The sequence below is a fragment of the Nuphar pumila genome, chromosome 8 (assembly GCF_984573655.1).
Source record: "Nuphar pumila chromosome 8, dmNupPumi1.hap1.1, whole genome shotgun sequence".
Classification (NCBI taxonomy): domain Eukaryota; kingdom Viridiplantae; phylum Streptophyta; class Magnoliopsida; order Nymphaeales; family Nymphaeaceae; genus Nuphar; species Nuphar pumila.
The window spans coordinates 103,884,500-103,956,588 of NC_143256.1; the positions used below are offsets into that span (position 1 = coordinate 103,884,500).

The window sequence follows — 72,089 nt, forward strand, 5'->3', positions numbered from 1 at the left end:
TAGGTCATTACTTTCTTTGATAGCAAATGTTTTTCCTATATTCTTGAAATTGCATGAGCGTTTTTGAGAACTCAGTTATTTTTACTGTTAAAAAAATACGAAGTTTAAAAAAAAACATCTGATTTTCTAGTTTGTATTTGACAATGGCTTGATGGGGTATAGTTCCATCCCAGTGAATGATTGATCACATAACCTTCACAGTATAACCACCAAGACAGCAAAATGAAGCATATGAAGTCATCATGCACATAGGGAATGGCAGTGGGCCGGGAGAAAACAGGGCCCTGCCCTGCCTTGCCCCGTTTGGACCGGGATGGAGGACATAAAACGGGGATGGAGGTTAAAATCAAAACCCATGCGAGGATGGACTTATGCTTTCCCTACCCGGTTTCACCCCATCCTCGATCCCTAATAGTAAAATAACTAAAATATCTTTAATGATTTAATAAAATTCCATATAACTTCCTTATATATGACCCTAAAGCTAAAATGACCCTCTCCTTATTTGGATCACCTCTTCTCCAGTAAGCTCTCCTTCTCCTTCTGGTCGGTGTGGTCAACCTTTCGACGGTTCAACCTCCTTCTTTAAGGATGGCAGTGGACTGGAGAGAAAAGGAGCCCCTCCCTGCCTCGCTTGGACCGGGGATGGAGGACATGAAACGGGGATGGAGGTTAAAATCTTAACACGTGCAGGGATGAAGGCAGGGATGGATGTTAAAATCAAAATCTGTGCGGGGATGAAGGCGAGGTAGAGGTTAAAATCAAAACCCGTGAAGGGATGAAGGCGGGGATGGATGGCAGAATTTTGAGATGGGGCATGGGCGGAGATCTTATCCTCCGCATCCGCCCCTGTCCACTGCCATCCCTACACGCATATCCAAAAGACAATCTTCTAAAATCTAATGTTGCAGTGGTAAATATTTTCATATTTTGCTTTAATGACCCTATATTGCCTTTGGTTTTTACTACACAAAAGAGATTTGAACACAATCTGAGAATGGGTTAACTAGATTTATGGTTTGAATGATAAATCGACATCTGGCGCTGCACAAGTCCCACGGACAACAAGAAATCGCGGCGAAAAACAGGAAGTTGTATACATTATTGCACTCCATGCAGGAACAACCTGCATCCAGTTGCTGTTAATCACCATTGCCTGGAGAACCAACCCCCAAAAGAAGCATTTTCAATCAGTGCCTGTTATCAACCACACCAAACTATAGGTTTTCAACTGTCTATATTCGACATTAGCCATATACTTGTTAATCACTATTTTTTAAACCTTATACATTTGACATGATCTAGATTTTTAGCTTCTAATTGATAGTTTATAACTTCATAGCTATAGCATTTTGAAAAAATTGGCATAATTATGCTTTTTTGCCTGCACATTTGTGTGTACGCATGTGTGTGTACACTTACATATCCATATTTTGAGACACTTCATTATTGCACCCTTTGCAATCATCACATCCGCACCTGGTGAAAAACAGGTTATCCACTTTTCCAGTAAGGGAAGAAGTTACTCTTGCAGAACTTGTTAGGCCTACAGGTCCAAATTCAAAAATTGTGATGGCATCAAGCAGATGATAACATGTAAGATTTCCAACTCTGAGATATAGATCACTCTATCATGGTGGTGGCTGTCCCATTCAGAGATGCCTTCCATGGCAGTGGCGGAGCCAGGGATGGGCATGGGTGGGCGGTCGCCCACCCCAAAATTAGAAACCGAAAAAAAAAAAATTGGAATAAGTGTCAGGTATAATATCAGTAATAGTTTTTTGCACATTATCCAATAATTTTGTTACTTTACCTTATATTTTTACATACATTAGCTTAAAAGAGTCTTTGATTAATTGATTCGGACCTAAATTCACACGGGTCTGAACTGTAGTCCGACCTGTATGCAGCCTTAGACTCTCTCTTTCGCTCTCTCTATATGTCTCTCTCCCTCTGCCACCAAGGCCGAAATAGAACAGGAGAAGACGACCATCTCTCTCTCTGAAATCGATGGCCTGCACCATCAATTTTCGGCTTCTAGATGAAGGGCTGGGAGACCAGAACAGCAACAAGCGGAAGAGATCGGCTGCCGACGACGGTGGTCAGCCCCTCACCATGGAGATCGATGCCACCAGTGGCGGAGCCAGGGGTGGGCGGTCGCCCACCCCAAAATTAGAAACCGAAAAAAAAAAATTTGAATAAGTGTCAGGTATAATATCAGTAATAGTTTTTTGCACATTATCCAATAATTTTGTTACTTTACCTTATATTTTTACATACATTAGCTTAAAAGAGTCTTTGATTAGCCTATAAATGAATTGATTCAAACCTAAATTCACACGGGTCTGGACTGTAGTCCGACCTGTATGCAGCCTTAGACTCTCTCTTTCGCTCTCTCTATATGTCTCTCTCCCTCTGCCACCAAGGCCGAAATAGAACAGGAGAAGACGACCATCTCTCTCTCTAAAACCGATGTCCTGCACCATCAATTTTCGGCGTCTAGATGAAGGGCTGGGAGACCAAAACAGCAACAAGCGGAAGAGATCAGCTGCCGACGACGGTGGTCAGCCCCTCGCCAAGGAGATCGATGATCACCAGTGGCGGAGGCATGGGTGGGCGGTTGCCCACCCCAAAATTAGAAACCGATTTTTTTTTTTCGAATAAGTGTCAGGTATAATATCAGTAATAGTTTTTTGCACATTATCCAATAATTTTGTTACTTTACCTTTTATTTTTACATACATTAGCTTAAAAGAGTCTTTGATTAGCCCATAAATGAATTGATTCAGACCTAAATTCACACGTATCTGGACTATAGTCAGACCTGTATGCAGCCTTAGACTCTCTCTTTCGCTCTCTCTATATGTCTCTCTCCCTCTGCCACCAAGGCCGAAATAGAACAGGAGAAGACGACCAGCTTGCACCATCAATTTTCGGTGTCTAGATGAAGGGCTGGGAGACCAGAACATCAACAAGCGGAAGAGATCGGCTGCCGACGACGGTGGTCAGCCCCTCGCCATGGAGATCGATGACCACCCATCTTCGAAGAGGGCAGCCCTCCCTTCTGCCGAGGACCCGGACAGACCCACCTTCGGGAAGCTCACCTACGATGGAGTCATCGCTGGGAACTTCTGGCATTGTCCCTGAGACCCGAAGTCTGCCCACCCAACGAAAAACTTCTGGCTCCGCCACTGTTCCATGGCATTCATGAAAAGAACACTACAATTGATCTGATATGGTTGGGTGAAGGAAGATGTAGATGCTAGATCGCTCACAGTTTTGCATGGTCAATTATATCACTGTAAAGAAGAAACCAAGATGTAGCCTAGAAACCAAATCCTTATCAGCTTTGTCATAGGCAAGAAGACCTTGATTGAGCATATGAGTCACATACTTGCTCGCATGGTCTGGTGCAAAGAATCATCAAGCGGTGCAAGGATGTACCTGCAGTGCATTCATATAGAACCTAACCAGTCATGCTCAACGATGTAAACTTGCATGTAGTAGGACCTCTTTCCTGAGGCCCGAGCTAAGAAAGATACCAAGTATTGAGTTTATTCAATTTCCATGTTGTCCAGAGGACCAAAAGACATGCTGTGAAGGGAATAAATGGCCCGTCTTTCAGATGGAACATATTGAAGAGTCAATACACACAAACCCCAACTTATAAGTTCTCAAGGCAAAAAACAACCAGAAAATAAGAGTATGAAATCATACATCACCAGCTCAAGCTAACAAATTAGAACATTGGGATGCCTTTGTTCAACAATAGTTGAATAAACATACTTTATCTGGACAGCCTTACTTCATTTTATTATAATTTGCATGATTGTTTTTCCTTGCACACTCTAGGATTGCCTTATCAGCAGTGATGAAATAGGCAGCAATTGAGGCTGTTCACAAAAAGGGGTTAGAAACTCATACACCAAAAAACTTGAGCACATGCAATGTTTGCACACCTCCTTAGCACAAGAACTAAATCTTATAATGACATTTAAGGGAAAAAAGTGATGTTTGTGCATGAAAATACAAACAGAATACTGTCATTCATATCTAATGCAAACAGCAAAATATCTGGATTTTGACACAGAACAAGAGATTAGACTGAAGCCCAAAGGAAAAAAATAGCTTCAAACAATCCTTCAAAAATAGCCAAAAAACAAATAAAACAGCAGAAAGGAGAATATTCTTAGTATAGAAATATGACATCAAAGATCAGTATAATTCATGTTATATAAATTAATCAATGTACGGAAAGACCAGACAGTTTTTAACATGAACAGATCACACCAAAGTTGCAATGTGAATCTCAACGCATAACCAACTTGTAACAAAACATGAATATATTGATGTCAAATGGCAACAAAAGCAAGAAATTTTACGATCATACAACTTTAAGACTTGTCTATATGCATGGCCTGCACTTCAAAAATATAGATCATCATTATCATCTTTGTTCCACAAAACCTTGCGCATTTCTTTCATTGAAAATTAAACTCTGAGTTACTGCAAATTCCATGTGGCAGAGAGACCACAAGGAATTTAATTGGGTTGGATTCAGTTCACATGTATGCATTACTAAGTAGATCTGACTTAATCAAATTTAGAGAAAGATTCAACCCTTTTAGCTAATCGGATTTAGAGCGAGATCCAAATAGCTACAAAGCTAATTGGATATGCCTTTTACATGCATACAGATTCAGATGTTAGTTGGATTTGGATGTAAAACTCTAAAATAAATAAAACCCTTTTAGCTAATTAGAAATGGGGCGCTCTACCATATCTGGCTAAAAGGCAATCAGTTGCACATCCCCAGAGGTCACAAGTCCTTGTGTAGCTGATATTAAAAAGACAAAGGTTTCCTTTTTTACCATAAAAATTACTTGTTCGAACAGGCTTCAGCCTTACATGCCTTATCTGTGTAGGTCATGTTTGCTTGGTCCATTTTTAGAATCTAGGTTAAGTGCACGAGGGTTCACAATAGGCTTGAGTCAAAACCAGAGTTATTGGAAGCTTCTTAGATAGGTGGGAAGCACGCTTCCCAGAAACTCGCTTCATAAGCACAATACTCCTCACTTCTGAAACTTCATGGGAATGATTCCCCTATGCTTCTTCTATGCTTCTCACATAAATTGTCCATGCTTCTTATATGCTTTTCTCACATTTTTTTTCATGTTTTCCATGTGCTTCCTCTCACGCTTCCACTCACTTTCTATGTGCTTTATCTAAATTGGTAACCATCACTCTTAGAGTTTAACAAAAATTTAATTCTTTTACTGAAAATTCATGAATATAAGAATAATCAATTTTATTTGGTTCTTGTTTGATTCTTATTCAGTTCTCATATTGTTTTATTTTTTATTCTTTTTGCTTTCAAATTGATACTTAGCTTCTCGCTTCTTATAAATTTTAAAATGCCGCACTTCTCGCTTCCGCTTCCCGGAACATTTCCCGCTTCCACTTCCTAGTTTGGCAACCTTGGTCAAAACCACACAAACATATCTTGTATTGGGCAAGATCCAAGTAAAATGCAATTAAGCAACGGCTTGATGAACATTGCAATAGATGGGCATGTAGGTTTGTCTAGATCAGATGCACCTCAAACCTGTATGGACTGACTCAACATGGTAATGGTAAAAAACATAACCAATAAGACTCCAAGGGATCATCATAAATCCGATTAGTGACAAATAAAGAGGATGCATGAGTTTTTTTTTTTAAAAAAAAGAAATTATTGATGTGAAAATAAACAGTGTTCATAAACTCATGAAAATTACTAAATTATGACAAAAGACCTGCTTTCCTTTTCTTGTTTATTTTTCAACAATAATCTTATAAATTACCTGAGGATATAATGAGAGCCTGAGCAGTGTAATTGAGATTAGCCTTTGCCCATGGAATGACACGGACGCCGATCAGCTGAATACAACAAACCAGATATGAAAAATTCACAGCCACACATAAATTAGACCTGAAAGAATGTATCAACCGGCATAATATTCAGTTGGCAACGTTTGCAATTCTAGAAAAACTAAAACTAAGTCCACCGTAGCTCTAATACACAGTTAAGACAGCATATCTGGATGCACCCATTTATCCAGAAATATGGAGCAAGTTGGGACATCGCATTCTGATCCACAATGCAATGACACCAACTTATCGCTGTGCATCCGGACAAACCAAAACTGTAACAATAAGAATCACAGAAACCAGATAAATAGAAATTATCAATCATTCATCTTCCCATTAAAACAATGCTTAAAGCAACCTAATGTTTAATGGTGAAATTTAACAAAAACAACAAAAAAATCAACCCACCCACTTCACTGTCAACTAGAAGAACAATAACAACAAAGCAAAAAATTCATCTCACACATTTATGAAAACGGTAAAATACAGTGAATTTCAAATGGAAAATAAATGCTGATTACCGTAGGAATGGCACTAGCCACTCCAGCAATCGCTGCTGCCTTCAACCCAGATCTCACCCCCTCTACACAAACACCCACAAATAAGAACTAACATCAAGGAGAGAGAGACAACAACAACAACAACAACAACTACGCCTTCATCCCAAAACAATTGGGGTCAGCGATATGAACCAAAAAAGAAATTCATTTTGGGTCTTCCACATGAATCCTTTTCCTCCAATCATTTCTATCCAACGCCATGTCCTCGGTGAGGTTCAAAGCATTCATATCCTTTCCTATCATCTCCATCCAAGTCTTCCTAGGCCTACCCCGACCTCTTTTAACTAATATATTTTCCCATTTCTCCAACCTTCTAACTGGAGCATCATTAGGCCTTCGCCGAATATGTCCAAACCACCGTAAACGATTCTCTCGCATCTTATTTTCAATGGGTGCAACACCTACCTTCTTACGTATCTCTTCGTTCCGAATCTTATCTTTTATTGTATTTTCACACATCCATCTAAGCATCCGCATCTCAGCTACACTCATTTTTTGAATATGATGTCTCTTGGCAGCCCAACATTCCGTACCATATAGTAAAGCGGGTCTAATAGTCGTCCTATAAAACTTTCCCTTCAACCGCAATGGCATTCTACGATCGCACAGCACTCCAGTAGCACTTTTCCATTTCATCCACCCAACCTTTATCCTATGATTTACATCTCCATCAATTTCTCCATACTTTTGAATGATGGATCCCAAATATTTGAAATAATCATTCACCGGTATATCTTGCTCACCAAGCTTCACTACACTCCCATCACTACTTCGTTGCTTACTAAACCGACATTCCATATATTCAGTCTTACTCTTACTCAACTTAAAACCTCTAGCTTCCAATGTCTGTCTCCATAATTCTAACTTAGCATTAACCCCAGCTCTAGACTCATCAATCAAAACAATATCATCAGCAAACAACATACACCACGGTACATTTTCTTGAATTGATCTCGTAAGCTCATCCATCACTATAGCAAATAGGAAAGGGCTTAAAGCAGATCCTTGATGTAACCCAACCGTTATCGGGAAATTGGTTGTCACCCCTCCACAAGTGCGGACATTGGTTACTACTCCTTCATACATATCTTTAATTATACTAATGTACTTGAGAGAAACACCTTTCTTCATCATTGTCCACCAGAGAACGTCCCTAGGTACTCTATCGTATGCCTTCTCTAAATCAATAAAAACCATATGCAAATCTTTGTTCCTCTCTCTATATCTTTCAATAAGTTGTCTAAGAAGATGTATAGCTTCCATAGTTGATCTTCCAGGCATAAAACCAAATTGATTCTCCGATATCATGACAACCTTCCTCAACCTAGACTCAATCACCCTCTCCCAAAGTTTCATAGTATGACTCATGAGTTTTATACCACGATAGTTTGTGCAATCTTGTATATCACCCTTATTCTTATATAAAGGCACCAAAGTACTCTTCCTCCACTCATTAGGCATCTTATTTGTTCGCCAAATCAAGTTAAAAAGATTTGTCAACCATTCTAAACCTTTCTCTCCCAAGCATTTCCAAGCCTCGATAGGTATACCATCTGGGCCAACTGCCCTTCTTGATTTCATTTTCTTCAAAGCCTCTGCAATTTCTTTCTTTTGAATCTTGCGCATGAAGTCACGATTTATCTCATGAAAAGGAATGGAGAAGTCTCCAAGATCTTGAGCATGACTATCATTAAATAGCTTATCAAAATAATCTTTCCATCTCTCCTTAATCTCCTCATCTTTGACTAAAACCCTTTGCGTTTCATCTTTGATACATCTAACCATACCCAAATCCTTCGATTTCCTATCTCTCATCTTTGCAAGCCTATAAATATTCTTCTCGCCTTCTTTGGTATCCAACTTGTCATAAACCTCCTTATATACCTTAGCCCTCGCGTTTCGAACAACTTTTTTAGCTTCCTTCTTTGCTATCATATACTTCTCCAAATTCTCATTATCACGACTCTTACTTAGATTTCTATAACACTCTCTTTTAACCTTAATAGCTAATTTGACATCCTCGTTCCACCATGATGTATCCTTACCTAGTGGTGCACCGCCTTTAGACTCACCCAATACCTCCTTAGCTACTTTTCTCATACCACCCGCTATCTTATTCCACATTGATTCTGAATCCTCCTCGAGACACCAATCAACTTCCTTAACTACCTGCTCTACAAACATTCCTTGTTTAGCTCCTTTCAGTGCCCACCACTTAATTCTAGGATCTATCCTATGTCTATCCCTTTTGTGGCATTGTCTAATTCTAAGATCTAAAATTAAGACTCTATGTTGTGTAGCTACACTTTCTCCTGGTATAACCTTACAATCGATGCAACAACCCCTATCTCTCTTTCTAAGTAGGAAAAAATCTATCTGACTCGTATTAACCCCACTTTTAAATGTTACTAGGTGAGACTCCCTCTTCCTAAACCAAGTGTTTGCTAAGATCATATCATAGGACAAACAAAAATCTAAAATCCTTTCTCCACTTTCATTTCTTTCTCCTATACCATAGCCTCCATGGATATTCTCAAATCCATCCCTACTAATGCCTACATGTCCATTAAGGTCACCGCCGATGAAAAGCTTTTCTCCATAAGATGTCTCTTGTACTACTCCATCTAAATCTTCCCAAAATTGATGCTTAATGGAATCATGTAAACCTACTTGAGGTGCATAAACACTAATAATATTAATAATATCCGTACCTAATACTAATTTAATAAGTAAAATTCTATCACCCTTCCTACAGACCTCAACTACATTATCTATAAACTGACGACTCATAACAATCCCTACTCCATTCCTATTCCTATTTATTGTATACCAAATCTTATATCCCCAAGGTTCTATCACCTTAGCTTTCTCACCTACCCATTTGGTCTCTTGAAGACATAAAATATCAATCTTTCTCCTACACATAACATCTACTAACTCTACCAACTTACCAGTTAAAGACCCTATGTTCCAAGTGGCTAACCTAATTTTATGGTCTTGGACTAACTTCTTTACCCCCACCCGTCCAACAAAGTGAGGGAACCCTTGCCTATTTGACACCACACCCGGGCGCCGGTGTGACGCGTCGCTTCTGGGCGACGACCTAGCAACCCTTGCACATTTATCACTGCCTCCGGGCCTAGAGAGTACAGCGCGTCGCTCAGTAGGGAACGCCCCAACGAAATTCTCATATTGGTTCATTTTCATAGGATATGACAAAGTTTTTATGCTGGCTGTCACAGGCCTACCGCAACCCTCCTCCTTTATCCGGGCTTGGGACCGGCAGTGTATAACTACACAGGCGGAGTTAAAAATGAGTGTAGCTGAGATGCGGATGCTTAGATGGATGTGTGGAAATACAATAAAAGATAAGATTCGGAACGAAGAGATACGTAAGAAGGTAGGTGTTGCACCCATTGAAAATAAGATGCGAGAGAATCGTTTACGGTGGTTTGGACATATTCGGCGAAGGCCTAATGATGCTCCAGTTAGAAGGTTGGAGAAATGGGAAAATATATTAGTTAAAAGAGGTTGGGGTAGGCCTAGGAAGACTTGGATGGAGATGATAGGAAAGGATATGAATGCTTTGAACCTCACCGAGGACATGGCGTTGGATAGAAATGATTGGAGGAAAAGGATTCATGTGGAAGACCCAAAATGAATTTCTTTTTGGTTCATATCGCTGACCCCAATTGTTTTGGGATGAAGGCGTAGTTGTTGTATCAAGGAGAGAGAGAGAGAGAACATTCACCATTCAACATTACCAAAATACATCCAACAGAATATTGGATGGGAGAGACAAAAGAGAAACATAAGAGCAAAACAGCCACAATCTAGATGGTGATTGTGCATAGTTCAGAGTACAAGTCTATCAGCCCCTCCCCCCTACTATGTAATTTAAGAGCCAGATACACATCAGACATGACCCGTTCTCGAAGTCTTCCGAAATCGAATTTGATGCCCCTGAAGAAGATGTCGTTTCTTTTAGTCCATATGACCCACCATGCTGAAAGCAACCAAACCCGCCACAATAATCTTCATTTTTTTTTTGTCGTACAATCCTTGGACCAAGCAAGAGGTCCCGAATAACGGAGCACGGACGAGTTTGAACAGGTGGTGCACCCCAAGTTTGAAAAAATAAGTCTAGAACGACCGGGCAGAGCCAAAATAGGTGAGTCGTGTCCTCTACAGCCTTCTCGCAAAGAATGCACATGCTTGGGTTTGAACACGATCCAGAGCCACAAGCCACGCCAAAGCTTTTGCCCTTGGAGCTGGCCCCTTACCCCACATACAATCACTGGGAAACCAGTCCATCCCGGATGGCAACAAGGAATGGTAAACTTGCTTAATGGAGAACCTATCTCCGCTCGCCATGGCCCAGTGAAGCCACGGCATGCCATGGACAGGCCTAAGATCTCTACCACTAAAGGATCAAAGTGTCTTCTGTCACTCCAGCCAGAGGGACGAATGACACACTGAATTGGGCGTGGAAAGAAGGGATTCATGTAGACTACCATATTTTTGCCTAACAAACATAGCCCAAGAAGATTGAGATGTTGAAGCTTCCCAAGCCCACTTCAAGAGTAAAACGATGTTCCTCTTTCTCAGAGCTGGAATCTCCAAGCCGCCTTGGTGCCTCGAGAGCACGATCTGTTGCCAAGAAACAAGCGGGTACTTTTTATGCGACACATTCCCAAACCAAAGGAAGTGCGAAAGCAAACGATTGATCATTTTCTCTACTGTCGTCGGTATAATAGACATGCTCATTCGAAACTTTGGTAATCGGGCTAAAACATGGCGAATGAGCGTCACTCGTTTCGCAAAAGATAAATATCGAGCCTTCCAAGCCTGCAATCTTCCTTGCACTCGCTCTATGATAGACATCCAAGTAGAAGTTCCTGCTGACTGTAGAGAGTGCAACGATAGACCCAAGAAATTGACAGGAAGGTCGGATATTGGGCAGTTGAAGATCCTTGCAGCAGCCGATTGGAGAAGAAGGTCAGCATTGAGTAAGACCATAGCGCACTTACTCTCGTTCAGGCGAATGCCTGAAATTGCAGCGAAGACTTTAATAATGAAGCACAACCTGGACATTTGATTAACATTCGCATGTCCAAATATTAAAGTATCGTCTGCATATTGAATTGTGTGACCAACAAAACCAGGAATGCCCAAGGATTCCAAGAAGCCTGTTTTTTCTGCCCTTTTCATGAGAATAGGTAAACCATCTACCGCGATATTAAAAAGGATAGGTGCTAGAGGACAACCCTGTCGTACACCTCTAGCCAACTTGAATTCTTCCCCTCTCATTCCATTGATGCAAACTGATGATACGGATTTTGTGACCAACTCCTTAACTCATGCTATAAACCGGCTGCCAAACCCCATATTTGTTAGAGATTCAATCAGAAAATCTCATGTCAGACTGTCATAAGCCTTATGAAAATCCAATTTTAACATGAAGTGCGGTGATCCAGTCGACTGTAAAGAGTGAAGAAGCTCAGTTGCACAAATAAAGGATCCTTGCAAACTTCGACCTGGAATAAAAGCACCTTGGTTCGGAGAAACAAGTTGATCAATGGCAGCGCACAACCGATTAGCCAACACCTTAGATATAATGCGATACAGAGCACCCGTCACCGAAATCGGCCTAAAGTTGAATATGTTTGATGCCCCTTGCCTCTTAGGAATCAAAGAGATGACTGCCACATGATATGGTTTAGGCAGCCTCGCGTTACGATAGAGAGAGAGAGAGAGATTTTGAAGTACCTTCTGTGCATTGCTTGGAGTTAAGAACCCTCTGCTGCTCAAAACTCACCTGTGGGTTTTCATGTGAAGATGGAATCAAAAGAGATTGCCTCATGTCCCTCCATGGATTGCTCATTTCCGAGGGAATGCTACTAACCATCTTCTTCTTCTTCTCCTCCTCCTTTCTTCTTGTGGAATTTCAGTCAAACATCACTTGGGTTGGCAGCAGGAGAGGTTGGATCTTTATCTGTGAGAAAAATGAAATAACCGTTATGCCCTCTTAGGATCAACGGATCGCCTATATTCCTGATATCCAAACTGACTTACAAGTTACAACTAATGGATCTTAGTATTTTGCTTCCGACTGTCAATGGGTCGGGTAGGACCCGAAACCAAGCCATGTTAGATCCAATCAGATCTGGAGTGTTGGATCAATAGTTAATCAAGTGGAACTCATGAGATCCGAGTAGTATATATATAGCTGTGTATAAACCAAATGCCAATTGAGATACAAAACTTTACAGCAAAACCTTTTGATAGGCAAAGCTGAGGCTAACCATTGCAGAGATTGGACATGAGGCCCTTCAATTATGATAATACGGCCTAACCATCCAGCTATCTGATTCCGTTTTTTTTCTGAACCTGGATAAGATGATCTTGGCCTAAATTTGTTCCGAACCACCCAGATGGAACCAGGCGAGTCACTGTTAGATACATGATACCCATAATAGATCAATGGTTGAAGATATAAAAACATATTTTTAATCATAAATGAATCTTAGAAGAGAAGTTGAAGCCAAATGGTTATTAAACTATGATTTGGGTTTCTTGAGGTCATTGTTTTATGAGTAATGTGTTCCTTTAAGCCTCCTTTTTCGTTAGGTCTCATTAGGTAACTTCAAAAATCATAGTTTTAAGTAATTTTTCTCACGGCCGTAGATGTGATCAATAGGTTTTGTTTAGTAGGAACCGGCTTTTGGATCATTAGTGATCCAAAATCAATGGCTATGAAGGCATCGATTTTTCTCTGCTCATAAAACTATATTTTTTGGTCGAAAAAAACATAATGAGAACTGAACATATTAGGCCCCATTTTCTCGTTCTGCCCCGTTAAATCCCATATTTTGAAGTTTTTTATTATAGATTTGAACTGTTAAATGTGTTTAGCATGCTTTATTTAGTGGGAATAAACTCTTGGATCATGTTTTTTTGACAAAAAACATGCTTTTCTCAGCCGAAAAAAACTGGTACCTTCATAGCCATTGATTTTGGATCAACTGAAAAAATTATATACAGGTCAGATTCCATCAATCCAAAAGCCCGTTCAATCTAAACAAAACCTATAGAATATCTACATTGTTAGACATGAGAAAAAATACCAAAAACGATGATTTTTGAAGGTGCCTAATAGGGTAGAAGGAGAAAATAGGCAGTACATTACTCTCTCTCTCTCTCTACAGTATATATATATATAGAGAGAGAGAGAGAGAGTCACTAGAATAGAACTGGAAATATGAGAACTAATGTGTGAACTGCAATTTTCATGAATTTTTTTATTAGTTTCTCTTTAATCTAACCCTAAGGATGTGATCTGCATGCTTAATTTTATAAGAACCTGCTCTTGAATCATCCGATTTTGATGCATAAACAAGATTTTTTTAAGGTTTTAAAATCAATGGCTCATAATCTTCATAAATATTCAGGCATTCAAAAACCATATTCTTTTATCGAAAATACATGATCCAATGGTTGATTCATATCAAATTCATCATGCCAAGCACATCCACATGGTTGGATTTGCAAAAAGTGTTGAAAATGCCCATATTTCTCTCTCTCTCTCTCTCTCTCTCTCTCTCTCTCTCTCTCTATATATATATATATATATATATATATATATATATTCAATTTAATTCAAGGAAATAAGATTCTTTTCCAAAGGATTCTTGAAAGTGGAAAAGAGAACAAAAAAAACCAACATGCTTCTTGGAAGACTTCACATTATATGCAGCATCACTGCACGGTGTGCATGCAGCAACCTACTTGACAGCCTCCAATATTGGCATTGCTTTAGATCGGTGTGGTATCCATCTCGAAAAATGTGCTGATGGATGGGCATCAACAGTGGAACTTAGCATGCAGTGCCGCTGCATAAAAAATGACCTCTTCTATAATACCCTTCTATAGGGATTGTCCAAAAAGCAGTAGCTTTGAATATATTTATACTGAAAAGTTGACACAAATGCAGTATGGTTCGGATTTTTCTTTCCCTCATTTAGCTTGCTATGACTTTTTCTCTTTCCATACTTTTTCATATTAATATCATAGATATAAATTTTCTTGATTAGGTCTTAAAGATAAAGATTTTACAAAAAATCCGGTTCATGCTATTTAAACTTATACTCGGATGTGGTTCTACTTTTACCTATGCCAAGTAATAGCAGCTCAAAGTCAAATCTGGCTTTCGACCAACCAAATCCAGCTCAGGCGCGACCCCTTCACTGTCAAATTACTGAGCCTCATGTGGATTTTTCATCTCTAATGTCCACTCTAGATTGGTGTCCGAAATTAGGGTGGGCATGCACTAACCGTTTATCTTCTAGAAAAGCGGTTCGGATTAGCTAGTTGAGCCAGTGCTCCAATGAACCAAGATGGGATTACGAGTTGCATAACCAGATCATGCTCGCAATTCAAAAAAGCCAATTCCTATTAAACGGAGGATGTAGATCATATTTATGAAGTTATATTTACCAAATAAAACAATAACCCTTCACTGTAGCTCCCCTCTTCTCTAAGGTGGTTGGTAAGCTTGCAAATTTTTTAATATCATAATTGATAATAAAGTAGCTTTGACTCGCAAAACATGTAAGCCTAATTCTATTTAGAACAGAAAAAACACATTCCCACCACAATTTATACTGCTATTTCAGCCATCTCTACAGGCAAATACTAGTAAGGAGGAAAATAAAAATCAAGGGAGATTCTTGTACACCAAATATCACAGAAATTTATGGCAGTCTCTCCTCTTGTGAGTAATGAAATTTTCTAAATTTAAAATAACTCCACTTGCTCAAGTTTCATCACCCTGAGGCAGCTGTGCGGTTTCCTGTTAAAATTATCAATTAAGGACCGACAATACACCTATTCATCATTGGCAGATTCCAAGCTTTGCTCTACAAAATCATGGATTTTATCAATCGGGACGGCGTTATCATCAGCTTTAATGCTCTCACGCAGATTAGAAACATTACCATTCATTTCATCTGCAGAGATTTGATTGTTGGAATCAAGGACCATATTCACTTCCACACTGCTTGCAGTTGTAACGATGCTTCCATTTCCATCCACACCATCAATTGTTGGAAGAATGACACTTTCTTCAGCCAGTCTGGTAATAGGCTGTTCACCTTCGTTCACCGAAGACTGATCCAACCTGGGATCAGTATTTGTATCATTCACCGAAACTGTCATATCCTGCTCTATAGATACAGCATCAGGGACAGTTGGTTCAATATCCATAGGAGTTGGTGGAATGAGCACCAGGTTCGGGTTACTCTCTTGAGTAGGTACACTTTCTTCAGCTAGTCTGGTAATAGGCTGTTCACCTTCGTTAACCGAAGACTGATCTAACCTGGGATCAGTATTTGTATCATTCACCAAAACTGTCATACCTTGCTCTATAGATACAGCATCAGGGCCTGTTGGTTCAATATCCATAGGAGTTGGTGGAATGAGCACCAGGTTCGGGTTACTCTCTTGAGTAGGTACACTTTCTTCAGCTAGTCTGGTAATAGGCTGTTCACCTTCGTTAACCGAAGACTGATCTAACCTGGGATCAGTATTTGTATCATTCACCAAAACTGTCATATCCTGATCTATAGATACAGCATCAGGGCCTGTTGATTCAATATCCACAGGAGTTGGTGGAATGAGCACCACGTTTGGGTTACTCTCTTGTGTAGGTTCTGCATTCTGAGTTTCTTCAGCCTGTGAAACTTCCACTCTTTGTTCACTAGAAGCTCCACTGTAAGATGAACCGTCAAAAAATGCAGCTTCTTCGGCAATGGAAGTATTGGCAAATGAATCATTTGCAAGAACAGGTTCTTCTGAGTTTGTAGCGCCAGCAGTTCCATTGGTCTCACCATCTGCCATTGCAGTTTGTTCAGAGTTTGAAGCCCCAATTTCATTTACAGAACCATCAGCTTCTTCTGAATCCATGGAACTAGGGGCATTATTTACTGAACCATGTACAAGTCCATCTTCTGGATTTGTACTCTCCGTTTGATTGGAACATGATTTTGATTCCTCAACAGAACGATTCTTGGCTTCAATCTCTTCCAAGATTTGCAACTGCATTTTGTACTCATCGAACATCCTTTGCATCCTATCCAACTCAGCTACAAGCTTTCCATATCTGTGTTGAAAATGTCGCTCAAGGTCTTTCTGCTTGTTTACTTCCTTATGCAAATACTCAATCCTAGAAGATGCGGCCACCCGCTCTTGCTTTTGCAAAGCACGGAAGCACTCAAGTTCTGTGCCAGCAGTGTCCATCTGCTTGAAAGCAGATTCAATCCTTGGCCATAAGTTACCAGCCCGCATCTGCTCAAGAAAATGACAAATGGTAAGAAACAGCTTTGGCCCAAAGTAAATGAATTTTCCACAAGTTACTAAGTGCAATTAAATCATACAGGGCCTTCTGGTTTACTCTTGGATAGGATAAAAGCTAAAAGACAACTTAGCAGAATTGGAAGTAGGTCGCAATCTGCATGTTTCACCACCACTTGTGTGCATCGAAAAATTGGAACAAAAGAAACAAACTACCTGATATCCATCTGTCAAAATCTTGATCTTCTTCTCAAGGCGATCTGCCTTCTTGGCTTCATCATCCATCCAATTTTTTACAATTTCAAACTCACCTTGCAATGCAGGAAGCTTTTCGCTAATGTTGGCAACACTGGCAAGACCATAACTATTACGCCCTGGGAAGTACATAAGATCATCTTGGCATGAAGCATGTGCCTCAGCAAAGTCATCCAGAGATGCATTTTCATGTCCCATTGCCACCCGAAGAAATGAAATCTCTTGTTCAATCAGAGAATTAGCCTGGAAAAGTAACAATTCACACAAATGGTTAGTCATGCCATTATCACAATCTGTATATAGACCTTTGCCCAAAACAAGATATGATTATATACAATGATTACCACAGGAGCTGTCCTTAACAAAATAAGTCCTACAAGTAGGAAGTACAAAAAGGGGATGGTATTCTGGCAGGAAAAGGTAAAAATATCACAATAAACTAAATTAAAGTTAATCACTTGTACATTAAGGGCATTTTTGAATGCCCAGTAAAAAACAAAATCACCAGGGTATTTTTGTACGGGGAGCTTTTCTCCTATGTTTGAATGCATCTGCGGACCCACCAAAAAGTGGTGGTTTTCTTTTTCATAGATAATTTTCACATGAATTCAATTGCACCCTTGCTACGGAATAGAATCGGGCCCAATTTGTCATGATGATCTTTTAATTCTAGTTGGATTTAATGTTTCGATTTTTTGCTTCAATTAAGCAGGTGTAGCGGGTCTTTAGGTTTGGGTGTTAGTATTTGGTCCATTTAAAGAAGTGGGTCAGGTCTGTAGAGATCACAATCCAGTAGTCATTCTTGATCTAAGTCCAGCTAAAGATCCATACCCAAGAGAAGATCCAGATCCAACCAACGATCCAGAATCTAGACGCCACCTCAGCAAGCTAAGGGAGCATCCAAGTCAAAGTGGGGCCAATGGAAGTGACATGGCTCCTTAGAAAAAAAATCAATAGATACATGTTCATACCAAAGTGAAGGAGAGCCAGACAGATGCGCGCATTAGAATCAAGGAGAGTTAGCCAGTGGGGCCCACAAAGGGGAGCCAGCCAACTTGAAAAGAGTGGGGGACATCTCCTTCTCAACAAAAACATCCCATAAGGGTGTAGAGTACAAGGCATGCTTTTTTAATTGTTTTATGATTTTAAGACTTTAGGTTTGTGAAGAGTCCAATTCAGGATGGGACTCTAGTCTCCTATTTTATTTCAGTTCTGGTTGCCTAGTAAGATATATTTTTGAGCAACCAAAAGGTGTTTTGGGTTTATGAGTTAGTTTAATTTTATCAAATAAATGTAGACTCCACCCCAAATCTCTCATCTATATAAAGAGGTCTGGAGACCCCCTTTAATGATTATTGAAAATTGATATTCCAAATTGGTCTCTCTCTCTGATACACGTGAAGGCCCGAGCTTCCCTAGGCTGGTCGACATCTCTCCCAAAGAGCTTGGGATCCTCCTACACTGAGACAATGTGGTTTTGCAATTCTGGCACCTCGACCCGAGCTCTCTCGTTGCGAATTGTGTGCTTGTTTGCCTGAATGTGTGAGGCACTCCTCAGACCTGCTACAGACCTTCAAACACACCCTAAGTACTGATCTCAACCTTAGTTAAGTCCCTACCTAACTCCCAGAGCCAAAATATCGAAACTGCACCCTATTGATTCGAGAAAACACATAGTTTGGCACGTTCGACCTCACCAACCTCTTCCACGACCTAGCCTGACTGCACCTATATTAGACCCTAACACATGTCCCTAAGTAACCCAAGAACCCCTGGACCAAGTCCTTTCAAATCTAGACCAAAATCCTTACCTGAACCGCTTACTGGACCCAAACCACACCTACCTGGCTAGCCGATTGACTAGTCTGATCCTGTATCTCCAAATTCACAACCATGAGAAACCTTAGGCCACTTCCTCACAGTGTGAATCAGAGTTCATAACCTCAGGCACGTCGACCACAAGCCCCAAGGCCTAGAAATTACAAGTATGATCCGCTTGCTTCCGTTGGGCTCTAACTGCAATATTTGTCCATTGCCAGCCCAGGGCTCCCTACTGGTTCAAGTTCTGAACCTTCTACATCGGACAATCTGAAGGGTGTAACAAATTGGTATCAGAGAAAACTTGTTCAAATAGAGCAGCCACCGCTCTCCAACATTGACAAGATTGAAGATGTTCGCAAGCATGTCGAACAAGAACGAGCGATTGTCGATTTTTTTGGCAACGTCAAACGAGCATGGAGCAAGGCAACTACTTGGAGCGCATTAAGCAGGCTATTGCATACCTTATGAATCGCATTGAGACCATCTTGCTCAACACACCGAGGCAGCCAGGCAATCGGGGCTTCATTTTTGCCGGTGGATGCATGGAGGACTTGAACGGCTCAATTCTCGAGGAGTCGTCGTTCGAGCACACACGGGGTATGGGTAAGAAACCTCGTTTTAATGTTCCTTTTTCAATGAAAATGTGTCTGAGTGAATATTCAAAATCAAGCACTTCTTCACCTACCACAAGAGGCACGTGTTGCTGAAGCGGTTGCCCGCCTTGAGGGTGGCGCCCTTCGATGGTACGAATGGTTAGACATCGTACATGAAAATCCTTCTTAGGTTGATTTTGTTGAGCGTATAATGGAGAGATTTGGGCCCATGGTGCTGGTCAATCACCATGTGGAGCTCAAAAATCTCAAACAACAAGGAAGCTTGGATGAGTATCAAGTGGAGTTTGAGAATAAGTGCATGCCTTTGCCCCAAGTTGATGAAGAGGCCTTGCTCCAGTCATACGTTGGTGGACTGCATGAGCACCTTCGTATTGAAGCCCTAACTGCAGTCGTGAAGAGGCTGGGGGAGACCTATAGGATGACCAAGCTTCACAATGACATGCAAATGCGACTCCAAGCGTTGCAGAGGTCAAATTAGTCAACAGATTCCCACAAACGCTATTGAGGTGGGCAATCCAAGCTAGATGTGCCCAAAGGGGTCACGTCAGCCCCTAAGGTGGAGCCAATCATGTGTGCGCAGCGTATAAAGAAGGGTCTTTGCTTCAACTGCAATGAAAAGTGGTTCAAGGGCCATACGTGCAAGCGCTACCACATCTTTCAAGTAGTAGACATCGATTCCGAGGATGATGAACCATCATACAAGGAAGCAAATGCCACAACAACTATCATGCACTCTCGAGCGTCCCTATGCCCAACTCCATGTGGATACACGGCTTCCTATGCACCCAAGAGGTGAAAGTCCTTATTAATACAGGGAGCACCCACCTCATCATAGAGGGTGTAGTTTGGAAAATCGGGTGCAAATACCAAGAGCATCCCGTTTTTTATGTGATGGTTGGAAATTGGTCACACCTCAAATGTACAAAAGTCTGCTCGGAGGTATGTTTGCAGCTCCAAGGAGCTGAATTTGTTGTTGTGAATCTATAATCCTACCTATCTGTGGAGTGAACGTGGTCCTTGGTATGCCTTGTCTACGAACGTTGGGAGAAGTAGCATAAGATTTCTCCGTGATGGAGATGTCGTTCCAAAGGGACGAAGGAGACGTTGTTCTCATTACCATAAGACCCCCTACAATAGAGAAAGTGCAGCCAAGAGGGTCTTTGAAGTCGTTGCATGGCACACAATGTGCCCACTTGTTCATTGCCCAAGCGATGAAGCCGAAAACCACCCTGATTTTCACACACGTCCCTACCGTTTTGGCTAAGTCATTGGCTGAATTTTCTGATGTATTTGGTGAGCCACATGGGCTGCCACCTAGATGGTCCCAAGACCACAAGAGACCCTTAAAGGTGGGCATGGGATAGAATGCGCTTTAAGGATCTTCACCGTAGGTTGTCTCATCTAACTGAATTACAAAATTATACAATCCCTTAGCTCGATTAACAATCGCAGGTGTTCACGTTGATCGTTGCGCTCACACGCACATTTCTATTCGCACACAGACGTTGAGGATTCACGTGCTCACATAAGGTGCGCACTGAGGGAAGCACACACGCAGGTGCGCATACAAGGTCTAGAGTGGTTCCCTGCAGTGTTTAAAACACAGGAGTGAATGGATGTGCCTTCAAATTAGAAAATCGGTAACAAGCCCGATGCACTTAGCTGATCGACTTGGATCAATGAAGAGAGCTTCTGCTCATGTTCACTGGAGACAATCCAAACTCGAGTAGCATCAGATGCTCCAGATCCTTTCCGCACTTCCTGTCGTTTGCTAGATGTAATGAGCAAGTCTCTACAGTAGAAGATAAATTCCAGATCTGAATAGAAAAGTGAATACACTTAACTTTCTACTAAATGTCGACGATCTAGAGCTTATGAAGCTCTAAGTCTCGTCGTAGGCTTTCCTTCATCTCGTAGTTGAACTCAGCCATTGTGGTAATGCTTAGTAAATTCACTGAATGAGGATCGTCCGAACGATTGATCTACCATAGGGAATTAAGAAGGATGGAATGAAAAGAAAGTCGTGAATCCTTTACTAGTTTGTAGAGGAACTAGCAAGGACTACAACTCTCAACGAGGCCATCTCCAATAGGAGCCAAAATGAAAGAAACTTTATTGATCTCAATTCACTTTTACAAAAGGTAACACACAAATCTCATAATGCCCCAAATACAAAAGACAACCTATATTTATAGCTTTGACTTTAAGTGACGTCCAGCTGGTTGGGCAGCCCATGGATCAAACTCTATTGCCGTCAACCTTGTTTTGGTTGTGCAAACCACAAGAATTTCCATGACTGATGTTGTCCAGTTGTCACCTACTAACTGACCCAACAACATACCGCTGAAGCTACTTTGATCCATTGAATACCAGTTGCAGTGCTTAGCTGACCCTGCTCATCTTGGACTAAACCCAGATGATCAGATGACCTGTCAACCTTGGCTATAACCGAATACACCAATACTGTTGTCTAACTATTCAAACTGGTCTGGCCCTTCTCTAACTGCTCCTACTTGATTCTGCCCATACTCTGTTAGGTTTTCAATAGGTCCCGTATCATTTTTCGGCCAAGGAGTCAGAGCCGATCCAGACAAGATTGGTGTGATACGAGTGTACCCTAAGCCGCAAATCATGTGGGTCGACCACCCGAGCATCAAGTACATGTTGGGGCAAAGGACCACCATCGTCAGCCAGCAAAGGTGGGTCGCGAAGTTGATGGAATATGACTCTGAGATCCAATACAAGAAGGGCATGGAAAACAAAGTTGTCAATGAGTTTTCTCAATGAATCAAATATGCAACGATTATGAAACAACAAAAGAAAAATCGCTGAGCCGTTTGATCAAAACCTCGTGTTTGATCGTGGTGGAGCGGCAAATCAGTTGAGCCTTGATCTCCTCCACTTTGTGCAAAGCATGGTGGTATGTTATTATCAGTGTTTTAAAACTTGCCGAGTCAACTCGTTGGCTCGGCTCGGCCCTCCAGCGAGTCAACCCGGCAAGGCAAACTTGGTTTGCCAAAACTCAGGCTTGACTCGGCCTGACTCAGGCGATTTCTGGGATGTTTGAAATTTGATTTTTGAGTTTCAAATTACAGTTTCGAAATATATAAGTACATATATTTTAACAAGGGTTACACCCAGATTTTGTATAAAAAAGAAAATAAAAATCATTTAAAGATAAAAAATCATTTAAATCCATAAAATAAAATCGCCTATAGGAACTAGGAAGTCACATTTAGGTTTCATCATCCATTTGTTATGTGAACAAGCATTGTACATATTCAAATATTAGTAGTCTTTTTATAGTTGTGCCATTAATATATTTCCTGCATAGTTTTCATACATGAGAAAATTGCTTATTTATGTTGATATTGGGCATTCTGTAAACTTTCAATATGCACATATATCCCTATTTTACATTTATGGATTTGTTAGAGAGGGAATTGAAACTTTTAAAACAAGCTAGCATATATGATTGGCCATTTTAGGAACCGTAGGTAGTAGCAGACTGAACTCATGGTGACCACATCCTCTAATTCAAGTCATGAATTAGTCAAAGTGCTTGTATAGATATCAAATTCAAGCAAACCTCTATAGCTCTTTGCAGTTTTTATATTCTTAAAGACATTTGGAGACTATATGTTTACTCAAAAACATGGTTTGAGACAAATTATATATTATTTTTCTTTTAAAATCAAAAGTTAACAAAACCCGGTCCGAGTCACCGAGTTGACCCGCCGAGTCACGAGTCAATAAAGAACGAGTCGAGTTTCGAGTCACGGGTTTTAAAACCTTGGTTCACGATCTAGTAATCGTTCCTGATCCAAGTCCAACCAGAGATCTACACCCAAGAGGAGATCCAGGTCCAACCAACGATATAGAGGCATCCCAAGTCAAATTGGAGCCAATGGAGATAACATGGCTCCTATCCTAGAAGAAAAATCAATGGACACATGTCCATACCAAGGTGAAGGAGAGCCATACACATGTCCATATCAGAATCAAGGAGAGTTAGCCAGTGGGCCCATATGCGGGTGCCAACTTGGAAGGAGTGGGGAACATCTCTCTCTCAACAAAAACGTCTGACAAGGGTTTAGAGTCCAGCCAAGGCATGTTTTCTTAATTGTTCTATGATTTTAGGACTTGAGGTTTGTGAAGAGTCCAATTCAAGATGTGACTCTAGTTTCCTATTTTGGTTTAGTTTTGGTTGCCTAGTAGGATATATTTTTGGGCAATTAGAAAGTGTTTTGGGTTTATAGGTTAGTTTAATTTTATTACATAAATGTAGACTCTACCCCAGACCTTTCATCCATATAAATAGGTCTGGAGACCCCTCTTAATGATTATTGAAAATTGGTATTCCAAATTGGTCTTTCTCTAGTCGTCCCCCCCCCTCTCTCTCTCTCTAGATGTCTCTTCTTTCTCTCTCTTCTCTTTCTGATACACATGAAGGTCAAGAACTCGCTAGGCTGGTCGACATCTATCTCAAAGAGTCTGAGCTCTTCCTACACCAAGACAATGTAGTTTTTCAGTTTTGGAAACCCCGGCCGGAGCTATCTCATTGTGAATTGTGTGCTTGTTCACCTGAACGTGTGAGGCACTCCTCGGACCTACTACAGACCTTCAAACACACCTTAAGTATTGATCTCAGCCTTAGTCAAGTCCCTAACTAAATCCCAAAACTAAAAGAATGAAATTGCACCATGCTGATTCGAGAAAACGCGCAGTTTGGTCCGTTCGACCTCACCAGCCTCTTCCATGACCCAACCTGACCTCTCTGGCCTCCTATACCTATATAGGACCCTAACACACGTCCTTAGGTAACCCAAGAACCTCTAGACCAAGTCCTTTAAGATCTAGACCAAAATCCTTACCCGGACCACTTACCGAACCCAAACCGCACCTACTCAGCTAGCCGATTGACTTAGTTTGTTCATGTATCGCCTAACCCACAACCATGAGAAATCTTACGCCACTTCCTCACTGTGTTAATCAGAGTTCAGAACCCCAAGCACATCAACCACAAGCCTAGAAATCGCAAGTACGATCCACTCGCTTCTGTCGAGCTCCAACTGCAATATTTGTTTGTTGCCAACCTGAGACTCCCTACCGGTCCAAGTTCTGAACCTTCTTCATCGGACAATCCAGAGGGTGTAACAGCCCTAAAGTTCAATGCCAAAAAAAATTCTAAGACAAATGCAACAAATAAGATCCGTTATTAAGGATATTGTAGTCATACGCCACCATCAAGTGTTAGTCACTAAATACTTAATAAATATATTCATGTACAACAAATCGAGTTGATAAAAATAATGATCTGAAAAAAAACAAAAAATAAAAAACAAATGCCCACTCAAGAAGAGTACAAAAATAATTGCTCCAAAATAAGTGTAAGAGCACATGAATACAATAGAAACTGGGCAATCCTGAACTACTATCATCCAGAGGTGCAAATATTATTTATCCCAAGGAACCATTGCAAACAGTTCTTCCATCCTTCAACATGAAATATGCAGAAGCACAAATGATTTGCATAAACAAATAAGGGCAGTAAAGCAGCATTTCTATTCAAAGATAAAAAGGAACTACTACTAATCTGCTGGATTTAAGGAAATATGTTACTATTAATTTAATTGCAGAAAAAATTGACACATTCTGAAACTTGGTTCTATTGGCATGAATCAAACACCTATCCACCCATAAAATTTGAACATGAGTGTTTAATAAAATTATCCATGGGCATGCTTCAGCAAGGGCTCAAGGCCAGTACTTTCTTGGCATGCATCTCTAGAGATATATATTAAGAAAACCATGGTTACACATGCAAGATTCAAAACCAATTGCACATCTTAACCCATATAGACCTCCTCATCGCTTAAGATATAGTGTGACAATGACATATATACACACAGATATTGGGATCATAGTCACTGATATTGCCAATATTTTGAATATACCACGATATTATCAGTTTTTCAAGGTCAGACGATATTTTCCAGAGATTTTCAAAATATCTCCAGAACCTACAATATCGCGACATTATCGTGATATTTTCCCTATGTTTTCCCAAAATTTCCAAAAAACATCTTTTTTTATATAGTTAAAGTATCTTTTTTTGTTTCTACTATTTTTTAAAACCTTTTCTAATTGTTGCTTTATATATTTGCATGAAAAATACTATAACCCTATTATTTCTTATCTTTTTTTATTATTTATAGGTTCTGAGATTTTTCCAATATTTTCCTGAGAAAAAACAATTTTTGAAAATATCCCCGACCGGCAAGATGCTCTAGTTAGAAGGATGGAGAAATGGGAAAATATATTAGTTAAAAGAGGTCGGGGTAGGCCTAGGAAGACATGGATGGAGGTGATAGGAAAGGATATGAATGCTTTGAACCTCACCGAGGACATGGCATTGGATAGAAATGATTGGAGGAGAAGGATTCATGTGGAAGACCCATAATGATTTTCTTTTTTGGTTCATATCACCGACCCCAATTGTTTTGGGATGAAGGCGTAGTTGTTGTATCCCCGACCGGCAAGAAATTACCATGAACGATACAGGTGACTATGACTGGGATACTATATAGGATTTTCTACTCCATTGCACCCCTCTGTCACGATGTCATAAAAGGCACATGCTGCTCCACCAGCATGAAAGGCAGGGCTGGGTGGGAAGAAGCTACAGTATCACACTGGAAGAGATCAACCCCCCCCCAAATTCCTAGTGACATTATCATGATATAATTGCAATATATATATATATATATATATATATATATATATATATATATACATATTGCATGTGTTCTCTACGGTTGACTGTACGTACAATTGACCTAACAAATGTTATTTATTTATTTTTGCTTATCTAACCCAACAAATGTGATCTACATGCTCTGTCTAGTGGGTATCAGCATTTTGATTGCTATGTGAGCAGGTTTGCCCGTTTGAATCAACCACCATAAACACACCAAAATTTCTTGACTTAAAAAAGTGTTCTCTCATCGAAAAAACACGATCCCAGGGTCAATTTGTTGTACATACTACTATAAAGATCAGCTACAGGCAATCACATATGGAACCCAGAAAATATATATGCCTTTCCTTTTTTGAGAGGCAAGCTGGGGGATAACCCCGTGGTTTCTGAAATCCCTAGGCTATGATAGTGTGGCCTTGCCATCCAGATATCTCATTTGAATCCCAAAGTCAAGAAGCACAAGATATGGATAAAGCATACTTACAACTATAATTCATGGAAAAAAATGTGAAATAAATGGTTTTCTTTTGAAAATCTACAGGAATAGAAAAGATGAATTTCTCAAGAAAATTTCAGGAAAATAATATGATAAATTGATAATATTACAATGGTAACAAAATATTATCATGATGACTTCATTTTATTATTTTCTCAATTTATGATGGCACTGGATTTTTCTTGGGAGCAAAACCTTCAAAAAGGCAATAGATTGGAAACCAAAAAAAACAGGAGTAATATTGTGACTATGGGTTACAGATGTAAAAGAATGTGTACATGGATTGTTCATAGAACCGCAAAATTCACACATAGTCCAGAACCGGAATTGTTTTTATCAGGTGAACAGAAACTACATTAACCTACATCTGATGGTTGCACCAATTAGACCCTGTGTATCACAAGATCCATTCATTTATAGGTTTGGATAACAAAAAATCGAGATGAGTACACGAATTATGAACACTCATTAATTAGGACAAGAACTTGCATCACATGATATAAAGAGATCAATGAATTACTTGTATTATTGAAACTTTAGATGTAAACAGCCTGGACTTTATCTGACACCAACTCTATCCATCTCGAGCATAAGAAACACATAAAAAATCTAGGCAATAATCTAACAAAAAAATCTGATAATTGCCTTGGTCAAGTAGCAGACTGAAATGTGAAAACTGACTCACTGACAATCCTTAGTACAACCTTGACCTTATCACAATTAAACACTTACAAATTCAAGAAAGGATAATTAGATTTAGATTTCAAAGCGGCTTGATCCAATCTTCAAGATCTGGTAAAGTGAATCGGTGGTAGAAATGTGGAATTAGAACTTAGTAAATCGTTGCTCCTCAAATATGACTCAGAGACACAGAAGTTTCATGTTACTTGCTAAGCTACTATTAGGACAAAAACGGCCTTGGTAATTTCTCAACTTTCTAGTTAGAGATTATAATAGGAAAAATGGATTAAGTATTGTTTTAGTGCCTATAAAAAATTGTTTCTGTATGAGATTACCACAAGCACAAGCACATATATTAAATAAAGCAAACTTTACATGGCAAATATATGGGTGTTTGGGAAAATTTTCATGTGTGGATATGTTGCTCAGTTATCTTAAGCAAATATATGTGTGTTCAGGTAGGCAAATATATGGGTATTAAGCAAATAAAAAAGAAATTTTCCAGCATCCATATATTTGCCATGTAAAGGCACCCTAGCATCCAACTTATTTCCCTTGCAAATTAACTACCGGTCTCATGGTTAATGGTACCAATGAAAGGCATTAAATTAAGATTCAGAAAATATCAGTTGAGATATACAGATATAATTTATACCTCTTTCAACTCCTCCTCTACAAAATCCTCAATCTCTGGAACAAAACCTGCAGATCTCCCAGAAGAGGCACCCTTGTTCACTTTTTTCTTCACATTCTCGGAATTCCCATCAAGAGGATATTTAGCATTGTCGTGTTCCAGCAATTTCAGCAGCTCCTCCCTAATCATTTCATCTGCTTGCTCAATAGAAGTAGTTGGGACAAATGAACTCTTATCTCCACTCACCAAAGAGTCCCTTATTAACTTCACTGCAGCCTTAGGTGGTCTAGGTAGTTCTCTCTGCAATACCTTTGATCTCTTCCTAAGGAGTGCCTCCTGCCTTGCTTCTTCCTCTGCCTTTTGCCTAGCTATCCTGTCAGACATATCTTCTTCAATTTTTTCCTCAACTTCTTCACTTTCTTCTGGCAGTTCTTGCACAACTATCTGATACTCATTTTTAGGCTGAGGAAGATTTAGCAGCCCAGAGTGCAAGTTCTTTCTCAACTCTGCCTGCCTACGAAGTTCTAGCTTAGCACTGTCTGTCATGCCAATGTCCTCATTTATGTGAAGCTCATCCCGCAATGGTGTCCCTTTTGGAGTCATGCCATAAGAATAACCATCCCTTGATGGCGTCATCCCAATTCTAGGGGTGAGACCTGTGGATCCAGGTGTCATCATTGGTGTAGCCATTGGATTCGGTGTTTGAATTTCCCTCTTCTTGGGAGTAACACCAGAAAAATCTGAAGGATGCAGCTCTGGATTCTCCCCACCCAAAAGAGGTGTCTGTGACTCTCGCAAACGAGCAAGGTTTTCAGCCTCCATCATAATAGTATCAGCCTTTCCACCTGGGGTCCTTTGAGGTGTCCGAAGTGGTGTCACTTGCCGAGGAGTCTGCCCATAATTTGCAAGGAGAGTCCGTGTTACAATATTCCCTCCATCCATTTCCTCCCCTCCTGGGACAAGATCGCTAGCGTAGCCCATCTTTGCAATCTCCTCCAATTCTTGGTCTGAGATCTGAGGAGCAGGAAGCATCAACTTAGATCTCTTCCGAACTGCTTCAGGATCATTCAGTTTATTTACTTGCAGCATTGCTGCCGGTGCATCCTGTCTCTGCAGAATCTTATTTTTGGCAATGTCCTGTTTTCTCAATTGTGCTTCAACATCAACCCGCCTTTTCCCTTCAAGTTCTTCAATGGTTGTCGGAAATTTTGGCTGTTGAACTGGCCTATCCTCATCGGTGACATCGAAAAATCCAGGAGGAGGTCTCTTCTCAAATGGTATCTCGGAATTGTAGTCGATCCCTTTCCTCTTCCTCTTACGCTTCCTGGAATCGATACCAGCAGCCTTTAGCTCCCTGCGCTTTTGGAGGGAAGCAAGCCTCCTCGCTTCTTCAAGTTGCTTCTCTCTAGCTTTCCGCTTTGCCTTCTTTCCGCGTGTATTGGCAAGCCGAGCACGAGCCTCTGAAAGCATTTCTTTCTCATCTTCATCCATGTCAACAGGGTCTGGACGGGCAGGTTTGGACTCAGGGTTGGGATCAATCTCACCAGGGCGCAGTTTTCGGGGATCATCCGAGGGCTCATATGTGTCATCTTTGAGGCATGCAGCATCAAGGAGCTTCTCGTAGCGTTCCAAGCACTGAGAAGGGGTCCTGCCAACGATGGGGGCAATGGTTCGCCACTGTGTAGGCATGAGCTTGGCAAGGTGGAGAAGCTTCTCATCCTCTTCTCTTGTCCACTCCGTCTGATAATCGATGCATCCAAAACCATCAATGCCAGAAATTTAAATAAATAAATAAAGGTAGCAGAGATGTTTCATTTCAATGGAAACGGCAGATGAACGGTCTCAATAAAGAAGAAGTAACAAACATTAAAACACAGCGATTCCTACAGTATCTTCATTAGAAAAGGCATGTACATTGTTTTCTTCTGAAGACAGATATGTAAACCAACAAATCCCTCTATCTAACCAAAGATAACATGCAGTAAATTTAATAAACAAAAAGTGCAGAACCGTTACGTGGATAGAAATCTCAGATGAACCATGGAATCTACATTTGCAAACCGGCAACCCGACCACAGTAAATAAATAAATAAATAAAGGTAGCAGAGATGTTTCATTTCAATGGAAATGGCAGATGAACGGTCTCAATAAAGAAGAAGTAACAAACTTTAAAACACAGCGATTCCTACAGTATCTTCATTAGAAAAGGCATGTACATTGTTTTCTTCTGAAGACAGATATGTAAACCAACAAATCCCTCTATCTAACCAAAGATAACATGCAGTAAATTTAATAAACAAAAAGTGCAGAACCGTTACGTGGATAGAAATCTCAGATGAACCATGGAATCTGCATTTGCAAACCGGCAACCCCGACCACCCGCTAAAAAAGAAAAAAAATCAACGAACAGTTTCTTCTCAAATTAAATAAATGAAAGAACAAACACTGATTACAATCTGCAGAAAAAATAACAGTTTCACATAAATGCAGAAATGTTTACACGAATAGCTCCCTAAAAAGATCTTGAAAACCATAATCTTACAAAGAAACCCAAAATCATGTCTGCAACTCTAACTAAAAGAATGACATTTATCAGCAGATTAGTGCAGATGGAAGATAAACGCTCAAGCTGCACAAATTTAACACGACTCCTGAACAAAACTCTAAAAACCCTCGCAATCATTTCAGCAAGAACATTACATAACAAACTGACCCTAAAACGCAATAACAGACCTACACCTCAGAGTTACAGCAATTAACCACTTAAGAAACGCTAAAAAGGAAAAAGAAAACCTCGAAGACGAGTATCCCAATCAAACAACTTTCGAGAACGACTGAATTTTTTGCACAATTCAAAGCACGGATGAAGCTCGAGAATCCGATAACAAAGAAAAGAAAAGGAGAGAAACAAATTCAAAGAGGAAGCACGAGAGGCGCACCTTCTTGATCGAGGGATCGAGCCACTCATACCACCGTGCCTTGCACTGCTTGGCCGACTTACGGACGAGGAGCGACGAGATCCGAGCCCACTGGTTCTTGCCGTACTTCATCACGGCCGCCTTGAGGATCTCGTCCTCCGTGTTCTTCCACACGCCTCCCTTAATCATGATCCTCATCTTGCCTGCTTGTGTTTCACCGCTTCTCCTTCCAAATTTCTAGGATTTTAGGGCTTCTGACCCCTCTTCTTCTTCTTCTTCTTCTTCTTCTTCTTCTTCTTCTTCTTCTTCTTCTTCTTCTTTTTCTTCTTTCCAGTGAGGGTTTCTTCTTCCCCTCCCACCTCGCCGATTTCTTGGGTTTTCTGGTCCTCCTTCTGCCTCTTTGCCTTCAATGCTAGGGTTTTACTTCTCTTCCTTCCCCTAAATTTCTAGATTCTTCTTCTTCTTCTGTGTTTCCTGTGAAGCCCTAGAGAGATGAAACGGGGAAGAGGAGGGTTCCCTCTTTCAGTCTTCTGCTGGTTTTATCAAAATACACAATGACGGTAATATCCCACGGCTTTTGTATCAATGGCGGCAACACCTTGGATCTGGAGGGTCTGAACTCTGAACATTAGTTGGATCCGGACCGGGTTTCGGATTTTTGAATCCGTAAGTTGCATTTGATGCTCGATACGTACGTCACTTCCTTCTTTGCTTTTTTGTTTATTTATGATGATGGTGATCATGCATATGTGACATAATTCCATTAGGAAGAAAGAAATGTGTAGGCTATTGTATCGCTGTACTTAATGTAGTGAATCTTTGTTAAGAACACCAGTACTTTCTCTTGGAAATTGTCAACAGTTTTGTGAAAAGCTCTCTTTAGAGAAACATGCCTTAGCATGGTTTGGTAGAAATCATGTGCCCTGATCACTATTTACCCATAAGTTTCTCCTTGTCATCATTCTGTTGATTGTTTTATATTTAATATCACGAATCAAGCAATGTTTGTCAAGTCGGGTTTTTTAATCGAATTGATTTTTCAAAAAGGAAAAAATTCAGTTTGAATCGATTCGACATGAATCATTTCGAATCAATTACTTAAAAAAAAAACTTTCAGAACATAAAAAATTCTAGTTGAATCGGTTGATTTTATAAGGGTTGGCCCATGCATCGAATAAAAAAGTGGCTCGTTCGATACAAATCCACCAATTCGATTCTATTTTGATAACGTTGTTATTAAGTATGCCAATACCAGATATTCTACCAAATTCATAAATAAAATTATCAAATGTTTAAGAAACTCATAATCTCATATCATTTCGAGCAAGAACTCACTTTTATTACATTATTTTTTTTTTTTGCCCCAGAAAACTGGGGTTAGGCAGACCCCTACCAGTTATACAACTATACCATAGAGATTCGAACTTGCGAAGTTCCAACACAAGGCTACAAAAATCAGGATCAATAGTGATGACTCTTTTTTAGCCAGACAAAATCTTGTTTTTTATCTCGCTGCTATTGATAAAGCAATAACGGCGAGTTTTTTGTCCCCGCTAATTGAAAGGTAATAGCAAGAATAAAAATAGCGCATCATTATTACTCTACTACGGCCATGAATCTCACTGTTATTAGCTTATCAATCCTCCAGAATGCCTTACTCTATAATAGTGATAGTTATATCATTGTTATAAGGTTTCGGCAATAGCTATGTCGTCATTATAGAGTTTATAAATAACGAGATTATCTAGCCGTTAGATACTATTGTTAAAATACTTTATAGCTATATTTAATGGCCAAAATATTCGTTGTTATAGATCAATAACAACGACAATTATGTCACAATTATAGGATTTTAATATATAACATCAACAATTATGTCATTGTTATAAAGTTTATAATTAATGGTGAGATTACTTGGTCGTTAGATATTACCATTAAAATATTTTACGGCTATATTTAATGGCCAAAAGATCTCGCTGTTATAGATCAATAACTGTGACAATTATATCGTTGCTATAGGCTTTTAATTTATAACGTCGACAATTATATCTCTATTATAGAGTTTATAAAAGGGGTTTGGCGGTGGAAGGACCTTTTCATAGTTCTCGCTTTGTGATATCTCTCTCTTTAACCCTCAACTCATCGAACCACCGTCGACTGTCTCCACCCGATGTTGAATTATGGCTACCCTATACGGAGCCGCTGTCGGCCATCCTCTCCCTCGGGTATGCTCCTTCCCTCACCTGAATCTCTCTCTCTCTCTCTCTCTCTCTCTCTCTCTCTCTCTCTCTCTCTCTAACACTCCATTGTCGGTCTGGCGTCGGCCATCCCCTCCCTCACCTGAATCTCTCTCTCTCTCTCTCAAACCCTCCACCCGTTGGACCACTTTTATAAGTATTTTTTGTGTTTCTTTTTCAATAACATTAAACATGATTTCATGCTTGATTTTAGTTAGAATTTTAGGGTTTATTTTTTTTAATTAATATATCTATACGTGATGTTTGTTAAGATTTAGGAATTTGAGTTATTTTTTTATGACATAAATGTTGAGCTATGGTTTTAGTTTTTTTTTTTCTAATTACTATTAAACATGAATTCATGAATAATGAAGGCTTGATTTTACTTAAAATATTAATATTCAGGTGAATCAGCCCAATGTTGTCAATGTCGTATTTGACTTTCAATAGTTTTTGAAAACTATTCAGGTGAATCAGCCAATTTTGATTTAAAGTTGTTGCTTTTATAGTAAAGATGGGGTTAGGCACACCACTACCCATTCATTGATTAGAAGAGAAAACATTACAAGCCTTGAAATGAGAGAGACCAATTAGGAGGTTTGTCTTTCTAATATCGATTATCTCCAAGAACAGCCATCCGACATAAAAGACTCATAATACAAAGAGTTGTATTCTTTGGGGACAAGAGATTTTGAAATATCTAGACCGATACAAAGACTTAAAGAGTGTTTCATCGATGGTACCTGGATGTCCTTGCCTTTCAACATGGTTATTCAAAATCCAAACGAAATCACATTTTATTTGCTTTTTCTAGCATAATGTATGATAGGATTTTTTTCTTATTTAGTTTATTTTTAAATAGCATAAATATTTAATTAGAGTTTTGAGGCTTTTTGTATGTTCTTTAATTAGCATTAGGCATGTAATGAGTATTTGATTTTGGTTAGAATATTAATGTTTTTTAACAAATATAAATCCATGATTTTTTAGAGATTAGGGTATTTGTTTGCATTTTTCCAAATAACGCAAATGTTTAATTATAATTTTGGGGCTTTTATGTTATTTTTCCTTTTTATATATCATTAAAGAAGATTTTATTAATGAATGCATGATTTTGGTTATTACTTATCAAACCTCTAAATCTTTGATTTTTGTTAGAGTTTAAGTTTTTTATTTAGTTTTTTTTGTTAAACAACATTAAACATGATTTCATGAATACATGTTTGATGCTGGTTAAAATTTTAGAGGCTTTATATTTTATTTTCAAAGTATTCAAATATATGCTTATTTACCATATGCAATTGAGGAAGGGCATATAAATTAAGAAACTCTAGCTAAATAATAGAAGTTGGTTGCTGAAACTGGGAAGGAGGATAAGCAACCTATTTGATTACTAATGTTGGAGAGTGTGGATCTCCTTTGGCTTGGGCACTCTCTCTCTCTCTCTCTCTCTCTCTCTCTCTCTCTCACACACACACACACACACACACACACACATATATATATATATATATATATATATATATATATATATATATATATATATAGATAGATAGATAGATAGATAGATAGATAGATAGATAGATAGATAGATATGGCCACTAGAACATGTTAACTAGAAATATGTAAACCGGAGTGTGAACTAGGCATTCCAATACCTTTTTCTCTAAATCCAACCCTGCAGATGTATTTGTCATGGTCCATTTGCATATACATAAATATATAATTTAGGGATTATTTTATTTTTTGTATATGCATAAATCTATAATTTTTTTTCAGATTTAGGTTATTTATTTTTATTTTTTCAAATGACATGAATATGTAATTAGGGTTTAGGGTTTTTATGTGTTCAATGTACCAATGATGTGGATGATGTTTGTGCTATGATAGATGACTATAACATGTTTACTGTGTTCATGATTATTGATATCATGTGTGAATCATAGTGAGGTGTTGCCTTGTGTGTTAAATTGATTATTTCATCAACACCCTCATTAGTTACATCATCAATACAATCAATATAAGCATCTCATTTTTTTACTCTGAAAAATTTTATGCACATACTCCATGGTGGGCTAGTTATTAGATTTATTTAAACAAACATTCACATGGCACATGCTTATGTTTTATTTTTTTGTTATATTTTATTTTAAATTTTTTGATGTCGCTTTCACAAGATGATCTTGCATGACAATATTGTACAAGGGTTGATAATTTACTATTACCAGAGTTAGGATTGAGATGTGTGTTATGTGGTCATATTCTTGGAGGTTGACTAAATAGATTTAAAGAACATATTGCAGGTCTTTGTCAAGATATATGTCCATGTGCTTCTCCATCCATTCTTGTCACTTTCGTGATGATGTTATTGTTGAATTAGAGGCAATTAGAAGAAAAAGAAGAATATTACAACAATGAAAAGAAGAAGGATTTTCACCATTGTTTCAGATTTTAAAGATAATGACGATGACCCACTTGCCAAGAGAATGACCCAAAATAAAGATATCATCGCGAGGTGGTTGGATGCAACACTGAGGAAATACATTCCCAATATTTAACAAATGGACTCTAGAAGATAGTTTAGTTTTACGATTTTTATAATTTAGAGATGAAGATTGGCTTGTAAGACATTGGTTAAATGTAATTTTTTAGTTATGATGAACTCTTAGTAGTTTAGTTATGACTTATGTCATTTCACTATGACTTAGATATGAATTTGATATTGTTAAGGCTTTAATTGTGTTTAAATTATGTAGTTGCCTATTTGCCTTTTATTTGTATTGTGATCCAAGCTTAAGTTAAAACTGAAAAGAATAAAACCTCGAGCAAAGGTAGTTGGGAATAGTAAACTAATATAAGTTTTAAAGGACAATAAACTAATATAAGTTATCATATAGATTTGTTTTATTTTCAAATTGTTTCTTTTATCTTTATTTCTTTTTTGTTTTCTTAGTCTTTCTTGTGCATGCATATGTGTATCCATATCTAAACTCTTTTTGTTTACATTTTTTAAACTCGCTTTGTTTACTTATTTATGATCTAATTGTTTTGATTCTCCTATGATGGGTGTATACTGTAAAACCTGAAAAATTTCAAGAATTTTAGAAATAAATAAAAGGGATTTTTTTTCAAAATGAAGGATAATATAATATTATATTAAATGTCTTGGATCCGAATATGGGTATATCGAATCCAATATGAAGATTTGGATATAGCAAATGGGTTTGGATTCTGGATGGATCTGAAACCCAGTTGGAGTTTGATTGGACTTTTAATATATCCAAATATGGTGTAACCTCAATCAAGATCCAAAGTCCAGTTGGAGAGTCTCTGAGGATCCAAAATTTTAGGAAGATCTAAGCCGAATCCGAGATCTATTAGGAAACCCGTTTGAATACAAATGAATTAATATAGACAAAAATCCAACAAGATGTGAAGTGGTGTTGTGGTGAGGTGTATTGCCTAGTTGTGAGGCAACTTGAGTTCAAATCTCATTAACCACACTCACATGGTTTTAATAAGAAGACGCTATTTTCCTTTTTGACAAAAAATGCCTAACGTCTATACATGTTTAATTAAATTAAATAAGACATAATTTGCAATGAAATGAATGATAGTGCAGTGAAGAGGTTCGTTGTCTCTTTGGGGACTGAACAAAGTTTGAATCCCCCCACACACATGGTTCTTTTGGCATACATAAATATTATTTTGGACAAAAATCTAGAATTCTATGGTAAGAATACACGTTTTTGGTATGAAGGATGAGGCTGGTCGAAAAATCCCAAATAGGAAACTCAATCAAGGTTTGAAATTTAAATCTTAAATTTAAAAGACCTTCCCTATATAAAATATGTTTTTCCATATTGGTTTAAGATAACATTTGGAAGAATGGAAGGTTGAAAAACCTATTTGAGAAAGCCAATTATTCTCATAAATTTCATTGGCAGTTTTAAAAAAAATAAAGTTTGGATTTAGGCAATAAAATGAAGAGAATAAAATTTGGTGAGGCTGCCAAACACACTACATGATTTCTTTATTTGGCCTCTCTCTTCTCTCTAATCTCTCTCTCTCTCAAACCCTCATCTCCCTCATCTCTTCCTCTCCTCCTTTCACATGTTGGAAAAGGGATTGTTCAAGGTATAGCAGCAACATTTTTGAAGAAGGTGGCCACCAAATCGATCCATCATCTAACCACACGATTTCGGTTTCAGGTTTCCAATTCATCGAGAGGTAAGGGGCTAATATCTATGTGTGTGTGCATAGTGCCATGAGGCATGTATAGGTGTTAGACCACTTGAATATATGTACGATGATGCATACATTTCAACCATTAGCCTCGGCCATGGTTGAAGTAGCGTATACATCTAATGTCGCTCTATAGTTTTGCAGAGATTTGTAGCCTCAAGCAGTAATCTGCATATTTGCACATATTCTGATTTTTTTTAATCTTACACATATGTATGTGCTTAAACAGTAGTCTGCATATTTGTGCTGATTTGAATTTTTTATCTTGCATATACGTATAAACTAAATCAGAAATCTTCATATTTGAGCAGATCTGATGTTAAATTTGCATATATGTATGCTATTAAACCTAAATCTGCATACTTGTGCAGATACGATGCTAGAGTTGTAAATATGAAGAATTGATTTTTTTAAAGTTGCATATAGAGGGGTACTCTTAAACATAAATCCTTATATTTGTATTCATCTAAGTTTAATCTGGATATAAGATCGTTGTTAGACTCTTCACTCATGTAGTTGTATCATGGACATCCATGATAACATGCTTTGCCCAATATGGCTATGATCGTGAGACTTTTGAGAAATTTTAATCTGTAGTATTGGGTCACAAAGTGATTATCATGTTTTGATATGTAGTACATTAACTCATCTAGTGATCATCATGTTTTGAATAAGAATCGTTAAAATCTATAGAAAAAACAAAAAGGGAAAGTATATGATTGTTTATGGTTTTGTGGTTGAATTAGTTTTTCAAATGCGATTTAAAAATCTCACGAGGTTCGATACATGTTTATTATTTCATGATGTTAAATAAGATAGGTTGGTCAAGTAATCTTGTTAAGAGAGAGAACGTTTAGTATGCATTATAATCCATGAACATTTGATTTGTTTTTTTATAAAATATCAACGATTCACATGTGTACTTATGGTGTATGTTGTTAGTAATGCATTGTGGAAAGATGTATATGCATATGCAATACATTTATATTGTGATTCATTTTCTTACACCTTATTATGTGCAGATACACACGTTGCACAATCTGTGATTTAATTTTTTATTTTAAGAAAAAAATTTATATGCTTATACATATATTTATTACGAGTTGTAACCAGGAACGGGCAGGGTCGGTTCGACCCCAACCCATGTTTCTTGGTGCCTTTGAACCGTAGGATAAACCAGACCAGTGTACCTAATCTGGTTGGGTATGCCTCAGTCTAATTCGATCAAGCCTGATCCATGCAACTCAGGTCGAGTCACGTTGGTCAGTTGGACTGGACCCAGCGCGGGGGCAATAGACTGGGAACTGCTCGGTTTCCAACTTGTTGACTGTGCACTATTGTGGCTGACAGACACTATGCATAGTAGAATATTTTGCATCCCGCTGGGCACAGTCGGATGGGTCACATTGACCCCAACCGTGGATTGGTGCAGTCATCGCAAACACAACTGCAAGGCTTTTAAAGGTCTGCCTATGCCCAGTTGTGGCTGCAGCAGACAAACAACATGTCTATGCCTCGTCGCAACCCAACTACAGTCTAAAGGGAATATATACATATATATGATAAATTTTTTTGAGAGACAAAAGGCTTGGTATGATCTTTTAAATGATAAATGCTTGAATTCACAAAACCTAAATTTTATACATATCCTCATTTTATTCGACAATCCAAAAAGAAATGAAAAATTTGGTTGGTTTTAACCATTATAGTGTACAGAGGCACACTGTTGCAAAAGCTATATATTTTACTATTTGTTCCTGAAATGAATGTTTATCTCGTTCCTGAGTTTGTGAAATATAAAAAATGACAAATATATGAGTTACTTCGCTTACAAATGAAATATATGTTACATCAGAGATTCACTATTATGCACATACTCAGAGTAGGTCTGAAACTCACTAATGTGCACATACATTGGTTATGGCAAAACTTACTATAGTGCACATGTTTAAATAGCAAAATGATTTTTATTATCAACTTATGAAGAGAATATTATGTGTTGATGAATATGGCAAATGAATAAGATATCAATGATGTATTCATGTTGCACATGGTTTTGTATGTGGTTGACATATGAATGTTGTGACCCATGGTCAATGCATGAACCACCCTTTGTTAAATACATATTTTTGTTATAATTGCACAATTAAGAAAACTACAAGGGCATGATGGTATAAGATTGAAACTGAGCACGCAGAACTCTTGTGGTGCCATATGAGCACTTTTAATGCTAATTGATTTGAATATAAATTGAATTGTGATTGCATGCAAATGTTATGATCATGTCCAGTTCTGGTTGATATATGCTTGTTCTGCAAAAATTTGCATAATAAAAGACATTTGTCATGCCATGATCACATGAAAGCTTAAAACTGAGCTTGCAGTTCTGCAGAACTCTTATAGTGCCATACGAGCACTTATGAAATGTTTAACTTAGGATATGCCATGTGGTGACATAATCAATGGGGGGTATGATACGTATACCCTAGCTAAAAAATAAAAGCTAAAATAATGCATATACAAGTACTCGACTCAGGTTTGAGCCATAATTTTGATAAATTGTATTGGTGCCTATTGTGCACTAGGTTGGAAATGTGCATACACTTGATCACTTTGAGTGTGGGTTTGGGATTTTGGCAATCTCTTGTGGTAAAATGACTCACACAAAAGAAATAAACAAGATTTAATATATGCACATATAACCTAACTGCGAGATTCTGAGTATACCTAAAAGATGGTATATGTTGCCAGTTTTTTAGGCTTCTGGGTATACCTGAATGATGGTATATGTTACCGGTTTCTCAAGGTTTTGGGTAGACCTGAAAGACGGTGTATGTTACCAGACCCATGGTCTACCTTGGAGAATGTAAATTATAGAAGCTCTATGGGACAATTATGTTTTTGTGACAGCAAGGCGTCTCACCTTATCCCCAGTCCTCGGAGTTAGGGGGCAAGACTACTAATACGTTCTAAGTGGTAGATCCAAGTATTCTGCAGAAGTTTTCAGGGTGCTATCTATTTCTAGTTCTAGCCATTAGGGAGTACTTTCTCAGTCGTGAACTCTTTGGGCCTCCGTACGGCTAGTCACATGGGGTATTAATTGGAAAAGCATAACAGATTTTCGGGTGGTCTCGGTCTGTTACGATATCGAATGTCTGTGCGTACCCACAAGGTAATTAACACGAGAAACACAAAGCCAGTCCACTTTTACATGTCTTTAAGTACATATAATGCATGATGTTGCAATTGTTATAGTATAAATGTGATTCATTCATGTGATGCATAGCTTAATAATGTTTTTCTTTATATTCAAATTGTTATAACATTTATTCATATGATGTGTTACTTATTAATGTTTTCCTTTATGTACTAAATAATGAGTTGTTTTGTATTGGGTGAATCTCATGGAACTTACATGAATTTTATCATTTCCATATCATTATTTGAATGTGTTGCACATATACTTGTACACATGGCATTGAGCATATTCATATTGATATTATGCTTCTTACTCAGATGAGGAGTAGTCTGACCCCCCGTCTAAATTATTACTTTTTAGGAAACAAATAAAGATATCGGGGCAATTACGGTCGTCGTTACAGGCGGTGCCATGAGATCATATCTTCTGTAGATGTCTTGAAGAACTCTGACTTTAAATTTATTAATTGTATTATTTATGACTTGTAATATTTCAAGGCAAGGTTTTAATTTGCCTAATGATATTGAGTTTGTGTTATCACCTGTAACCCGCCCAAATTATTTGATCGAGGGATTTATAAAATATTTTTGCTATAATTTTAAAAAAATTATTCCAAAAATTTTGAGTTAAATAGTTGGGGTGTTACATATAGAATTTCTAAACTCTCTTTGTTTACTTGTTTTGTAAATATTAGAAGTGTATATGTTTGTTGCAAGCTTGGAGAAGATGTAGGGGGTTTGTATTTACAGTGCGTTTGTTTTTATAATTTTTAAACTCTCTCTTTACTTGTTTATGTGAATATTAGAAGTGTATATGTTTGTTGTAGGTTTAGAGAGGATATATAGGGTGTAGAGGGTTTGTATTTGAAGTGTATTTATTTTTAGAATTTCTAAACTCTATTTATTTACTTGTTTATGTGAATATTAGAATAATAAAAAAATTTAAAAACTAATTTTTGGTTTTTCATTTGCAGGTTTATAGCCTAAAATGATGAGATCCATGTCTCGCAGTTATAAGCGAGATCCATGTCTACCCATTATAGCCTATAATGGCGAGAGTATTTCGCTGTTATAACTTATAGGTAGCCTATAGTGGATCTCGTTGTTATATCCTATCTCAATGTTAAAACAACCTCACCATTAAATATTGTCACACTATTATTGTTGTTCCCAGTTTCAAATTCTTCGCTGGTGTTGGTTCACCCTTTAACAGTGAGTTATAAATGTCACTGTTATTACTCAACAAAGGCCAAATTTTTTTTAGACTTATCTAAGAGAATTCTTGCTTTTAGAGGCAAGATATGTCGCTGCTATTGACTTGCATCCTTATAGTGGGTGCACTAACTGCTCTTGCCTTACAAGCAGAGCCCCCATTGGTACTTTTATTATATTATCAATTAGTATGAAACTGATGCCTATTAATATTTCTATATATAAATAAATAAATAAGAGTGTTTTAAATATATGGACATTGTATTAACTAAGACTTTTAAATATTATGACTTACAAATAAATTATAATTCAAATAATCATTGCTTAATTATGAATGATTACTTATTCTAATTGACAGATATCTTAAGAAATTATACACATTTCATATCAATTTAGTATAAACTCGTATCATTTTTTTAAAATCGTATTAATATGTGTTTCAAAGTAAAAATGCACTTGAAACTTTTTAATTCATCACATAATACCTCATATCTACATGAGTACCTATAACCATTTATGGCAACTATGTCTGAAAAACAAATGCCATAAATCTTGTTTTTAGAAAAATCTCTGCAAAGAAAAATCTTGCAACATATTGACAAGTTTTATTTCTCCCAAGGAAATTGTGAAGAAAAATTTATTAGCATATGTAAAAAAACTTAAAAGTAGTGTAATATGTATAATATTATAAAAATTATTAAAATGTAAAAACTACATGAATGTCTTCATATTATTAATATTATGATGAAATTTTGATATTTTCAAAATAGGTGTATTTTGAGAAAATCTCAACTTTTGAGGTTGTATCAGTTTTTGAAAATATCACCACAAAATAGAACATGTTCAAAATACCACTGATATTCTGCATACATATATTAAAATTAATAAGGATGTAAACAGGTTGTACTCAGTCAGACCTAAACATTACTAGGAATTGTGAGGAATCCAATTTTAGGAATTGAATTATCAAAGAGTTTAATTTCTTTGTTTGGATAACTTTGTCCATTTCCCTATTTATATTTAATAATGGAAATGGAATCCATTTTACATTTCATATTTGATAGTGATTCTAACTCATTGCCTTCCTTGGATACAGTATGGAAACTCTCTCTCTGCATTAAAAGACATGATCATGTACACTTGGTGTAACGCCCTCAAATTTTTAACCTTAATTATTTTTTCAATATTGGAAGTTTGAGACCAATTTTTTTTATATAAATAAATTAGATCTTATAATGCAAAAACAATTTTAAAAAACTGTGAAGACTTTGGGTGGGGTCACACGATAACAATCAAATCAAAATATACGTGATATGCATATTTCAAACCACGTACAATATAAGACTAAAATATAAAGAATTTTAAGTCTATTTCAAATTAGAGTATAAAAATGATAGTTTAGTCTCTACATGATCAAGTATATTAAAATAAAAAGATCATGTCTACCAAGATCGTAAGGTAAGAGTGGACCCTTGAGGATGCAGCTTGACCAATTCTTCACTTTAGCTACTCATCATACTTTACACGCATTACCTATCCTCCCATAAACGATGTCAGACTCGCTAAAGTTTGGTAGGGCAACCCAAATCCAAACTTGAAGAAAATATATAAAGCATTCAAAGGTAAAGACATGATGTATTATTCATTAATCATCAAGTGATAAACAAGGAAAGATCCCATAAGTCATTCATTCAAGCATTCAAATATAAATCATTTAAAAATATTTCATCACTTAATATTTCATTCAACCTTAACTCATATCATAAAAGCATAATCCATATGCATTCAAGACATATAAGTTATCGTATATATATATATATATAAGGCATTCAGATCATTGCATCATTTTCATATGCATTAATAGTTCATATAAACAATAAGTCAAATCATATTTGACCATTCCAGCATGAAACACACACATATACTTCCGAAGTAAATCAGTTAGATATTCATGATACACATCAATCATAATACATATATGTGATATATTCAAATCAGACAATCATAATGCAATCACTTGCAATAAACTATGTAGGCATGTTGTGTCATTCACCTAATAAGTCAACCTAGTCATTTGTAGGTGTAATGTGTCATTCACTTATACGCTAACATAAGCGTCTCAATCATAACCTCATATCAGGATCTAAAATCGATAAATGTTTGATTCTCACATATGAGTTCAATATATAATTATGCTACAATCGAAAAGCCAAATCTATAGATTTATAACTAAAAATCTCAACCAACTCAAAATGTAAGACTTGCAAATTTTTAGCGAAAAATTCTGAATAAATTCATGAGATATTTTAAGTAAAAATAACATATGAACCCGAAATGTGAAACGAATAGATTTCAATGAACCAATTATACTTATAACGTATGTATCCTCGCAAATATATGCTCAATCAGTCAGGGAGCCATAACTTCCTCCCTAAGTAAAATTAAGAGATTTCAACGAGTCAACTTTCTTAGTTTCATCGATACAAAATAAATAGTATACTCATAACTTTTTATAAAAAATATCGACGAAACCCTGAAAATATGCAGACCCACAAAAATATCTGGCGGGTTTCACAAAAAGATAACATCAAAAATATCTTGTGGGTCCCATAAAATATCTCATGGAATTAATTAAGTCGACCCCATAGGGGTATAGAAATCATTTTATTACTTTAGCACCAAGTTTGGGTCTTGGATCAAGTAAGGGGTATGAATCGGATCCACACCACATATAGATCCAAAATCCACTTAAAAATCTATAAATAGAGGTGCTCCCCTCTCTTAAAAATCATCTCTCCTCCTCTCTCCTCTTTCTCACTCTAGCTCCTCTCTTCTCTCTCCTCTCTCTTGGTTTTAGCCTAGACCACGCCCACTTGCAGTGAGCTTGGACCTTCTTAGCCTAGACTAAGCCTAGTTGGCTAAGACTCACTTGACCTACCAGGTTAGCTTTTCTCTCTCCTCTTTTGTTTTGGTCTTAGCCTAGGTAAAACCTACTTGACCTAGACTTAGCCTAGTTGGGGTGGGCTTGGACCCGCTTAACCTAATTTGAACCCAGTTGGGATATGACCCCTTGGTCCTGATGGCTTGATCTTCTCTACCCTTTTCTTGCCTAAACCCAACCCATCCGACTAAACCTAGCCTAGTTGAGGTAGGTTCAAACCTAGTTGGACCTAAGCTAGGTCTAAACCGGTTCTTGGTTTAAACTTCATTGGATCATCATTTTGTTGAAAACTACAAGAGACATTCTTAGTTATAAGCATACCAGACGTAAAGGATGTGTCGACCATGACTTAGGAGTGCCTCAACCACCTCGTTGGAGCACTACCACATATCTTGGTAGGTCTGTGCACTAAACAGTGCCAAAGTTCTACTCTTCTCAATATATATGTATTTGCTTATGCTTTTGATATTGTCATCGCGTTGAATGATGTCAAGGCTCCTGATTTTCGCATATTACATATATATATTTGCTTATATATGCTTTTGAGATTATCATAACGTTGAACGATGTCAAGGCTCTTGCTTTTTTCATATTATATATATATATATGTATTTGCTTATGATTTTAAGATTACCATCACGTCGAACGATGCCAAGGCTTCTACTTTCTATAATTTTGCTTATGCATTTAAGACTGTCATTGCATCAAACGATGCCAAGGCTCCTGCTTTCTGCAAATATATACGTATTTACTTTCTGCAAGTTATTTAGTTCAGTTTCTCCTGCCGAACATTAAATATGCTTTCATTTACATTGTCGCGCTATATCGCACAAGCTCTTGCTTATATTACATATAGTTGTGCATAAATGAGCATCTAAATAGAGATCAACTTCTATCGCCAATGTGATTCTATATGTTGCTCATCGATCAAGTTTTTGATTGATGAAAGAAGCCCCTATTGGAAAGGTTTTGCTCTTGCGCAAAACTACTTTTTCATAAAAACCTAAGTCACTTGCACATGGCCTAGCTAAAGCCTAAGGTTCCAACGAACTACGATAGAAGCAAAGTATGCACAATGGTGCACATCTATCTCTGAGTTAAGCGTAGCGTTTTCTCCATCAAAGAGAGGAAGTGTTGTCAAATTTTCTGAAAAGATGCTCATCGAGCTTAAAAGAACGTAATACTTTCTTTGTCAAAGAGAGAAAGTGCTGCCGAATTTTCTCAAAGAAACTCAACAAAGCTTAGAAAGAGCATATCACGTACTCCATCACACAAAGGAGGTGCTGCCAAAATTTTGAAAAGTATATGAATAGAAAGGGTTGTCACGCTTCCTCCATCAAGCAGAGGAAGTGTTGTCAAAATATTGGCAGAAGACTTGTCTGAACTAATTTGAATGACACGATGATGCCCCTGTTGTCGAAACCCTACTAGAATGACTCGTTTCACCTTTGCCTGTAAAGGCATCCTACTCGTAAGGGCTGGTGTGTCAGAGTAGTTGTTGCGTCTTGACTAGGCTAAGTGCTCGTTATGGCTACATACACCACGCAGGCAATCTAAAGTGATTGTGGTATATGCATGCTCATGTGAAATACTGTTATACAATTAGACTCTTAAGAGCCAGAGTGCCAGAGTTCATTGTCTACCCGAAAGAGGTGAAGCGCTCATGAAGGTCGTAGATGTCGAGAGTGGAGTTATGCATGCATATGAATAAAACTTAATGATAGTCCCTTGGCCACAAGGTTGGACCATGCTTCGAAATACTAGATGGGGTTGGGGTACATATTTTTCTTAGTTCAAAAAGCGCTAGTTTGCCTGAGTGGCATTCGAATGTCCTATAAAGAACAATTATACCGTCAAACCCCTTCAAGACTATTGTTACCGTGGAAGATGGTGATGGTACAACCCACAAGTAATACATATTTATTATGAACCAAAGATTTTACGAGACCTCTCATCACTCAGGAGGTTTGTAGGTCAGGTTATCCTTAAGATCTAAGGATTGAACCCCACTATTATAGTAGAGGATGCATCTGAAACTGCCTGATATGGTTATCCCGGTATAAGTTCTACCGCCCTACCATGGACAGGGTCATCAAGCCTCTGGGGTATCTAAAATATATAAAATAATAACCCCCCAGAATATAGCATTGATGCCGAAGTTCAAGCTTCTTCTGTATACTAGAGGGTGAACAATTAATATCAAAATAATGCATTAGTTCTTGGTTCAGCGATGAATGAATATATGAATGAATGTGCATTGTTCTGACAAGTCTTACATAACCTTGTGGAAGGTGTTGAGATCGTTATACTACTGGACCGATAGGGCAAAGACTTATATTGTATCTGCACGACTAAGCTAAGATCGAGAAGCTCTTGCTTGGATTCGTGGGATACAGATATGTCAAGTCTTAGAGACTTGAGCTTGATGTTCTAGTTGAGGCCTTAAAAAGGCTCACTTGATATATTCCAAGTCTTGGAGACTTGAGCGTAATGTTCTAATCGTGACCTTGGAGAGGATTTCGCCATATACGCTAAGTGGTGGAGACTTAAGCGTTGTTGTTGCGAACTGTAGCCCTATGTGGCTCCATGCATTTTCATGAATTTATACTTGATTTAAGTTAAATACTTTTCTATCAGATTAGTAACAATTTTGACCCCGTTTAATGGGGAATACAAATACTAAACCTACAATGCAATATGTGGAGTAAGGAGGCATCGAGTTCCAGGGTTTCTCCAGACAATGTTGCACCACTTCCTTTATAAAACCAGATTAATAAAATACTATTTTTTCAAGCAATGATGTTTGTAATAAATAACTTGTTTTGATAAATGAAACACTTTGGTGGTCAATGAGTGCTTGGCCACATAACTGTGACTGATGATTATCTTGGAAAAACTTGGATCACCTTTCTGTTGACTGATGATTAGACCAACAAGATCTGTCTGGATAGCCATGCTGGCTATTTCATTTTTTCCAAAACCGAAGTCAAATGGTTTTATAGCATAAAAGTACAATATATAACAAATTTTCTTTAACAAACATTTTATTTATATTTATGTAGTACACATATGACACCACTTAGTGAAAGAACTACAACTCCATCACATATCAACGTCATCACTAAATATAAAGTGATAAGGGGGTGTTGCAGGAATGTAGTTGGGTGAATTCGGATTGTACAAGGGTGAAGCTAAAGAATAATTAAGAGACTCTGAGGTAAAAGAGGAAGACTCTAGGGTATAGGAGGACTCATAATCTCCTTGATAGCTTGATGAGCTACCTTGGAAGGCTGACACCCCATACATAACTGAGTCATTTTCTCTAACAACATCAGTTATCGCTTCTCTATATGCTGCCCAAGTCGTATAGCATCCTCGTGCCCTTCTTATGGCCCCTCTAGTTCGATGCACAACTCCTCTCCTGATAGGTATTCGACATCCAACTGCTCACCTTAGCCGAATCTACTGAGATCTCATCCTTAGAGATTACATGACCTAGAAACATTATCTGTCCAACCAAAATTCACACTTAAAAAAATTGGCAAATAATTCATGCTCTCTCAAGATCTCTAAAATAATTCAGAGATGTACACTATGATATTTCTTACTCTCTGAGTAAATCAAAATATCATCAATAAAAACAATCATGAAGAGATCCAGATAAGGTCGAAAGATCATATTTATTAAATCCATGAAAGTTGTCGGTGCATTGATCAACCCAAAAGGTATAACCAAAAACTCATAATGTTTGTATCGAGTCTAGAATGTTGTCTTCTGAATGTCAGACTCTTTGATCCTTAACTGGTGATAGCCCGATCTGAGATTTATCTTGAAAAATACCTTTAAAAATTGCCAAAATAAGTTAGAATACATATATTTTTTTCTTACAAGATCTGTTTAACAATGGATTTAAATCTCAATGTACAAATCTAGCCATATCCAAATCAATATTTACCTTGGCCGCTCTTAGTTGGTCGAATAAGTCATTGATGCGCGGTAGAGGATATTTGTTCTTGATTGTCGCTTGGTTCAACATCCGATAATCAATGCATAGACACATTGATTTGTCCTTCTTTACAAAAAGAATGGGTGCACCCCATGGTGATATACTGGGTCGAATAAATCCTTTGTCCATAAGTTCTTAAAGCTGCTTCTTTAATTCCTCCAACTCTGTTGGTGTCATTCGATACATAGCTTTAGATATTGGGGTCGTTTCAAGCACCAAATCTATAGCAAAATCAACCTCCCGCATAGGAGGAATTCTAGGAAGCTCTTTGGGAAACACATCCAGAAATCTTTTCACCATATCGAGGTCCTCCTATGTGGCATATCATACTGGAATTCAATTTTAAAGCGTAAGTTAAAAACTTATTTAAAATATCTTTCTAAAAGTTTCTTAAAAAAGAAAATAAGTAAAGAGGAAAATAAAGAAAAATAATTTTAAAACTTACCAAATAAGAGGTGTAGTAGTGTTAGGCTAAGTGGTTTTGAAATTTAGAAAGTTTAGGCTAAAAATTAAGGAATTAGGAAAAGTTTGAAAGAGGTGAAAAACTCTATAAAGAGCCAAGGAGGTGCTCATGCCCTCCCTATTAGTCTCTTTAGAATTTTTGAAGTTTCTCTCTCTTTCTTATTTCCTTTACATCCCTCTCTCTTTCTTAATTTTATGTTCATTTTTCTCTTCCCTTCTATCTTTCTCCTCTTCTCCTTCTTCCTTGGTTGAAAGAAGTTATTAGAGTTGCAGCCAAGGTTGGAGGTGGTTGATCCTTTTGCAATAATGTTTTTAAAACATATTTTTCAATAAAAGATTTGGAAAATCGTTAACCAAAAATATAAAAACTCACTTTCCACTTTCGTGGTGAGTACGGGTCGAATCCTTAGAGAACATGATAATATTCTAATTAAATCTAAAAATTGTAATTTATTAATATAACAATGTCTACACTGAGTCAGAACAACTACAATTAAGTTACAAAATAAACAGTAATCGAATCAAATCCTAAATTAAGTTGCTCAAACCTTCTCTAGATCACAGCGGCATTTCTGTTATTTCACTGATTCAAGCTTTCTAGTGCTTGACGAAATTAACCTTTAACCTATAGCTTGCTTGTCAACCTAAAACACATAAAATAACAAGTCAATTAACAAAACTATGATAATTAATTAAAAAATTATACTAAAACTAATTCTAAAAATACTTAGAAAACTAAATTGCAACTAAAATAAAAAAAGCTAAATTATAAATTCTAATTCAACTAACTAATTTATATTCAAGCTAACTAAGTTAACTACTGTAATTATACTAACTATTACGTAGAAAAATATAAAAAAATATAGAAAACTAATAACCCAGTGAAAAGTTTGTTTTGCCCTCAATGTAGTGCAAAATTGAATTTCTAATAGGTTTTAAAAAACAGACAGTTTCGAGGGGCAAACAAAGTCTAAAATTGATGAAATGTGTTTTGTTCTATTTTTGGCACATACAAGAATCTGTCAGATTTTATAGAACAAAAAAATTCATCCGAAAGCTCTGGATATAAGCGTTTCAAAACTGAGAAAATCTTTGAAATTAGCCTGTCCCAAAACTTAAAATCCTGAAAAACCTGTTTTTGAAAAACACTTAAAACTGTGACCAAATCAGCTCCGATTGGGTTGATTTTTGGTCTGTAAATAGTTAACACCCCAATGAATAGAACAAAATTAATTTTTCAGAAAAACTTGGAAAAAAATGCACATAAAATAATGACTGCAATTTGCTGCAATTTGCTGCAATTTCTGGTTTAAAAATTCAATTCACTAATCAAAATGAAAGCATTCAATTCATACACTATCGAATGTAGACTTATGCAAAATAGACCTTATCAAATCTAAGTACTACTAAAGATAGTAAATAAACTAATTATACTAAATAAATTAAATTTAACATGAATGCCTAAATTACTTGAAAGAAATTACTCTTAACTCTAACAACAAATAACCAAACAATTAGGTGGAAAGAATAAACTTAAGTTAATATGGAGATTAACTAATTCTAACAAAGCACACTACTGTTAACCGTCCCATATATAGAACCTACCTAAGATTTACGCAATATCAATAAAGAAAAATTACAAATGAAAAATCTAATTAATCTAAGCATATCCCTTAACTAAAGTGAATGTTATCTAAAGTGAGCCGTCCCCTAGGTGGGACCTACTTAAGGACTAATTACACTAGACAGAAAAAAAAATCAAGTTAATAATTAAGAAAGCAATTAAAACTTAAAGAAATAAATTAAATTACCTAACTTGACACCTACACGATTTTGGCTAAGACCTAATAACTAGACCTAGTTACTAAAAGTAATCAAAGCAATTAGAATAGAATATGGAAAGCAAAGAAAAAAATCAACTTAAGAATCTAGTCTAAGGATTAAGAATAGAAACTACATTAATATCAAAGAATTAATTCAACACACTTGTCTATGTTAGTGCTAGCCTACCTCACGAATTTTCAAAACTCAAATCAAAGTCAATTCTTACTAATTTTAAAACAATCTCTTAAAAGCTAATAACTAACCTATCAATACAAAGTATAGAATCTATCTAAAGCTATAGCACACAAACAAATAACTTGCTCAAAATATACTACACGATTTTCAAAACATCTAATTAAAAGTCAATTCTTGCTAAAATCGAATTTAATTCCCATTTCTATGCTAACCTAATATATTCATTACACTAATATACATTACCCTAAGTCTCAAGTAATTGAACCTAACTCAATCTATAAAATGTTTACCTAAAGCTAAACAAACAACCAATAGACTTAACTAAAATACAATTCACAAATTTAAAGCCCTATGCCAAAGTCAATTGTTGCTAAAAAAACAAAATGCAAGAATACCCTAACTAAATCCTACTTATTAATTCAATCAGGTCAAAAATCTGGAAAGTATGCTATTCAATTTTAAAATAAGAGTATAGTCTAAGACCTATCAATAGAAATCACATGAAACCCAAAGAAGACACGATGTACTACTTTAAATAATGCACTATACGATTTTTACAAACCCTAGCTAAAAGTTAAAGTCTACACCTCTAATTACCAATGAAATCCTACCAAAAATTATTACTTGCCAAAATTACAAAAAGACTGCAAATCTAGTAACTAACCTAACACTTAAAAATATGTAAATTATCTAAGGCTGAATGAAATGATCAAGAACTTAAATTACCTACATGCTTTTCACAAATTCTACCCCTATTCAACGTCAAGACCCATTGAGAACGAATTTTAAAGATTTATCCTCTAACCTAATATGTTCCTTGCTAAACAAATACATTAACCTAAGTCTAAATTAATCTGACCTAACCTAATTACATTAATGATAAATTAGTGTTACCACAAACTAAAAATTAAAAGAGTTTATGCTACCCGATTTACTAATTTTTTTATTTATCATACCTAACATCTTAACTATGTTAATTTTAACTAAGTAGCCATCTAATAAACTTAATACCTACATTAAGCTACTGTTAAATATCAGACTCATAATTATTAAAATTAGTATTGACTATTATTGGTTAATCACTAACATAACAACTACCTAATTTTGATATACTCCAACCGGCTGATGTAAAAATACAACACTAAACGAATCCAATTGCTGGTCGGATCTAGTACTGCAGATCACTATCAGACCTGTTAAAACCCAAAATACAGAATGCAATCAACTCTAAAAAAATTTAACATAATCTACAGTATATACATGATCAAATAAATTAACCGATTTTTATTTTGAAAATAGCAATTTTGATGCAATCGGCTAAACCAATTGAAATTGGTTCTTGCAGAAGCAAGAACACAATTTCTTAATGCTGTAAAACATTAAAAATAGTAGATTTGTGGCTGACAAAATAACTAAAAGACAGACCTATGACTAGACCAAAACATGACACATGTACGGGTTGACTTGATCTAATCTAGAAGAAGGGGATAAGAGAACACACCTCAAGGGTTGTTCGACGAATGAAGGGAAAGGAGAGAGCGGTTAGTGGAGTTGGAGTTGATGCCCAACACGTTCCTTAGCTGCTTGCACGGTGGATCTTGGTTGTTGCACCCATCCAAAAGTCGATTCAAGAGGAAAAGGAAAAGATGAAGAAGACAGTAATGAAGAGGAGACACAGTCCATCTGTGTTGATGTAGTCGGCACACCAACGAGGCAAACTTTCTTAGGTCTGCAACACCTACAAGAAGACAACACAAACAACAAGGAAAAACACAAATACCCAATGAAGAAAAATGAAAAAGAAAAGGAGGAGGAAGAGGGCACCCTAGAGAAGGGCGTGTGAAAGAGAGAGGGGGGGGGGGGGGCAGTTTTCCAAACTCCAAAAATGTCAGCCTAGGGTTTTTAGAAACTCTTTATACTCTTTAAGTTAAACCTAATTCTAAAAATCACCTAAAACAAAAGTTACTTTTAACTAAATGCTAAACTATGTCTTATTTGCAACTAACTACCAAATTGAATTAGAAAGAGGGGGTTTTCAGAAAATATTTATAGAAAACACTTTGGGTCATGTGGGTTTATGAATATATACGGTTTAGATCCAGTCCAAGATCCAAATTTAAGCTCTTGGGTTAGATTTGTATCCAATTGGCCTCAAAATATGCTCCAAACCCTAAAAATGCATTATTTTTCTTAATTTAACTCTGATTCGAGTGAAATTTGAATTGTGACCTCTTTGTACCTAAATACATCAATACATGGATTCTAAACCTTGAAAACACGTAAAAATGCATTAAAATAATATAGAAAGAATGTATATTTCATGCATCATTAGGAGGTATTGCTTTCACATTTTAAGATAAGAGATGAAGGGTTTCGATAGTTCAAAACTAAATACAATGTAGGTACACCAATCGTATAGACATAGATTGATCCAAACGTATGAAAAATATGTAGGATCAATTTTTAGATCTAAACCAATAGAGATCAAACCTAAAAACACCTTTTTAAAACTGATTTTTAATTTAGAAAACTCATTTTTGGTGAATCCATGTCGCAACGGGATCGTTGGAAAAAATGGTTTGCAAAACTAGACTCTTTTTGGCTTATAAAACAAAAATCGGTTAGTGGAGGCCTAGATTTTAATTATTTGTTAGAACTTGTTTGATTCTAGTATGTTTAAATGTGATTATTAGATTAGATTGATGCAATTACAAGTTCTAAATATTTTGAAAATTTTATATGTGCCTAGATCCATGTTCATTTATGCAAAACCATTTTGAAGAAAGGATTTGGCAAAATCAATGTAGGGGTTTTATATTTTATGATTAAGATAGATTAATATGAGCATGATTAGTTAGTTTAACTCATGTTAGTATGGTTAATCATTATGTTAGTGCATATATAAACCATGATTTGATGATTGATTAGGTTTCATGTGATTAATGAAAATATGCAAGTTTATGTAAATAATTCCATGAAGGAAATATGATTTTGAATTATGGATGCTAATATTTTAATGTAGTTTAGCACAAATATGCTTAAATATGTATTGTAAGGTGTTGTAAATATGTTTAGAACAATTGTAATCATGCTTGATCAGATTTTAATATCATTCTTAATGTAAAACCCATAAATTTTTGATATCTTATGAAGAATAAAGACAAATTTAGTGTCAAAATATTATTGAAACTAAGATGATATTTAATCACCATTCGAGTTTCAATTTAGATCTAGAATAAATTTTAGACAGAGAATTTATTCTGAATCAGGATTTTGATTTTTAATCAGATTTAATCTAGATTTAAGTCAAACTTAATTGAAAGTTAATTTGAGTTTCAATATTAGTCAAGATTCAAATTAAGTATGCATTTGAATTTGAAGTCTCATTGAATTTCAATTTCGATTTCTAGAATTATATCAAATTTGGATTTTGATTTGAGAATTTGAATTCATATCGAATTTGGATTTGAATTTGAATTTAATTAATAGGTCTCAAAAATTATAATTGGAGTTGGGTTTGATTAGAATATAAATCAAGACTTAATTGAATGCCAATTCAAGTTTGAGTTATACATTAATTTAATTTTTTGTTGAAAATAAATTTAAAATTTAGATGCAATATCTATGATTCTTTAGGATAATTTTAATGAATAAAATAATATTAATGATAAATTTTATGAAAAGGAGTACAAAAATGTAAAATAGCCTAAGATGAATGATAAAATACATCTTACAAAAAAATTAAAGTTGATTCAAGTTGATTTTAGTGAAATTCACATTTAGAATTGAATTTCTGAAAAAGATAGAATTTAATAAAATAATTGATAAATTTCATCGAAATAAAGTTGAATAAGATTTTAGATGAATTTAGGATAATATGATATATGTGTAATGTAATTTCTATAAATTTGAATTTAGTTTCATGAGTTTAAAATTCAGTTACAAAAAAATGAAAACGACTAAATTGTCTTGCCGACTCTAGTGAAAATCATAGTCAAAATTTATTTTTAAAAAAATGATACTTCTGTTAAAGAAATTTAGATTATTATGATAAATTAGTATTTAAAAGAATTTCATATGCATTTGAAATAATTTGGATTATATATAGAGTCATTTCATTTAAAATTTAAATGTGATTTTAAAAATTTTGAAATCCAAAATATTAAATAAAGTCAATTAATAAAATAAAGAAACAATGGAATGAAAAATTGGATTTAACTAAAACCAATAAAAAAGTAGAGGTCCATAGGTGGGTTGTCTTCTATGGGGCCCATCCTATGTGGCACCTGAAGTTAATTTGAAAATAATAATAATAATATCTTAATGCTTTAAAAACAAGGCTTAGAAAAAACATCAAGTTAGCTAAAGTGGTTAGATGGGTATGCTCATAACAAACACATCAAGGCCTCAAAGGGTTTTCATTCTCACTGTAACCCATTAAAAGAAAAAAAACTAGAAGTCAAAACCTACTAAATAACTTAGTGTTAGTACCTAGGCTAGGGGCTTTGGAATACAGTAAGAAGACAAACACAAGGGGGACATCCATGCTGGTGGAAACCCATGTGTTTACTTGAATGTACAATATACATTATATATATAATGAAATTATAACATAAAATAACCTATTAAGTATATAGTAAGTATAAAAAGAAAGAAAGAAAGACTAAAAAAATATATAGAACAAGTCAACTTCTTGACAAGCAAGCAATGTTAACTTGTTATGAAATTTGGTAAGTAAGCCAAGTGGGGGACGCCCCATTCTTGTGGGTCCCCATGGGCTTAATTGAGCATATATATATATATATATATATATATATATATATATATATATATATATATATATATATATATATATATATATATATATATATGTTATACACATAGTTAATATAATTATATTATATAAAACATAAATTCTAATATATGCCATATAGTAAAAGAGGTGTAAAAAAAGGGGGGGGGGGAGATTTGTAAAAAAGAAACAAGGTCTGGAAGTTAGAGGATTTGGAAATATTTAATAGAGGAGAAAAAAAATATTAAAGGGGATGGGAGGGGCTCCCCCCTCCTATTTGATTTTTTGGGGTCTCTTCTTCTCTCTCTTTCTCTCCCTCTTTTCTCTCTCTTCCCTTCTTCTTTTTTGAGTTTTCTTTTTTTTTTCTCATTCACTAAGCAAGGGGATTCAGACCTCATGTTCAACCTAGGCTGAGCATAGGGCTGCAACCACCATACAAAAAGGAAGGAGGTGAATCAAGTAGAGAAAATTTGGGTCTTTCGACTAGAAGTGTTTTACTTGAAAAAGGTAGGGGTTTTTATTCTCTACGCATAGATCAAAAATTGTATGCACGAGATTGTTTTGATTTCTAATTATATAAAGCCTATACCGAACCTCCCGTGTGAGGATTCGACATTGGATTCATCAAAATTAAAGTAGAGACAATTTTCTGCAGAAAAACCCTCTCAAAAATCGTTTTTGCTAAATCAGTCTTCTTGGATCTTTATTAAAATTGGGTTATAATACTAATATACATGCATATACTTTGAATCATAGGTGTACACACACATATACGTGTGAGGAAGGCTCTGGTTTAAGCCTTAACAAAAAAAAATATAAAACATGCATTGGATTCGAATACAGGCAAATTGGGCCTAGCTGATTAGCCCAGATTTGAAGTATTAAGGGTTTTCAAGTGAAAGCCCTTCGTAAACCTTGAAATATATTAATGATGAGGGACTAATCTAATTTTTGAGAGGGAAGTTGGTTCAATCCCTAGAAAATGTTTTTATTGTATTGAAAAAAACTTAAGATTTGAGGCCAACCGTGTATTATGGGTTTTTCAGAAATAAAAACCGTTTTCAAAATACAATAGGGTAACATATAATTAGTTTTTGTGAAAAAAATTAGTTAGATTGCTGGACTTAATATTCTCATTCATGTTGTATGCTGTTAATTGAGATTTTGCTATTTTGCCATAAAAAAATATAACTCTATGCTTGAATATAAGAAAAACACTGAAAACTTTTATGAAGAAATAGTTTTCGAGAAGACGGATCAATTTTTTAGCCTAATGGCTATGAAAATGAGATTTGTTTGTAATGAAACATGTAATATCATGATTTGAGATTTTTGAAATAATATTTGAAGTGCTATTGTTGAATAAATTTCAATTCAGGTGGCCTATTTATGCTCACCCAAATGCATATTTTTTGTTATTTCATATTTCTGGCCTGACACCCAACCAACAAATCGTCTGTAACTCCTCCGTCTAGAGGTGTTTTTATGAACGATTTATTGTGTTGGAAAACTAACAAAATTTTACACAATCTGTGAAAGTTTGAGGTCTATTCTTGTATTGAGCACTGAATTGTGACAGTCAGAACAGAAAAGTACAAGCATGTACTAAACCACTTATATCTCCCTCGTACGGAGAAATTTTTATGAACAGTTTATGGCATCAAAAAGCTTACATAATTTTTTATAACCTATCAAAAATTTCAGCTTTGTTTGTAGACAGTAGACTTATCTATGACAATCATAACAGTCAGACAGGTTAGGAGTTTGATGGATCCTGAATCTGCTAAAGGCTCGATTAGCAATATGTGCAATATTTTATAAGGCATTCAAATATGCTTTTATGCAAATTTTATAATGCTACATATGTAATGTTAAAGTAATTTTTATGCAGGGATTGGGTGTCTAATATGGGGCACAAACTTAATGAAGTGCTTATGCACTAATTGGCTTTTGTTGCCAATTGCTATTGAACTGGATGAAATGAGCACAAATTATGATTTGAATATGGATGCTTTAATTGTGTATGGTTGTTGCATGTTCATAAATAAATGTTAAAGTTAAAAATGCATTGATGCATGATTATTGTCTCGCATTTGAAACATGTGCATCCATGAGCCCTGAAGAGGCCTAAATCTTGTAAATTAATTTGAATTATGTGTTGCATGGAATCAATGAATTAAAAAAAGTTAAACATGTAACACTAAACATTGATGCTTACAAGAAGAGGGTAAGTGGTATTTCTGACTTCGTGAATACCGTATTTGAGTATGAAAGGTTGCTCATCCCTAGCCACGAAGATAGAGAAACTCTTAACATTAGACTGCAGCGTGGAGGGTAGAATCTCATGAGTAAAGTCTGATGCATGAGGATGGTGGTATTGAGAGCATCTCTCACTTTAGTCGTCCCTCACCCGGCAATACTGAATGATGCCTGATCATGCCAAAGCCACAATTGTATGAAAATACTGCTTGCGCCATGACCCTTATCCAGGTTATTGCCTGTGTTAGTACCTATAGGGCTAGAAACTAAAACTTAAATTGACTATGCATTTAGTTAGGTATGGCATGTATCATTTAAAAAGAAAATCTAATTAAAGATGTTAAAGTCACTCATGCATAAAGAGTTGATCATTCTGCAATGGTAAGTGCATGCATTATTAATTGTTCATGCATGTTTAAATGTTTATAAATATGTAACTGCTTCTGATTAAAAGAAATATGCAAATATGATTGATTGAAAATCATGTAAGCATTGCATCATATTCGTCTTTAAGGTATTGTTTGATATCATCATGTGTGAGTATTAAAATATACTTTTGCATGTTTGTTTTAATTTACGTGTATTGAATAGAGCTTTCCTACTGAAGACTTGTTAAGTCTGACTCTATTATTAAAATATTTTTCAGATAGCAATTGGAGGACCAATACGATGGTGGGAGGTTACGGCAGGAACCGAGCCAAATCTTTTTTTCTTTTTGTTGGTGTTTTGGATTGCAAACATTCACAATTGTTCAAGGACTCTGATATTATTTATTTAAAAGTTTATAATGGACTTCTATTAAATATGGATGTTAAGTTTTAAATTTATGTGTGAATGATAGGATGAATCTGTAATACGCCAAAACTTTTGTCATGTTTTGAATTTTCAGTGTGATTTCTAAAACCATTTCAAAAAAAAAAAATTACATGATTTTTGGGATAAAAATTCTGGGGTGTTACACTTAATCTTGCTTAATAAGTGTCTTATTAGTTTGAAATCTCTGATATTCTGTTCCCATTTTTTACCTTACCAGTTTAAAAAACAAACTAATATCTTTGGGAATATGAATTCAATAAATAACAATAAAAATATTAGAGTGTTCTACATATTCGAGACTTGATTTTAGAATATTGTTTTGTCTCATTTGAATCAATTGTGAGGGCAAAACGTCCATTGTAACAACGCATAGGCTTTCTGCCCTGTCAACATGACTATTTTGACAAGTGGTTTTGAAACTTCTAGAAACCTAATCAAAATTATTCAAAATAAATTATAAAAAATCTGAATAAAGGTAACACATATGAAAAGATTTTGTAAAAAGAATTTTATTAAAAGAGTTTTCAATAAATCCCAAAAAAATCCCCAATTTGATATAAATTCCTGTAGTTGACAGAATGTTTTATATTTTTTCTGAATAGGGGTCAGTCTCAGAATTTTTATAATTTTTTTACAATTGATTTTGAAGTTTTATTTCTTGGGTTGTGTTCTTAACATGGTAGGACAACCCCAGTTAAATTGTGAGAGATAAAACCATTTTCTGTGATTTTTGGTAGTTTTTTCAAAATCAAGTTAGTAGAGGCCTGAACTGCGCATCTGTCATGTGTTAATACCTAGTCAGTTTCTACATTATTCACCTTGATATATGTTGCATAAAACTTGATTGGTGATCTGATATGCATGCTAACTGAATACTATTAATGTTGAATTATGTATGCTAAGAATGTATTTGTCATATACAATAATGTGTATTATGCATCATGAAGCATGATCAGTAAGAAACACATGAATGCACATGTTAATTTTGAATGAAGCATAGGCATGACTGAATTGTGCATGCAGCCTTTATATAAGCATATAGGCATATGATATGATGCATACATGATAATAATGAATGTGTGGTATGAGTATAAACATGGCTCATGAGTGAGCCTGGGTTCGATGGGACCCACAGGTGTTTGTGAAGCACCAAGGAAAGAAAAGACTATACATCCATGCACATAATTGCCTCAAAGAGACTGTGCTCAAAGTCACCCAGAGATAGGGTTTCTAAAATCACTTAAAATTAATTCATGAATTTAATATTAAATAACATCTATAATCCATTCAAACCTTGGACCACCTTAGAGAGGGTGGTGGTACACACAACCAGTCGACCGTTGTCGCTTTGGAGAGATATGTATCTTTGTTAGTCTCCAATCATCGATCGTAGGAGACCGGACTACCGTGTGGCCTAGGTGGTATGTCCCGAATCTCTGCAGAGTAGAAATCGATTCTTTATGGATCATTGGGAGACTCTCTCAGTCACGGACCACTCGAATGAAAACTTCGAAGGAAATTCACATATTCTTTTAATCAATGAGGCTAATAATCTGCATGTCATAACAGACACCTTATTGGATTGGTTGAATTGGAGTTAGAAACCCTAAGTGTGCACTCTTCAGGCTAGAAAAGATAAACAAAACATCAAGCATTGAATCAATGCATTTATTTCAGTCTATGCATGATTGTAGGATTTAAGATGTATTGCTTATTTACCTGAATTTATGCATTGTAGAATATTTATTCTGAAATTTGACTGCGAGCATGATTGATTATGAAAATGTAAATTATGCTTATCCTGATATATTATGTTGCATGATTTAGTCATTTATCTGAAAATGTGTCAATGCATATCTCTTATATTTAGATTATATATGTGTTTATGTGTTTTGGTGCAACCTACTGGGGTTGTAGATTAATGCCCCTACGTTAACATTTTTCAGATAATGCATAAGCTGAAGTGATGGCGGGTTGCTTGGCGTCGTCAGATGGATCATCATCATTCTTCTTTCTTGAGAAATCCTTCTTTTTTTTTGGATATTTTTTATTCAGCTGGATTTTGATAGGACATGTAACTCTGAATTTAATTAAGTATTGAATTGCATTAATTCTTTTAATTAAGTGCTTTAAACACAATGTGTGTGTAATTGTATTATTGTATCCCGCCCAAAGTTATATCAGTTTTCAATTACATTATTCCACTTTCCTTTAAAAAAAATCATTAAAATTTTTTGATACAAATTTGGTGCGTTACAATATATATATATATATATATATATATATATATATATATATATATATATATATATAAGTAATGCGTTCCTTAGGCCCCCTTTTTCATTAAGTCTCGTTAGGCCCGTTCAAAAATCATAGTTTTAAGTTTTTTCTCACGTCTAACATCATAGAGGTTATCTATAGGTTTTGTTTAGTGGGAATCAGATTTTGGATGGCCAAAATCTAACCTGTACGCAAGTTTTTTTGGTGATCCAAAATCAATGGCTAAGAAGGTATCATTTTTTTGGCTCATCGAAGAAACATGATCCAAGAGTCGATTCCCACTAAATAGAGCATGCTAAACAATCTAATGGCTCAGATCTATCATAAAACACTTAAAACCTATGAGGCAAAACAAGAAGTGGAGCCTAATATATTAGTTTTCTCTCTCTCTCTCTCTCTCTCTCTCTCTCTCTATATATATATATATATATATAGGGAAATGAAAACCTTCCCAATAAAAAACCCTCCCAAACCTCCCCAATGAACGTTTTATTGGATTTTTGGTATAATTTTCAATTTTTCGACCATATACATGTGATTTATATGCTTATTTTTGTAGGAATCAGTTCTTAGAGAATTTGATTCTGATGCATGGATAGGTTTTTATAAGTTTCAAAATCAATGGCGTACAATTTTCATAAAAATTTGAAGCTCCAAATACTATTTTTTCTATCCAAAATTCATTATCCAAGTATCGATTTATAGTAAATCAATTGTGTTGAACACATCTGTACACTTAGAATTTTGAAAAAAATAAAAAAATATTCATTGGGGAGGTTCGGGAGGGTTTCCTTTGGGGAGTTTTTCATTCCCCTATATATATAGGTGTGAAATTGATACGTGCTAAATGATACATGCTAAATGGATTTTCTGCCCTTTTGGTGTTTTTTGCAGTTTTGACCCCATAAATGTGTTGGGTATAGTCGATTTACGAGGAATCTACACCTGGATCATGTGTTTTTGATGAAAATGATATTTGGAGCCTCAAAAATTTATAAAGATTTTGGACCGTTGATTTTTTGAACCTTATAAAAACCTACGCATGTGTCAGAATCGAACACTTCAAGAGTTGATCCCTATAAAATCAAGTACATAGATTACAGTTGTACTATCATAATTTAAAAATAAAAAGGAAAAACCCTAAAAACCTCATTTAACACATATCTTTTAGCACTATCATTTCTCACCTACCTATTACACATATAAATAAATAAATATAATATTATATATATATATATATATAGAAAGAGAGAGAGAGAGAGTAGAGCGTAGGTGCTTAATGGTAAGTGCTTAATGGGTTTTTTTTTGTTTTATTTTTAAATTCTAACGGTAAAGATGTGATTTATGTACTTGATTTTATAGGGATAAGCTCTTTGAAGTGTTCAATTCCAGCACATGGGTCAGTTTTTATAAGGTTCAAAAAATCAATGGTCCAAAATCTTTGTAAATTTTTTAGGCTCCAAATATCATTTTTTTCATCAAAAAACGCATGATCCAGGTGTGTATTCCTCATAAATCGACCATGTCCAACATATTTATGGGGTCAGAACCGAAAAAACACCAGAAGAGTAAAAAAACCCATTAAGCACCTATCATTAAGAACCTACACTCTAATATATATATATATATATATATATATATATATATATATATATATATATATATATATATGAGTAATGCGCTCCTTCTACCCGGTTTTCTCATTACGCCTTGTTAGGCCCTTTTAAAAATCATAGTTTTGGGTATTTTTCTCACATCTAACACCATAGATGTGATCTAATAGGTTTTGTTTAGTGAGAACCGACTTTTAGACCATCGGAATCTGACCTGTATATAGGTTTTTTTGGTGATCCAAAATCAATAGTTATCAAGGTACTTTTTTTTTATTGAAAAAACATGATCCAAGAGTCGATTCCCTCTAAATTGAGTATGTTAAACACAACTAACAGTTTAAATCTATCATAAAACACTTCAAACTATGAGGCCTAACAAGGCAAAACTAGAAAAGAGGGCCTAATATGTCCAGTTCTCTCTCTCTCTCTCTCACGCACATCGAACACACAAACGTGCTTTGGGTGTTATTAAAAAGCACTTTTAGAAGCGGTTTTTAATAGTTGCTAAAGGTCTCAGTGAAAAAAACACCTTTACTGGCGGTCCGTGATCATCGCTAAAGGGTTGATTTAATGCAGAATTAGCGTGTGCCGCTGATCGCGCTCATCCAATGTGACTCTCATATATATATATATATATATATATATATATATATATATATATATATATATATAGAGAGAGAGAGAGAGAGAGAGAGAGAGTAACGTGCTTGTTCTGCCCTGTGAGACCCTTCAAAAATCACAGTTTTTGGTATTTTTTCTCACATCTAACGCCATATATGTGATTTGTAGGTTTTGTTTAGTGAGAATTGGCTTTTGGATCACCAAAATCTGACATATATACATGTTTTTCCTGTGAACCAAAATCAATGGCTATGAAGGCATCAATTTTTTTCAGCTCATAAAAATACATTTTTTCATCAAGAAAACATGATCCAAGAGTCAATTCTCAATGCTAAACACATCCAACAGTTCAGATCTATCATAAAACACTTCAAAGTGTGGAGCCTAACGAGAAAAGAGGGCCTAATATGTTCAGTTCTTATATATATAGGTAAAGTGGTTGCTGTGCAATTACCAACAGAACGATGTTGAGCGTCCATCGCACAGTGTGACAGATGCTTAGCGTTGTTTTCCTGCCAAAACACCTTTAGCGCGACAAAAGTCACCACTAAAGGTCTCGGTGGGACTTTCAGCAGCGACAAAAGTCGCTGCTAAAGGTCCCAGATCCTTAGCGATGACTTTTGTCGTTGCTAAAGGTGTTTTGGCAGAAAAATGCGCTGAACGCGCCACACTTTTTGTTGTGCTTCTAATGGTTGTGCAGTTACCACCTAATATATATATATATATATATATATATATATATATATATATATATATACATATATATATATATATATATATATATATATATATATATACATATATATATATATATATATATATATATATAAAGTATTTGATAACCTCCCTAACAAACTTCCTAATTGAAATATATAGAGAGAGGTTGTTTTGACCGAATCTGACCCTATCATAGTCAAAACAGTAGGAATCAACTCTTGGATCCTATTTTTTTCAATATAAAATTAATATTTTTTTAGTGCCAGAGTACTGTTTGGATGACACTTAAAACCAGGTTGGGAACGTGGTTTTCCATGTCAAACCAGATTTTAGACCCAAAACCTGGTTTTGTGGCTGTTTGGGTGCCACCAAGTTTTGGGCCAACCTGGTTTGGGGGCAAAACTGGGTTTACAACCTAGTTTTGCAAAAACCCAACCAGGTTGATCAGGGGAGGGTGTTTTCATCCCTCATCACTATCACCATGCCACAACAGCCGTGTGTGATCCATAAACCCAACCATATTTTGGCAATTTCCGGCCCGTGAGTGGTGATGGCCGGATTCTAGCCTTCCCTTTTTTCTTTAATCTTGGCAATGGCCGGCAATGGTCAGGAGGTTGCCGTCACGAAAGGGTGACACCATTCCAGCCCACCGACTAGAAAATGGCCGGACATTTTTTTTCTGTTTTTTTTAACGTTTGATTACATCCAGCCATTTTCTGGCAACCCATTTGCTGAAAATGGTTAGGATGGTGCCGACCAGAAAGGGCAGCATCATCCCAACCATTTTCTGACAGGTGGGTGGCCGGAAAATGACCGACAACCTTTTTTTTCTGTTTTTTTTAACATTTCAGCCAACCACCCGACTGGAAAATGGCCGGTCAGGTGCTGCCCAAGAAGAGCAACACCATCTAGGCTAATTTTTTACCAGTGGGTGGCCGAAAATGATCAGTTCAGTTTTTTTTTTGTTTTATTTATTTGTTTTTTGGTGACCAAAAAACCGGGTTTTTGATCATCCAAACAACTTACCATAGGTTTTTGACAAACCAGGTTTGCTAAAAACCTGCTTTTGAAGAAAAACCAATTTTTTTACGAACCTGGTTTTGCTCCCTATCATCCAAAGAGGGCCTAAAATTTTGATACATCGTAGGCTATTGATTTGTCAACCCTGAAAAATCCGACACTTATATCGGAAAAACATGATCTAAGAGCTGATTTTACTAAATCGACATGTAGATCACATCTGGAAGGTCAATAACCCAAAAAAAGGGAAAAAAATTACAGTTGATTGCCCCCCTCTAGGTTTTTTCTTTACACACACACACACACGTATCATCAAACAGAAAAAACGTCTCGTTGTGTGTGTCAGTTATACTCTTAACTAAGAACAAGATATTGTACATCCTTAATTTTCTTGACCTAACCTTTTTGGAAGACTGATCTCACGTGTTATGTTGTCAAGTTTCCTTAACCAGCTTGAGTTTCCCATTTACAATTGCTATGCGATGGAAGAACCAGAGCATTTTAATGGGACTCCACAAGAAGATATGATCATCGACTAGATCACAGAGCCATGGAAATATGAGCAGATTAACTAACCCAAATCCATAGAAGGAATAATAGGGTTATACATTAGGCATGAGAACAAGAATAGCCATAAATACTTTAGGCACAAGAACAAGAATAACCACAAACTAGGAGAAACTTTTAAACCTCAGCACATGCCTAGGGCAAAAACCTCCATGAAAGTCTTTAGAAATTTACTCAAGCATTTATTTAAACTATATGATTATGATCATTCAAAAGGTATGGAATAGCAAAGATGCACCATTATTATTGCAACTCAAGGTCGCAACCAAGACTACGTCACATTGACGCGACGTGCTTGAGCTAATCGCATCAAATCATAAAGTTGCTGGCCTAGCTTATTTGCATAAAGCCATGCTTTACATGATCAGAAAGGGAAAGAAAGGAGTAAAAATGATCTGGGCAGCAAGGACGAAAATATTCAGGGAAGTTCTATTTCAAATTTCGTTCAAGAAATTATGCGTCCACACCATACCATTTAAAAAGCATGCCAGTTTCAAGAAAATGATGTGAACAAATTCTTCAGGATTGTGTTGATTCTAGTGCAAATGCTTCATATAGAGAGGCGGATGCAAGACATTATAGGAGAGGACAAAGCATTCAATATATCAATCCACCTTTTTATCACTGTACTCTCAAATATGGGAAACGATGGTAGGGGTATGTCAAACCTATCAACTATTATCAAAATAGTGACACTATTTTCGCTATGTTTAAGCTATAGTCTTGTTTCTGGGCAAATATTACAATATAAATTCTTCAACAATTGGTTACCTTCTTATCAATTATAATGCTCTGTTCTCATCATTGACTTAATTTTGCATTCTATCCTCCTAATGATTACCTTTTGTCAATTCTGATTCCATTTGTACAAAGGTACAACTTTCATAGGAGACACTTTTGCTTCATGATATGATTCAAGTTTGACACCTTTTCCTATAAACCGCATCTAACACGTATCAATTTCTTTTGTTGTTGTTTTTGACAAAACTGTACTTAGAGAATTCCACCTCCTCCAGCTTTTCCTCGTGTAGTAATAAATAGCTTAGGCATTTTATGTTCCTAACATGCCATGCTCATTCCCTTGAGAAAAGACCTTTCTAGCAAAATTAAGCTCAATTTTCAAACCACCAAGATTCATAACATGCAAAGCAGAGTCACATCTCTGACTATTTGATCAAATGAGTTTCATAACCCCAAATCTTACCAGAAGAACCATCTCCTATAAATTTGTCATAAACTTGGTAGAATGAGGCCATTGTGGACCAAGCTTTTATGCCAGGACTGATCTTGGCACAAGTAATTTCAATAGCGTGAAAAATATTGCAACTCAAAACATAATGAAACATATTTTCTCAATGAGTTGCACGCAACAAAAAAAAAATGAATTATTGACATACACCAATGGAGGAAAGGAGATGTGATAGACAGCTTAACAAAACATACTCATACCAACCACGCACGGAAGCACACAAACAAACACAATGGTTAAAAGTGAAAAAGAACATTAAAACATGAACTCAATTACAAACATAAAAAGAACAAGGAAGAGAGACTAGCTTTGCTTTCTATCATGTGGGTGACACAACTCCTCAAACTTTCTCCCAAGAGAACCCCAACATCCATCGTTTTGCTTTGATGGTGTGTCATGGTCAGGCTCTTTCTTAGGTTGTGGGTGGATAGCCTCAACAAGCGCTTCCAGTTCTTCCTTGGCACGTTCGAATATGTTGGGTGCTTTCACCTTGTCCACAGGCGTATTCTCATCAATGTCATCACTAGTCCCATGGGTTTCCTTATGATGTGTATTCTTGTCACCGTGAATAATGGCATCAATTTCTTCCTTTGCTCTCTCAAGGACGTTTGGTGATTTTACATCTTTCCCTAAATAGGTAGATATGAGTATCAGAAAAAAAACTCAAATGAGAAGTAAAAATCAAATCACCAGAAAGATTTGAAAAGGTTTTCATTTTCCCTATCATCCATAGGAATTGTCAACAGAATAGTTGTAGAGATTGCATCAGACTAAGGGCACATTTGAAAGTGAGAAAATGGTAAGAAAAATGAAAGTAGAAAGAAAAAATGGCAACTTTTCTGATTATTCCAAACTAGAGAAAATTTTTGAAGAAAAGTTTTTCTAAAAAGTGGGTTTTTTTATAAGAAAAATTCCTCCCTGGGGTGGAGAAATTTTTCCTATCAAAAATTCTTTTTGATTAGAGCAACCCTTCACCCACAACTCATCTCATCCCATGAGCTGCCACAAGAAGAGCTTCCTCCATTTTCATCTTCCTCCCACCCACCACCATTTTCAGGTCTCTCTCTCTTTTCTCGTATTTTCCATTGTTTTTCTCATGCTACACAAACAAGTGAATTTTTCATTTAGAAAAAAGTTATCATATCAAAACTTCTCATAGGCAAAATTTTCTTTTCTTGTGAGAATTTTTCTTGATTCCAAATGTGCCCTAAGATTTGCACAAATGTGCCCTAAGATTTGCAGCCCTCCATATACACAAAAGCCCCCCACCCACCCTGGTAATACACAACATTTGAATAAGATGAATAAGGAAACTAATTTTTCACTAAACCCAAATTGATTTTGGAGTTAAATAACAATTCCCCAATAAGCAGAAATATTTTACACACGAATTGTTTCATTTTTTTTCGATATCTTTCACCTAAGATATCTCTTACAAGGTTTTTCATTTATAAAAGCCTAGGAATGAAACTATATATATATGTGTGTGTGTGTGTGTGTGTGTGTGTGTGTGTGTGTGTGTGAATGTTCAAAACAAACTAATAAGGAGCATCGTCTTGTATTATTTGGATAATCAAGTAATAAGGAATGCCGCAGTTTGATGGCCCAGATTAGTATATATCCAGCAAATTTGTAGTGCAGAGAGAGAGAGAGAGAGAGAGAGAGAGAGAGAGAGAGTTGATAGGGTGCTTCAGGAGGTTTGTGTTGTTTTCATCAACTCATATCATATCATACTTATGGTAGAAACCCTGGGTATATATAATCTTTTACGCCTCTTGGTGTTGCCATCAGCCCACATAACCATCTCCCACTAGAAAATAGGCAATCATAAACCAATATCCAATAACCTCCCCCTTTAACTGTACTCTAAGGGTTGACTATTTTAGTGTTTCATTGGATTCCTTTGTGAGACCCAATGGCCATACTTTGGATCCAATACTTAGATCCAACATCTCACACTTGGCCATAGGAAAGAACAAACATATTATATCACAAATGATGCATCAAGTATCATATATAGCAAAATATGCACTAAGTAACTGAAATGAAGTGCTAAGAGAGGGATGTGATATCTCCACGAGCTAAGCAAATGCCCACACAGATAAACAAAGTAGCCACTAATGGGCTATAATACAACAAACCACAAAAAGTGGTATACACACAAAAGTGAGAGGAAAAAATATATTCACTCATGAATAGCTTCCAAGAAGCTTATTTTACAAAGGGGAAGAGCCGCTTATTTATAGACAAAAGGAGGCCATTTGGAAGGGCTCCATAGGGACGGTCATAAATATGACCGTTGGAGGCTCCAATGTCCCCTTATGGTGGGCCCTTTCAAATAAGAAAAAAAGAAAAGAAAAGAGAAAAAAAGAAAGAAAAAGAAAAATTACATAGGTGTGTGAATGAGTAAAAAGACATATTTACCCTTAATGGGTATTACAAAAGAAATATATATATATATATATATAGAGAGAGAGAGAGAGAGATAGATAGATAGACACATAGACATATATATATATATATATATATGTGTGTGTGTGTGTCATGATCTCTCTCTCTCTCTTTATATATATATATATATATATATATATAAAGTACATAATTTAATAGTAACCTTGCACAATTCTAAGGGTTATATAAATATCTAAGTATAATATTTTTTTCACATACTATGAGTTATTTCTCATATAGACATGTAGGTTTTTTTCCATCATCAAATAAACTATGATTCTTTTCACATATAGTATAGGTTTAGCCATGACATCATGGTGCGCTAGTTGGACTTTTTCTTCATGACATTTTTTATCACGAGGATATTTATAAACTAGGTTGATTTTTCGTTATAATCCTTTCATACACTCATTTCACAAAACTAAATGAGTTTCACATCATGTCAAAAATTTCAATCATAACCCTTAATGTACAAAACTATGTGCAAAATTTATTTCCGTTTTCACCTCCACTGGATGCAACCTATATGGCTCATGAGCAAACCATGGTGAATTTATTTTGCATATTCAACGTAATGAGGGTCTTATTTTCTTAACTAGTCATGAGGTTCATATGACTCTTCCATGACTATGTCATAGGACATCATCATGTCCTAATTAACCTTGCACAAAGTCTTCATCCACACTAGTGGAGTACTATAGATTTTCATCAACCTATGAATTCATAAAAGTTTAGCATCCTATGGATCCGTAAAAATTTGATTTGCCAAGCATGACTAATGCTCTCACTTTTTCACTTTTCAAAATTTCACCATAGACAATACTCTCACTATCCATTTGCATCATCGTTATATGCAACATGCTTAAACACTCATTAGGTTAACCACCACTTGATCATTTTAGATCAATATATCCAAATCTAAATAGTTATAAATATGATTATAAAAATGAATATGACCACGTTGCATTCCATGTGTAAAACTTCTAAAGCATTAAAGAAAATCCTTTTATGCATTCATACAAGCAATTATAATAAACATTTAATACACATGCAAGTTATAATTCAACTCCCACTTTTCTACGCATTGCAATGTCACTTTTCTTGCATCTTATGCAGTAAAAAAATCTCCACACAAGGTAAGTAGAAGTGGCCAGCCTCCACTAATCCTCCACTAATCGTATGAACTTTACATAAAACCATCATAACCACCAATCCTCCCAACGTCTTTTTCTTAGTGAGAATGCATGGTCCTTTTATGACTATCTATGGGTTGACTATTCAACAACCGATTCAGTTCTAACATGTTCATATTATTCACCAACAGTAGGTTGTTTGTCATACCGCTAAGTAATTCAACTCCAAGAGTTGATTCATTGTTAAATTGTTCATCAACTCATTGATGCAAGCTATCTATATCAACATCTATATTGATAATAATTTTCAAGCATATTCATGCTTAAAATCAACATTAATGAACCCTTATCTGTACTCAAATTATAAATTCAGTCACATTGCATGCAATTTACATTTGTAAGCTTTAAATATATCAAACCAAGCTTCATAAATTCTTAAAATATAACAAATGATCTCACATTTCATGTGCATTATGAAAAACATAAGCATGTTCTTTATTAAACATGCAGTCAGAACTATATACTCTTATTTTGTCAAAGTGAATCACTACCTGATCATATCAGCTTTGGACCCATGTATCCAGATCCAATCATTATGTTTTGTTATCCAAAACCATGATAAAAAGCTATGCATTAAGCATTCAAAACATCTCAAAATATATTCAATCATGTTCCTATCAAAATTATTCATTCAGGGAACATATCCAATGAAAACACTATCATAATTCTACTTTCACTTTTCATGTATATAATGAAAAACTTGAATATATTTCTTTCCAAACATGCATATTTAGAGTCATGCTCTAATTTCACAAAATGATCTTCGAATCTATATATTCAAATTAATTTTTTGTCCAAACACACGAGTATAAGCTATATAATATTCAAAATATGCTAAAACCATGCAATCATGTTCTTATGCAATTAGCTCATTTTGGAAGCATTCCAAGTGAAAAGAATGTTGCTTCCACTTTTATAATAATTTATATGATTCAAGGGAGCATTTTATAATGCACTTTCAAGCATAAAACCAAGGCCTTTTAGATTCATAATATGTCAAATAAAGTAACACTGGGAGCTCAACACACATTAGTATCATTTTAATTTTAAAGCCTTTATGTTTAGTCCAATTTGAATTTATATACTGTGGACCATTTCATGATCTAAATCTGGATGGGATAATCAAGTTCCACAAAAGAAAATTTAAGATAATCATGTTTGGTCTTAAACAAAAAGGAAAGGAATCATCCAT

At 36.0% G+C, this 72,089-nt stretch overlaps 3 protein-coding genes across 3 annotated transcripts in view; all 3 read right to left on the reverse strand.

Moving 5' to 3' along the window:
- Window positions 1-3,291: 3,291 nt before the first annotated feature.
- LOC149830099 (early nodulin-93-like) lies at window positions 3,292-12,354 on the reverse strand. Its single transcript, XM_090015377.1, has 6 exons — window positions 12,240-12,354; window positions 6,432-6,493; window positions 5,844-5,919; window positions 3,806-3,893; window positions 3,395-3,444; window positions 3,292-3,299 (listed from the first exon to the last, which is right to left on the reverse strand). Exons 1-6 carry the CDS (start codon window positions 12,352-12,354, stop codon window positions 3,292-3,294), a joined length of 399 nt encoding a protein of 132 aa, XP_089871503.1.
- Window positions 12,355-15,066: 2,712 nt separating this feature from the next.
- On the reverse strand, window positions 15,067-31,493 carry LOC149830100 (cell division cycle 5-like protein). The gene is made up of 4 exons (XM_090016309.1): window positions 31,021-31,493; window positions 28,103-29,821; window positions 17,037-17,318; window positions 15,067-16,814 (listed from the first exon to the last, which is right to left on the reverse strand). Exons 1-4 carry the CDS (start codon window positions 31,195-31,197, stop codon window positions 15,357-15,359), a joined length of 3,636 nt encoding a protein of 1,211 aa, XP_089872435.1. The 5' UTR covers window positions 31,198-31,493; the 3' UTR covers window positions 15,067-15,356.
- A 35,811-nt stretch (window positions 31,494-67,304) lies between these two features.
- The window catches only part of LOC149830101 (uncharacterized), a 13,768-nt gene continuing 8,983 nt past the window's right edge, over window positions 67,305-72,089 (reverse strand). Inside the window, exon 2 of the mRNA XM_090015700.1 lies at window positions 67,305-67,882. Coding sequence (XP_089871826.1) covers window positions 67,557-67,882 — 326 coding nt within the window. The 3' untranslated portion in view covers window positions 67,305-67,556. The remainder of the gene's footprint in view (window positions 67,883-72,089) is intronic.

Coding starts and splice junctions, on each gene's coding strand:
- LOC149830099 (XM_090015377.1), bottom strand. CDS start 12,354: ATGAGCAATCCATGGAGGGACATGAGGCAATCTCTTTTGATTCCATCT. Junction 3,894..5,843: donor GGCTCTCATTATATCCTCAG/GTAATTTATAAG, acceptor TTTTGTGAACAG/CCTCAATTGCTGCCTATTTC. Junction 3,445..3,805: donor GCAAATTATAATAAAATGAA/GTAAGGCTGTCC, acceptor AATGCACTGCAG/GTACATCCTTGCACCGCTTG.
- LOC149830100 (XM_090016309.1), bottom strand. CDS start 31,197: ATGAGGATCATGATTAAGGGAGGCGTGTGGAAGAACACGGAGGACGAG. Junction 29,822..31,020: donor TCGATCCCTCGATCAAGAAG/GTGCGCCTCTCG, acceptor ATCGATTATCAG/ACGGAGTGGACAAGAGAAGA. Junction 16,815..17,036: donor TTTTGACAGATGGATATCAG/GTAGTTTGTTTC, acceptor TTTCTTGAGCAG/ATGCGGGCTGGTAACTTATG.